General features: G+C 50.0%; 2 protein-coding genes across 4 annotated transcripts in view; both read right to left on the reverse strand.

Moving 5' to 3' along the window:
* The window catches only part of LOC111157854 (chymotrypsin like elastase family member 1), an 18,228-nt gene extending 7,069 nt beyond the window's left edge, over positions 1–11,159 (reverse strand). Inside the window, exons 1-6 of the mRNA XM_022519547.1 lie at positions 11,099–11,159; positions 10,144–10,226; positions 8,495–8,595; positions 7,992–8,117; positions 6,814–6,950; positions 5,020–5,165 (exon numbers count right to left, since the gene is read on the reverse strand). Of these exons, the coding sequence (XP_022375255.1) occupies positions 5,020–5,165; positions 6,814–6,950; positions 7,992–8,117; positions 8,495–8,595; positions 10,144–10,226; positions 11,099–11,138 (633 nt within the window). The 5' untranslated portion in view covers positions 11,139–11,159. The remainder of the gene's footprint in view (positions 1–5,019; positions 5,166–6,813; positions 6,951–7,991; positions 8,118–8,494; positions 8,596–10,143; positions 10,227–11,098) is intronic.
* A 3,470-nt stretch (positions 11,160–14,629) lies between these two features.
* Positions 14,630–49,409, reverse strand: LOC111157801 (polypeptide N-acetylgalactosaminyltransferase 6). 3 transcript variants are annotated; one of them, XM_022519459.1, is made up of 13 exons: positions 49,338–49,409; positions 42,375–42,497; positions 40,567–40,628; positions 37,298–37,891; positions 35,376–35,548; positions 26,549–26,698; positions 25,294–25,528; positions 21,728–21,845; positions 19,964–20,164; positions 19,280–19,411; positions 18,585–18,686; positions 17,937–18,089; positions 14,630–16,971 (listed from the first exon to the last, which is right to left on the reverse strand). In XM_022519459.1, exons 4-13 carry the CDS (start codon positions 37,786–37,788, stop codon positions 16,858–16,860), a joined length of 1,869 nt encoding a protein of 622 aa, XP_022375167.1. In that variant the 5' UTR covers positions 37,789–37,891; positions 40,567–40,628; positions 42,375–42,497; positions 49,338–49,409; the 3' UTR covers positions 14,630–16,857. The 3 variants fall into 3 exon arrangements, with proteins under 3 accessions (XP_022375167.1, XP_022375165.1, XP_022375166.1); XM_022519457.1 differs by lacking the exon at positions 49,338–49,409 and adding an exon at positions 45,128–45,629 and having other exon boundaries at positions 15,405–16,971; XM_022519458.1 differs by lacking the exon at positions 49,338–49,409 and adding an exon at positions 43,709–43,739 and having other exon boundaries at positions 15,405–16,971.
* Positions 49,410–55,849: the final 6,440 nt, after the last annotated feature.

Raw genomic sequence — 55,849 nt, forward strand, 5'->3', positions numbered from 1 at the left:
TCACAAAAAGGATCAACAAAATTTCACAAAAGAAGCTGTGAGAACGGCAGAGCAGGAGCTGAGAGAGGTGCTAATGCCTTATGTTTCCATCGGACCTTGAAGTTAAGCTGAGAATCTGATCAAAAGTGAGGGATTTTTTTTTTAAAGGAGAAGCAAGCTTTTTTTTTTTTTTGGTAAGATTTACTTACTCATTTCAGAGAGAGAATCTCAAGTGGACACAGGTGGGGCTTGATCCCGTGACTTCAAGATCACAACCATGATACTATGATCTGAGTCTAAACCAAGTCGCCCAACTGACTGTCCCACCCAGGCGCCCCTCTTCCACCCAAATTCTAGGAGGGGTTTGAGAATATCTCTGGACTAGAGGAATGGAAGGTAATTAAGTTGTCTGTAATACTATTGTCTTAGGCTAATTGAACTAAAAAGAAACACCGGCCCTCGAGAGCTGGAAGGTGTGGCTGAGGATTTGAGGGTAGAAGGAAGAGCTGGGAAAGAGCTCAGTGGGAATGAATGGATTGACTTGAGGTGAGAAGGGCACGGTGAACCCCACCTGAGGTGAAGGGCTGGGACCCAGCAGTCTGAAAACCCAGAAGACACGGTCTTGGAAAAACTGCAGTGGGAAAGGTCTTGGATACCCAACTGCCTCAGAGAATTGTCAATTTGGAACCACTGTCAGAAGAAAAGTACTCTGCTTTGTTGGAGTTGGAGACGCTGAGGGAGCGGAGGGAAAGTGAATTAATTCAGAAAGGTTAAACCTTAGGGTAAAGGGGGAAGCTAGCCAGTGGGGACCTAGCAGAGACTGCCTTGTGTATCAGGGCTCCCACCATGCAGGAGACTGGGCAAACTGGGAGGAGTTGGTCGCCTTGCTTTCGTGGTTCTAAGTGCTCACCAGAAATCTTTGCTCATTTGATTCTACCATTTCAGTCAGCCTGCCAGCCTCCTGCTGGCTTCTCTTCTTCCACCCAGCACAGACCTTGCATTCGGTCTGCACTCTTGTCCTTCAGCTCCGGTTAAGGCAGGAAAACCCAGCTCTGGGATTAACCCACTCCCTGCAACTGAGTCTCGAGTCAAAGGGAGTGAATCCTATACTCAGTCATTGCGTGGTCTCCAACCTCACCCTATCAGGAACATCTCGGAGGCCGATCATTGTCCCACTTGCTTTAATTAATCCAGACCATACAACGCTTGTTCCTTCATTCTCAGCGTTCAAACTGACTCCTAGTTTATAAGTAAATGGAAAAAGCAGCGCAGAACACCCGCCGTCCTCCAGCCACCCAGCCTACATGCTCTTTCAGATCGTGCACATTTTGGTACTTTGCTGACTCCCTTCCCGCTCCGGCTGCATCTGACCCTTGGTTCCATCTCTCCTCCTCTGGGATCTTGTGCCATCCACTCCTTCCTCTCTCTGACCCTACAAGATCCTTTCCTCTCTCCCTATTAACCCACTCAGTGGTACTACACTCAACCCCTTTGTGACCGGTCATCCTCCTGAAAGCTACCAGATATTTTTTGGTCCCTTTGTTTCATCCAAGATTCTTGGAAAGGGATTTTCCATTCCTTAGTTTCTCATTGCCTCTTCCATTTCTTACCTTCAGTAAAGCTTCTCCCCCTCCTCTCTCCTGACACTGTTCTTGCCACAGTTACTGGTGACCCACCAACTGCCCAAGTGGGCACTTCCAGTAATCTCCTGTGGCTCCTGGATGCACTGTATACTGTGTAGGACACATCAGTATTTCCTGAGATTCTGGAAAACCCTTATGATCTCTAATCCCTTTCTAGTTTTATGGGTTCTCTGTCCTCCACCTATCCCTGAAATGCTCAAGTATTCATGTTATCACAGTTCTTTCCTCAACTCACTGTTCTTTTCTCATTCTACAAATTCTTGGGGCACCTGGGTGGCTCATTCATTAGGCATCTGCCTTTGGCTTGGGTCATGATCCTGGGGTCCTGGGATTGAGTCCCCCATGGGACTCCCTGCTCGGCGGGAAGCCTGCTTCTCCCTCTCCCACTCCCCTTGCTTGTGTTCCCTCTCTTGCTGTATCTCTGTCAAATTAATAAATAAAACCTTTAAAAAAAAAAATTCTCCCCTGCGGGATGGGGGTGGGTTGGGATCCAGGGGTGGATCTCACCTGCTGTATCTCTAGTCTGGCTCTCCCCGAAAGTTCTACTTCCTTAATATCTAATTACTCACTGGGTAACTATTCCTGAATGTCCCACTGGGATTTTAGAATCACCTTGTTAGAACCAAATTCATCACCTTCTGTCCTACATTCTATAAACCTTCTCTCAATGGAGGTAGCAAAACCCTTCCCAGGTCACTTACACCAGATGCGTAAAAGTCATTCCAGATCCTCCTTCTTTCTCCTTTCTCTCTGCTGCCCTAGTTCAAGCCCTCAAATCTATTGCCTAGATAATTACAACAGTCTCCTAACCTGTCCCTTGGTCAACCTCACCTTCTTTCAAGACATGCTTACTTTGTCATCAGACGATGTCTCTAAAAGGCAAATCTGATCACGCTATTCTCCTGTTCATAACTCTTGTGTGGTTTCTCAGGCTAAGAGATAAATTTCATGACCCTAAGCATATGATGGAGGTTCAGGGCAGGCTGCCCCCAAATATACCACTTTGGGATATGGGTTATTTTGAATTATTTAAGAACAGACAGTGTAAGAAGGACATTCTAACCCTACTTTGTTCCTCTGAAAGCAGAAAATAAACATGCCACGTGAAAGGTACCCTTCTTGTAAGGAGACATCTTTGCCACCGGAGATAGGTTTAGGGCTGTATAACAAACCCTATTGCCTCACCCAGTTGCTCCTTCACTCATTTACCCCAAGCCCAAAATTCTTTGTCACGTCAATTCTTCACAAATTTATTTCTTTGTCTAAAAGGTCTTTGCCTTTGAGTCTCATATTTTTATGAGCTTCTGCACATATGAAAGTAAATCTGTTTTTCTCCTGTTAATCTGTCTTACATCAATTTAATTATTAGATGAGCCAAAGAACCTAGAAGGGAGGAAGGGAAAAATCTTCTTCCCCTGCACATGGCCCTTGCAGCCCTAAGTCAAGAGGCTCCTACTGGCCTCTAGCATCATCTCCTGACATTCCCTGATAGGTTAATAGTTTATGTTCTAGCCCAGACATCAGCAAACTTTTTCTATAAAGGGCCAAATAATAAGTATTTTAGATTTTGCAGACTATAGAGTCTCTGTTGCAACTATCCAACTCTTTGAAAGGAGCCATGGACAATATACAAGTAAGCAAGTATGGCTGTATTCTTTCCAACTTAATGCTTTTTTATGAACATTGGAATTTTATATTTTTCATATGTCAGGACATCTTTTTTTTTTTTAAGATTTTATTTACTTATTTGACAGAGATATAGACAGAGCACAAGCAGGCAGAGCAGCAGGCAGAGGGAAAAGGAGACTCAGGCTCTCCGATAAGCAGGGAGCCCAATGTGGGGCTAGATCCCAGGACTCTGGGATCGTGACCTGAGCCGAAGGCAGATGCTTAACAGGCTGAGCCACCCGTTTTTTTTTTTTTTTTAAAGATTTTTATTTATTTATTTGACAGAAAGAGATCACAAGTAGGCAGAGAAGCAGGCAGAGAGAGAGAGAGAGAGAGAGAGAGGAAAGCAGGCTCCCTGCTGAGCAGAGAGTCCGATGCAGGACTCGATCCCAGGACCCTGAGATCATGACCTGAGCCGAAGGCAGCGGCTTAACCCACTGAGCCACCCAGGCCCCCTGAGCCACCCGTTTTGATTAAAGTTTTAAATCTTTTTAAAATTTATTCTCAACCGTTTAAAAATGTAAAAACCAGGGTGCCTGGGTGGCTCAGTCTGTCAAGCAGCCAACTCTTGGTTTGGGCTCAGGTCGTGATCTCAGGGTGGTGAGATCGAGCTCCACTTCTTGCTCCTCACTGAGCTTAGAATCTGCTTGAGATTCTCTTTCCTTCTGCTGCTCCTCCCGTTTGAGCTCTCTCTTTCTCTCTCTCAAAATAAATAATTCTTAAAAAACAACTTAAAAATGTAAAAACCATTCTTAGCTCATAGACTATAGAGAAACGGGCAGCAGGCAGGATTTGGAAGTTTGTGGGCTCTGACCTCTGCTCTAGCTGTAGGGAATGCCCTGTAATTCTGTAAGAGTTCTAGGTGGTTTCTTGGCCCAGGCCCTCATTCCTGTTGTTCTTTCTGAATAGCTTTTCCCCTTTTGCCTGGATTTCTCCTACATAAGCATCAGAACTCCCTTACAGATTCCAAGTCTTTTTTTACCCCAAAAGGTACAAGTAAGTGCCTATCTTTGAGGCTCTTATATTGTCCTCTGCACTTTTTTTTAAAATCACACTTACCCACATTGTTTGACAATGTCCTATCACATGTCTGCTCCTGCCCTTCCTCCACTAAACCCTCAGTTTGAGTCATCTTTGTATCCCTCACACTTAGCATGGTGGCTGGCATTTAATAGGAAATCAGGAACATTTGTTGAACCGCATTAAGAAATCTGTAAGATGGTATATTGCTGACTGACCCTGTCTAAATAGAAGATTCTATGTATTATATATATAAATGATTATGACACTATTTTCTGCACTTTCTCCTGCCATAGTCACCTGTCTGTCCTCCTGGAAATACTACTGAGGTGGTGATGGAGAGCTGGGGTTGACGGGAAGAGAGCTTCCTCACATACAGTTGCAACGACCGCTCTGGCGCTGTGAAAAGTCTAGGTGGTTGACAGCTTCTGAGGACCACACATATACACCAACACACAGATGCTGGGCCACCCACCAGGAAGGTCAGGGCATTGGGCATGATGACTTCTAGGGTTCCTTTCAACTCTGAGATTCTGTGAGACTAGAGTTCCTAGCACAGACTTCTCCCTCAGATGCCAGAATGGCAAGTCGGGTCGCACGTGGGGGTGGGAGTAGGTGTGGAAAAGAGCATGAGGAAATGGTGGGGAATGGGAGGCAGAGAGGGGAGGGACCTCGTGTGGTTTTTCTGACATTTCCAGTACGTATTCACCTGGCATCCAGAGCGAACTCCGTCTCCTCCAGCACACACCATTGTTTTCTTCACGGTGGAGCCCCAGTAGGAGGAGCTGGAGCAGGTGGCGTAGTCCACAGTGGGCAGGTAAGCCTGCTGCAGGCTCTGGGCCAGCTGCCCGTTGGCTGAACAGGACACACAGAGTTGGAGGTCAGCCCCACACGCTCTCCAGGGGGAGAACCCTTCCGCACCCCGCCCAACCATCCCAAGCTCTAATGGAAGCTGAACTCAGGGCAAGCTCCTTCTCTCTATGCCTCCCATGCCATGGTTCCTCCCCTATCCCTTCTTTCGTGGAAGCTACAGGCCCCTTCTGCAGGGGTCATCCTTGTCATTGTTCCCCAACTCCAGACCACTAACCTCCAATCTCCTACTCCTGCTTAAAAAAGGAAAAAAAAAAAGGGTGCCTGAGTGGCTCAGTTGTTAAGCATCTGCCTTTGGCTCAGGTTCTGATCCCAGGGTCCTGGGTTCAAACCCCACATTAGGCTCCCTTCTCCCTCTCCCTCTCCCACTCCTCCTGCTTGTGTTCCCTCTCTTGTTGTGTCTCTCTCTGTCAAATAAATAAAATCCTAAAAAAAAAATCAAAGCGACCAAAATGGTCTTATTTGTGGATGACTCTCCTGTTTTCACCTTGCACTGCCAACTGTACTAAGCAGAACTGGGACTATACACCCTTATTTTCATTTCATAAGAGCTTGGTGTAGTTTTCCTTTATCTGGCTCTTTTGACTTTCCAAAGCCTTGGCACATACATTATTTCTTTGTATCCTTATAGCAAACCCTTCCCGTTACAGATCAGGAGGCTGAACCACAACAACATTAAGTCAAGTAAGAGTAGCTGCATTAGAAGCCTGTCTCTCTCTCTCTCTCTCTCTCTCTCTCTCTTTCTTAGCTCCAGGTTCTCCCAGTAGACTGGCCGCTCACAACAAGGCCTCACCTCTCTTCCAGAGCTCAAACACTGCGCACGACTGACAGACTTTGGTCAGGCCTAATGTCTCTGCCCTTCTTGACCATCTCTGCTCATAGCCCTCCTGCCTTTCCATGTTGTCTGGGCGGCATTCCCTACCAGAAATCTTCCCATGGTGATCGGAAGAGAGCTTAGGCCTCTTCTGCCTTGACTTCTCTGGACCTCCAGCTACCTCTGGTTTACTGACTCCAACCCACAGCCCAGAGACTATCTATGGTGGTAGCAGATGGTGTAATGACCACCAAAATGGGAGCCAGGATACCTGAGTCCTGGCCCCAGCTAACTACTTACTAACTAGTCATGTGACCTTACACAAGGTTTTTACTTTTGTTGGGCCTTAGTTTCCTCATGTATAAAATGAGAGGTGGGGGTGGTTCAGTCGGTTAAGCTCTTGATTTCCACTCAGGTTGTAATCTCAGGTCCTGAGATTGAGCCCCATGGCGGGGGCTCTCTGCTCAGTGGGGAGTCTGCTTGAGACTTTTTTGCTCTCCCTCTGCCCCCCCAACATGCTCCCTCATGTGCGTTCTCTCAAATAAATAAATCTTTTAAAATAAAATTAAATTAAATGAGAGGAGGATACAAAATATTCTCTGAGGCAAGGTTTTTTTGTTGTTGCTGTTTTTTAGTTATGAGTCTATGTGACTTGACCATTCTGTGGCCCATTCTTAGCTTGATTTCATGGACCAGTTATTTTATCTCTGGTTCCTTGATTCTGGCTACGAACACCTAGGACCACAGAAAAATGTGCCCAGAAGCTCTGCTACCTACTCAAGATCCATGAAGTAGATGGTGCCCGTGCAGGTGACTTACTCTTGGTCCTGCCCCAGCCTGTGATGTAGCAGGGGCTCTTGTTGGCCAGGACGGTTCCCTCTGGTGGCAGAACACCCAGCTGGACGTAGCTGTTGAGGGTAACTTTCTGGGCCAGGCGCAGCAGGGCAATGTCATAACTGTGGGAGCAAAGGAGCCAGCTCAGCCTTCCTTCAGGTCAGCATAGGGGCTGGCCCTCACTAAGCTTTTGTGTCCCCACAGAGTCAGAAACAGCTATAGGGGCACCTGGGCGGCTCAGTTGCTTAAACATCTATCTTCAGCTCAGGTCATGATCCTGGGGTCCTGGCATCAAGTCCCGCATCAGGCTCCCTGCTCAGCGAGGAATCTACTTCTCCCTCTGCCCCTCCCCAACATTTGTGCTTGCTTTCTCAAATAAATAAATAAATAAAATCTTAAAAAAAAAAAAAGAAATGAACAACTTTGGGCCACCTGGGTGGCTCAGTTCTTTAAATGTCCAACTCTTGATTTTGGCTTAGGTCATGATCTCACGGTTGTGAGATGGAGCCCCACGTGGGGCTCTGTGCTCAGCGGGGAGTCTGCTTGAGCCTTTCTCTTCCTCTCTTTTCCCTACATGTGATCTCAATCTCTCTAAATAAATAAATCAAATGAATAACTTTTTAAAGGAAAAAAAAGGAAAAGAAGAACGATTTTGAAGGAGGAAGGGACTGACTCGCTGGGGCTCAAACTTGACACAGTTGGACAGGAGGATATTCCTTGTTTAACAGCAGCACCTGCTGGTGAGGTCTTGGTGTTGTAGTCTAGCTGGGACCTCTGCAACCCAGGGGAGTGAAGCTTACATCTTTCTGTTTTGAAGGCGGAATCAGAAAGGAGCAAAGTGGTATGATCTTGGTAGCAGAGAAGAATTCTCAAAGAAGAAAGATGAGGGGCGTCTGGGTGGCTTAGTCGTTAAGCGGATACCTTCAGCTCAGGTCTTGATCCCAGGATTCTGGGATCAAGTCCCACATTGGGCTCCCTGCTCAGTGGGGAGCCTGCTTCTCCCTCTCTCTCCACTGATCCTTCTGCTTCTGCTCTCTCGCTCGAGCTCTCTCTCTCAAATAAATAAATAAAATCTTAAAATAAAAGTTCCCAAGCCTTCTAAAATCCAAATTATCAGAATCCTTCTGAATGAACCTGAGGGACGCCCAGATCCTTGGCCCTACCCGGCAGCCACGTTATTGCTGTTCCAGGATGGATGTACCACGATCTTCTGCACACTCACAGGCTGCTCCGTGCCGTCATTCTGGTTCAGGTTGTGCTCTCCAGCCACCACACGGAAGGTCATTGCTCTGGAGTGACAGAAGAGAAGGAAACCCTGAGGGATTCAGGGGGCTCTTTCCCCTCAGAGAGAAGCTGGGAAACCATCTCTCGTCCTATCTTTAGTACAGGAAGCCATCTTTGGCCCAGGCAGAGGGCAGACAAAAGACCCTAGAAGATGAGGAAGTAATAAGCTCTCTCCTTCTCTAATTTACTAACTTGGGGGCAGTGACAAAAACTACCATCAACTTCATTGCCCAGTTTATGAAGCTAAACTTCACAGACTGAATATCTCATAACCTGGGAGAGGGGTGGTGGGCACAAAGTGCTAAAAGATACATATTCCTCCAGAAAGGCCAGACTTCTCCCCTTCCAAGGGCTCAGGAGAGCTGGGTTTTGTTTTTCTCACCTGTCCACGCAGTGAGCAGCCGTCATCACCCAGTTCTGTTTGATGAGGGTCCCTCCACAGGTGTGGTACCATCTGCCCCCAGACAGGTACTGGAGGGAAATCTAGAAGGGGAGGGGAGAAAAGAGGGAGAGGTTGGTGTTTCTTAAAAGGCTCTGCCCCAGGCATGCCTGGGTGGTTCAGTGGTTTAGGCCTCTGCCTTCAGCTCAGGTCATGATCTCAGGGTCCTGGGATCAAGCCCCGAATCGGGCTCCCTGCTCAGCGGGGAGCCTGCTTCCCCCTCTCTCTCTGCCTGCCTCTGAGCCTACTTGTGATCTCTCTCTCTCTCTGTCAAATAAATAAATAAAATCTTTAAAAAAAAAAAAAAAGGCTCTGCCCAAACAACCTGTTACACTTCCTTCGATTCCTGCCAACCTTCAAAAGCTTCTCCAACTTTGTGGGCTAGAGTTGGCCAATGGGTTTCATTGGTCCTGTCCATTGCTACTGATCTGTTGCTGGAGGTTCCCTGGAGTGGTGGCAAGAAGGAGTGTGCAGATGGCCCTGGGATCAGCAGCAAAGAGTGCTCCGTTGTTGGGTGATGCTTGCTTTGTCTGTGGGCAGAGGGAGGAAAGGCACACAAACCGTGTATTTGACATCCCTAATCTGGGTTGTTACAAAGGGCCATTAACTCAGGTTGTTACCTCCATTTCCTCTTGGTAGGAAACGTGGCCATGGAATTGCTCCATCATCTAACCCTCTGGCTCAGGTCTCCAGAGCACCCCTCCAAGTTCTCCCAGACATAACTATCCCTGTCCCTCAGGGAATAACTCAGAACGACCGCCGGAAAACTCACATCGTCCTCAGCAGCTCCCATATTCCAAAACAACCCTACTTCTGAAAATTGGGATCCAAACTGTCGTGAACTGAATTTCATTCTTTTTTTTTTTTTTAAGATTTTATTCATTTATTTGATAGGCAGAGGTCACAAGTAGGCAGAGAGGCAGGCAGATAGAGAGGGGGAAGCAGGCTTCCTGCTGAGCAGAGAGCCCGATGCTGGGCTCCATCCCAGGACCCCAGAACCATGACCTGAGCCAAAGGCAGAGGCTTTAACCCACTGAGCCGCCCAGGCGCCCCCTGAATTTCATTCTAAGTGTTGTGATTCCTCTGAATCACAACTGGCTCTTTACCAGTTAATGTGCTAGGTTTACACATTTAGAATTGCTTAAATCAAAACCCTGTTACAAAACCAGAAACTCGAAATAGCCAAATAAGCAGCATGCTCCCCGGGGGGTGGGGGCGTGCTTGAATGCAGAGGTGCACGGTATGGCATGGTGTGCGTGTGCGTGTGTGTGTGAAGAGTCCGGGGTTTGCGTCTCACGCCAAGTCTTACTAGTGTGTGTGGTGTCTCCGGGAACGTAAATGTGGTTTGTGTTCGGGGTGTGCCTGGGGAAGGGAGAGGGGTTGGAGTTCACATCCCCTCCTCCAAGCCTTTCGCCTGCCTTCCCCACCTGTGCCTGGTCCCCTTCACCTTTTAAATCTGCAAGCCAGAGGGTTGGCAAGCTTGTTGATACGGACGAGCTTCTTGTTGATAAGGACATTCACAAACACGCATGTACCTGCCCACTGGCAACTCTTGTTTTGTTAGAGGCCCGGGGCTGTGAAGGAACACCTACCTGGGAGGGCCAGGAATTCCTCCGGGCTTCAGTCCCTCCAACTACCCGGGCATTGGTTTCTGGAAAGTCCTGCGTGCTGTGTCCTTTGTGGGGCAGAAGAAAAGTGAGTGATGACTAAGCATGGGGTCAGCTCAGGGTGGGGGGCAGGGAGGCAGTGTGCTTTGTCTGCAAATTCACAGTTCCTCCCTAGCAAATGAGGGCCCCCGCTGAGAGTTATGGGAGCCCCCCCATTTTTAAGATTTTTTATTTATTTATTTGACAGACAGAAATCACAAGTAGGCAGAGAGGCAGGCAGAGAGAGAGGGGGAAGCAGGCTCCCCGATGAGCAGAGAGCCCGATGCGGGGCTCTATCCCAGGACCCTGGGATCATGACCTGAGCCGAAGGCAGAGGCTTTAACCCACTGAGCCACCCAAGTGCCCCTGGGAGCCCCTTTTGAAACCAGGGGAATCTGAACGACTTCTGCTTCCCCAGGTGTCCTCAGAGCTCTGGCAGCCTGTGAAGGACAAATCTCACATCCCTAGGCTAGGGCTCAGAGGCTCCCTGTGGTCGCAGCCTTGCTTGGGGTCATCCTATGGCCTGAGGTGACCTCCCACCTCTACCCACACACACAGTGCTTTGGCAGCATTCTCCAAGGGGCAAGGGCAGCAGTGAACATCCCAGCCAGGCACCTGCCAGGGGTGTCTTCCTGTCAGTGGGGGTGGTGAGAAAGCCCAGGCCCCGGAAAGGGACTTATCGGCTTCATGGTTCAAGGTCCGGGCAACCAGAGGGTTCTGCATGGCGAGTGGCCCTGACTGTCCCTCTCACATGCGCTCCAGGAGGGGAAAGTTTCTGTTAGACTCATAGAGTGTTCCATCCCACCCTGGGATAGAGAACGAGACTGGACTTAAGGATAGCTTTTGACCCTCCTGCTCAAATCCTCCTCCTTCTAGAACTCAGGCCAGATGACCCACTTACCATAAAGGACCAGGGTGGTGAAGACCAGGAAGCGGAGCATGTTGCCGGCTGAATGGACCACTGCCCCCTTGCCAGGAGCCCAGCCCTCTTTAATATTCCTCTTATCAGCAGCTTTGCAGACCTTCTTGCTGCCAGCCAGCTGGGCTGCTGCTGGAAGGCGGGAAAAATCACAGGTGACATGGAAATAGAAATGAAAAGATCGATTTGCAAGTAAACTAATTTGTCTGTTGTTCAAAGACAGAACAAGGTCGGCTGAGGGCTAAGTTAATCATCTGCCTTCAGTTGAAAGGCATCCAATAAACTCTTTTTCAGAAATCGGAGGGGGAGCCAGGACCGGCCTTGCCCACAGGGTGCTCCCCTTCGGGTCTGTCCCTGCCTTCTGCCTTCCTTGTCCTCAGTGGCACTGTGAGTGCAGACATCCGTTTTCTGTAGGAGGAGCTGGAGGCAAGGGGTCGGTCAGTGTGGAGGAGGGAAGCGTGTTTAACAAGCTCCCCTGCCCAAGCAGGGAGGTGGGACACGCCCCCAGGACACCTACTGAGGCTTAAAGGCAGGGAGCTAAAGCTGGGTAGACTCCTCTGAAGAGCATTCTGGTGGAGGAAGGTGTTAAGAAACAGGTTTGGCGGGCGCCTGGGTGGCTCAGTGGGTTAAAGCCACTGCCTTGGGCTCAGGTCATGATCTCAGGGTCCTGGGATTGAGTCCAGCATCGGGCTCTCTGCTCAGCAGGGAGCCTGCTTCCCTCTCTCTCTCTCTCTCTCTGCCTGCCTCTCCATCTACTTGTGATCTCTGTCAAAATAAATAAATAAAATCTTAAAAAAAAAAAAAAGAAAAAAGAAACAGGTTTGGGGAGACTCCATGGAGAGCCACAAAGAGAGCTCCCAGAGAAGGAGAGCATGAGACGGGTTAGAAGGGGGGCTTGCAGAATAGGGAGATAGTTTGAGGGATGTGAGCGCAGAGGGCAGAGGGAACAGGTGAGGGCCAGGTGTGTGATGCAGAAGAGGAAGGGCTCTGTCCATCAAAGTCAGGAGGGGAGGAAGGAAGGAGGTGCAGGGTGCTCTGCCAGGGGGCAGGGACAGAGGACTTTGGGTTGGGAAGACTATGAGTGGAGTTCTGATTTAGGCAGAGAGAAGCCAGGAAGCCTGCAAAGAGGCAGGAAAGTCACCTGGTTCACCTGGGGATCTTTGTGGCCTAGATGCTTTCCAGAATTCAAACTTCTTTCTTTCCTTCCCTCCTTCTCTCCCTCCTTCCTTTCTTTCTCTTTCTCTTTTTTCTTCCTCCCTTCCTCTTTCTTTCTTTCTTTCTATGATTTTATTTATTTATTTGAGAGAGAGAGAGAGAAGATGAGCAGGGGGAGGGGCAGAGGAAGAGAGAGAGAATCCCAAGCAGACTCGTGCTGAGCTTGGAGCCAGACATGGGGCTCGATTTTACCACCCTAAGATCATGACCTGAGCAAAATCAGGAGTCAGACGCTGAACCGACTGAGCCACCCAGATGCCCCTAGAATTCAAGTTTTGTGCCTGCAGGTGCAGAAGAGGCGTGAATTGTTGGAAGGAGTTCTGTTCTCTACGTCACTGAAGTGTTCAGGCAATCACATTATGGTGCTTGGGTCACGTGAAGGGCCCCCTTTCTAGTCCCACCCCCAGCATTCTAACAGAAGTAGGTGGGGAAGAAGACTGAGCTTGGGTGGGGGACCAGGGCCTCTTTGTCCATCCTCCCCACACCTCCCTGCCTGCTCTGGACTTAAGGAGACAGCTCTTGCCCCAGGACAAGGAGCCCACCTAAAGCATACTCCATACTCACTCTAAAGTGAGCTCTAGGGGTAGGGCCGATGTCCCATCCACTGCACACCCTTGGCCTAGCTCAGAGGAGCACAATTTGTATTTGCATAAAAACCAAACTCTTTAGGATGGCACTTAAGGCCCTCACAGCCTCGCCTGAACTGCCTGCCCAGCCTCATCTCCCCTGCTGGTCTTTTTTTTTTTTTTTTAATTTACTTATTTAACAGACAGAGATCACAAATAGGCCGAGAGGCAGGCAGAGAGGGAGAGAGAGAGAGGAGAAGCAGGCTCCCCGCTGAGCAGAGAGCCAGATGCGGGGCTCTATCTCAGGACCCTGGGATCATGACCTAAGCCGAAGGCAGAGACTTTAACCCACTGAGCCACCCAGGTGCCCCTGGTCTGACTCTTCTGTTCTCACTCTCAGGGTTAGATGTAGACAGTGGTTTGGGTCTGCGTTTCAAGGCACTGCGTTTCTTCTAACTCTGCAATTCTAATTCTAGGAATGCATCCTTTTGAAATAAACACAAGCACAAAAATAAATGTCCGAGGATGTGGGTTATGCCTTTTTGTCACCAAGTTTTTGCAAAATTGGGAAAAAACCCAAGTATTCATCAGCAGGGGAAGGTTAAAGAACTTGGGATTAACCATATTATGGACTGCTCTCTAGCTTTTAAAGAACAAGTTAGACTTAAAGGAACTGACATGAAAAGATGTCCTTGAGATAGTCAATGAAGACATCAAATTGCAGATGATATGGTCCTGGGTATGTGTCTATTTGTACATTCATAGAAAAAGGGGATGGCAGGGTTTCTACACAGAAGTTATTACTTCTAGAGAATGAATCGATAGGTATGGAGGCATCGTGAGGACAGATTTCACTTTTTAAATACATATTGTTTGGTATTATTTGGCTTCTCTATGGCGTTACTTTTGTAATTAAAAATAAGAATATCTTCTAGGATATTGGCTATTTTTTGGCAATGGTGCCAATATTCTGCAGGTGGGAAACAGATCCCTAGGCGAGAGCAGCCATTCAATGCCAAGGTGAGGCTTCTAGAGATAGTGGCACAGGGGCAGCATCAAGGTTTTATGCAAGATGTAAGGTTGTTAACACTAAGAATGGTCAGAGGGGTGAATTTTAAGCAATAGTGTAAATACTGGGTTGGGGTGAGCCCAGCCTTAGCTAAGGGGAGGCCATGAACCTTTCTACCACCCCATCAGTGCCTTCTCCCTCTTCTTGACCACCTACCTTCCCTAGGCTTCCCTTCACCCCCAAATCTGGGCCTACTCTCTAGGTGTGGTGTGTGGTTTTTTCCTCTCTTCTGCTGCCCCTCTCACTCCCTGTGAGTCACTCTTAGCTAACTACCCCCAGGAGATGTTATGCTGTTTTTGTGTAGGGGTGAGGAACCTTGGCACCGCAACAGTGCCCCTTCTTTGGGTGTATAAGCTAAGACTGGGCTGAAGAGCTGTTGAGTGATGCCATGGGGAGGAGGGATATTGGGATAAACGGCAAACGATCAACACCTGATAAACATTTGGATGTTTAGTGCAAACAAGAGTAGGGCTAGGACCAGAATTAGGAACTATGGCTCCCTGTGGTGTACCCACATTGGGATGGCCTTCAAAGCCTTCTCAATTGGGCCCCAACCCACTGTTCTACAGGGTCGACTTACACAGCTGGTACAGCGCCAAGGGCCCACAGTTTTCGTTTCTTTAAAAACCAGAAGAAATCAAATGATACCATCAGCCTGGATTATTTTCATCTTTATACCAATGCAGTTGTAAAATGTAATTTAAGAAATTTTTCGTGAAGACAGAAAGACCTAGGTCCCATAAAAGTCATGGTGTGGCCCCAACCCTCCAGCTTCTGTATCCACTGCTCCTTCACCCTCATGTCCCGTTGGTTTTTCAGAGCCACTTGAAGCGTTGTCTCTCTGTGACTTTTCTCACTCTAGATGGGTGCTTGTATGAGATGCCCCCTCAGGACTCATCCCTGAGGCCGAAGATCAAATGTCACCATCTTTGTGAGGCCTTCCCCCAGTTCCCTAGACAGAAGGAGTGTTCTTTCCATGTCACCTAGCACAGCTCTGAACATCTCCAGGCTTGTCCTGACTTGCTTCCACCTGCTTCTCCAGCGAGAGTGAGTTCCACGGGGCAAGAGTCTCATCTTACATCTCCTTATGTCTATGTGGGCTTGACACACAGTATGGTGGTTAGATCGGGGGCCAGAGGATGTCTGGGGACAAGAGATAGTGATGTGACAGAACTTTCTAGACGTGTGTGGCTCTCCACAGCCTGAATCAACAGATTTGCCAATGGATTGGCCAAGGGACAATGTGGGGGGAGGAGGAACCAAAGGCAAGTCTCCTTTACCAATGCCATAAGACCTTTATTTTCACTGGGATCTCAGGTCCAATTCTCTTTCCAGGAAAGAATTTCTCCTTTCCTTTCCCCACCCGTGGCCGTATCCTGGCCACTCTCTCCTCTCCCTGTCTGGGCTACCCCAGAATGTTTCCCCTACAGGGTCCTGAAGGCTCTGAAGGAATTTACGGACTTGTGCGGGGAGAGGAGGCTGTGGTCCCACGGCGCCATCATGTGGTGATGTTCGAGATGACAGCCTGCTGCCAAAAGTCCTTCTGGAAGGAATGGGACACCTCCTTTGGGCAGCTGGGCTCTCTAGTTCAGGCAAAGCGGCCAGGCGTGGTGGGGTCCATCTAGCTTGGAGAAGAGCTGATGCGCATGTCGGGTCTGCGCCATGTGGGGACTCCATGTGGGCACAGCAGATGAGGCCATTTCCACGGTCATGCTCGATTCTCTACACGGTCTCCGCCGCCTCAGACTGCCCAGGGCTCTTGCTAGTCTCATCCGTGTTCTGGTCTCAGGTTGCCAATACCTTGCTGTGTGGTGTTGGACAAATTAGTCATCTGGCCTCGGGTTTACGATACGAAAACGAGAGGGTTGGACTAAAGCAACAGTTTCAAATGGTGCTCACAGACCTTTAGGGGTTCAGGGGCTGTTGGACTCTGTCTTCATTTGACCTCAACTTTGCCCACTGCCAGTGGGCTTTTCACCTACGTTATATACGGGGCATTGGAAAAAGGCTTCTGGGACTGAGGCCTGAGACTCACTGTCGGCATGAGATTGCTTTCAGACTACATCCCAGGATCCCCAACTGTGGTCTCCCTCATGGCTACCTGATGCCGCTGTTCTAGGCTCTGCAGAGGCCGGCCAGCCAGTAGTGATCAGCACGGAGGGAGGAGAGAATGGGAAGGCTGATGGCTAGGTGTTTAGTGTTCTTGTGGTGTGGTGGCAGGAGGGCTGGTTCAGCATTCGAAATCAAGTCTCAGTCTAGGCTCCCGCCATCCACTAGCTGTGGGACTACAGACAAGCCCCTTTTTCTCTCTCTGCCTCTGCTTTCTTATCTGTAAAATGGGCCTGGTGGTTCCCGGCCTGTCTTTCTCACAGGGTTACTGTGCAGATGAAAGAAGATAAAGGATTTCTGTCAGGGTGCTTTCTGTAAACTAATTGGCTCTAGAAATTTCAGGCAATATCAGCAGGGAGACTCTTGTAGATCTGTAGTCTCTCTGTTCGAAGGTACTGCCTCACTAGTTCTGTGGGTGCCCAAACGACCAGGGACTCAGGACGTGGCTGCAGAGGTATTTTTCTGGAATTCAGCATTGCTGCCTTGGGGCCTACCCAAGTTGCCTTGTGCTTGAAACTCTGTTTCAAGAACAGAAGGTAAGCTCTAGAGCTAGTATCATATGTTCCAGTGGTTTCTTTCATCAACGTGGAGGACAGAAAACGGGCCCTGCGTCGTTGCAAGGAGTAGAAAGATCCTGCCTTGATATCCATTGGGTTTAGAAATCCATCTTTAAGGCCTACAGAGAAGCTGATCAACAGGTTCTCAAATATCAGGTTCCCCAAAATCCTATTTCCTGAGAGGCTGGGATTCCCATGGGAACCCCAATGGGGGTGATTGAGGACTTAGTTGAAGAGCCAGTGCTGGTGGGGGTCACTGGGGTTGCAAGGGGCCATGGCTGGCTTTTTGTCCTCAGATGTCAGGCAGGTACCAGATCCCAAGTTCCTGATTAGCCGGTCCTAAAAGAGGATACAGTAAAAGATCAACCTGGGCTTCAGATCTCTAACAGTGCTACTAGGGGGCAATGAGATGGGGAACAATAAGGAAAAAGCAAAGGAAATGCAACAAGACACAAAGAGGACATTTCTAAATTTCTTTCTCTGTATGCCAGCTCCCCTGAGAGGATACATTCCTGAGTTTCCAGAGTCAACCTCCCACTTCCGGCTTTAGCCCGAGCAGCTGGAATAGAGGAAGGCGGGACCATGGGGTTAATGCTCTCAGGGACCCCTCTTCTGAATGGCCAGGCTCAAAGGCCTGAGCCCCTGCTGCCTACTCCCACCTTCTGCCTTTGGTCATATTTACAGCCTTTCTTATGGTCCGTATCTGCTTTGGAGACTGGGGTATGGTGGGGTGTGGAGGCCCATGGGTACTGCTAGTCCGGGTCCAGTATTCTAGAAGTTACATTCTGTATCCTGAGGCAGTATGGTGTACTAGAGAGACCCCAGGCTTTTAAGTCAGAATGATTTAGGTCTGAATCCCAGGCCTGCCATTTACTAGGGACCGGCCTTGCAAGCCTCATCGGGCTCATCTCCACCCGGGGTGGCGCTCCCTCCTCGGGAAGAGCCTCTGGAAGAGTAACCGTTGTAGGTGAGTGTGAGATTTGTGCCCGGCGCACACACGCCAGCAGGAACCGTGGGTGAATCTTCACCTGCATCTCCTTGGCTTCAGCCTAAAAATCCTTGAGCCACGACAGCAATGGCCGGGGACCCTAACTCCCAACCTCAGCTTCCTATCAGCAGAGCCGGACCTTGCCAGACGTTCCTTACGCCCCAAGAGCCCTGCCCGGGACAAAGCCCACTGTCTCCATCCTCTCCACAATGTCTTGATCTTCTTGATCGGCTGAAGATGCAGAAAAGAAGGAAGGGGTGGGGGGCAACTGTGGCCGCAGGCTCTCGATTCTGAGCTTTCTGGGCAGCTGACTCACCTGGGTCAGTTCCCATTCCTCATCCTTGGGGACTTGGCTGTTTTTGCCAGTGAAGTGACAGCTCCTCAGGCCCAGGGTGCTGGCACCGGCGTGTAGACACAGCTGCTTTGCAATGTTGTGGCGAAGGTCCTTCTGGGTTGTGTACTCAAAGTACTAGAAGTCAAGACAAGAGGAGGTGGAGAGTTTGCCTGCTGCCTGCCAGAGCAGAGCGCCCTGAGATTCCAACCAGGAAACTTGCTTCTGGGGGAAGCATGTGAGGGGGCGCCACGCCTCAGTAATTCAATGCACCGCCTTCAGGATTTTTACCAGATCCAGGTTTTTCTGGAATAATGTTACTTAATATATGTATTTTTAAAAAGATTTTACTTACTAGAGAGAGAGAGAGAAAGCACAAGCAGGGGGAGCAGCAGAAGCAGACTCCCCACTGAACCGGGACCCCCGCCCCCGCCACCATACGGGGTTCAATCCCAGGACCCCGGGATCATGACCTGAGCCGAAGGCAGACGCTTAACCGACAGAGCCACCCAGGCACCCCGGGAAAGGACTATCTTGAGTGGATAAAAGAGGCCTGTGGAAAGAGGAGTTGTTCCAGAAGCAGGCTTCGGTGGGGCCTGCCCGGTACGGTGGGGGTACGGTGGGGCTGCGTACCTGGTTGCCACCCAGGCCGTGGCAGGTGTACATGATGAGGGGCTTCCCCCCGTGATTGTTCTCACCCACATCCAGACACTGATTGGTGCCGAGGTTCTGGATCTGCAGAGCGGTGAGCAGAGAGGGGAACTGGAATGGCACCGTTAGGAGTGGTGTGGTTTGTGGTGTGGGGCTCAACTAGAATAAATCTGTGTGGCTGGAATTCTCCTCTGCTCCTTAACCCGCACCCCTGGAGATAACAGCAAAGTGAGGTGCTGAGCCCAGAGGCTGGGCACGGGCAGGCTGCCAGGTCTCTGGGAGAAGTTCTCGGCACACAGGAATTTCCTTCTGAGCAATGATTCTCCAAGTGTGATCCCCAGACTGTCAGCCTCCCCTGAGGACTTGTTAGAAACGCAAATTTTCAGGCCCCATTCCAGTCCTACTGAGTCAGGAGCCCATGTTTTAACATGCCTTCCAGGTGATTCTGATGCAGGTGAATAAGAACCACTGCTTAGGGGTTGTTTCCCCCTTAGGAGGTTTTAGTTATCTCTAGAAGCCCCAAAGGAGCCTGCCAGTCTTCCTTCGGGTAAAGGAGTGTAGAGAGTAAAAACTGATTCCTGTTTGCCATCCCTGGGTGGGGTAAGTGGTCCTGAACTGCTCTTGGGGGTGGGGGTTTCTTACGATGATGGGTGGGCAAGTTGGCTTGGGAGACTTACAGCTCCGTAGAAGGTGGGCTTCAGGTCGGGAACAAACATCTCTGGGTAGATGTTGTTCAGGAACCAGGAAAAGTTGTGACAATGTAGTTGTTCCCTCAGCTTCAGTCGTTCCGAAATGTCCCCGAAGGATTTCTGTCAACCAAGCCAGCCCCCAAAGAGTCAGTCCCACCGGCCTTGACCTGCTTGTACAGTTGAAGTAGCCCAGAGTTTCTGGGGTCCCCTTCTTCCAGAATGGGTCTCCTGCTCAGGACCTGTTGGGGCTACTGGCTTAGCCCCACATCTAAGCGCCCCTGCCACCCCCGCTTTGGCTTTAGGACCCCAGCCCATAGCCTCCTCCCTCCCGCATCTCCTGTGACTCCCCTGTCAGTTTTCTCCCAGACCTCATTTCTGAGCCTCTCAGAGCAGACCCCTTCCTCCTGTGAGAGGTTCTTCAAATCAGTTCTCCCTCCCCTCCTAAAAGATGCCAGGGCTCTCCAGGCGGGGACGACAAAACTCCTCTCCTCATCTCCCGTCTTCAAACTCTGGCCTCCCGGGGCTCTAGCTCACAGGGTCTGAGGGGTAAAGGGAGGCACTGGTGTTGGGAGGGTAGAGATGGGCGGGCCTCTACCATTAAGCCCTTGACTAGGGTCTGGGTTGCTGCACTTTTCTTCACCCAAAACCCTCCCGAGTACCATTTCCTCTCACCTCTTGGGCCATCTTCGCTGCCTGCATATTTCTCCTATAGAAAATCTCCTTGTAGCTATCCATCCAGACCTCAGCCAGGCGCACCTGGTTGCGAGCAATGACGCTGATGCCCTTGGGGAAGGTGTGAGGGCTCTTGGTACGGAACACGTGGCCCACCACAGAGCAAGGGATGATCTCCAGCTGGCCCCCGCACTGCCACACCTGCCACAAGAGGACACAAGATAGGGCTTTCAGGGGGGTCGTGGGTCACTGGTCACTGCCCACCCCTCCCAAGCAGCTGTTCTAATCCCAGGGCGCTAGGGTCAGGGAAATGCTGCTCTCTCTCCTAGAAAAAAGGACATGGGGGTGCCTGGGTGGCTCAGTGGGTTAAAGCCTCTGCCTTCGGCTCAGGTCATGATCCTAGAGTCCTGGGATCGAGCCCTGCATGGGGCTCTCTGCTCAGCAGGGAGCCTGCTTCCCTTCCTCTCTCTCTGCCTGCCTCTCTGCCTACCTATGATCTCTGTCAGATAAATAAATAAAATCTTAAAAAAAAAAAAAGGACATGGACCAGGAGTCTTCCTAGGCCATGACTATGCTCTATGATGTCAGTTCAACTCTGATTTACGCAAATGGAGGTCTGCAGGGTCCTAAGGGTTGTCAGGGCCCACTTTAGAGAAAAGACGGTTGGCTAACTTTATGTCTGTATACCTACTCAGAGCTTTGGTCCCTTGGCTTGTTGACCTGGAAATGGGATTTTTGTCAGCTTACCCAGGTGTAACGGGAAACTCAAGCTCCCTCGAATCAAGATACACTCGTGATCCAATTAGAACACAACTGCATCACTTGTAGCAAGGCTAGTCCATTTCCAGGTGGGCTGAGCCCGTCACCTGAACCTTTAGCACTCCACCTTCCCAGGAGACTGAATGGAGGGCGGAGGCCCATGAATGAGCCTAGAATCAGAACCCTGGGAGGTACAGGAACTGACCTGGGGACCCTTCTCTAGGCTAGTGGGATGATTGAAGACGTCCCTCCCACCTGGGTTCTCTCTTTCTTAGGTTTTATGTTAGTAGGCATGTTGTTATTCATTTTAGTAGGGCAGCAACAGAAATACACGGTCGTAGTCATAGTAACACAGGCATTGGTGGACATGCTTGATACGTGCCAGGCACTGTGAGAAGTGACTTCACACACGAGCTCATCTACTTGCTAATTACCTCTCCCCTTAGCGTGGGGGATGTGTGCGGACTTCACGGAGAGGAAATTCTTTCTTCCTAACCTAATCCTGATTTGCCTTATTCCCGGAATCCCTCAGAGTTTGGGCTGCCATCTTCAGTGATGCTGAATTCGCTGAGCAGAGGGTAGGAAAACTTCAAAGGCCACCAGGGCCTGTGTCCTCTAACCTGGAAGGGGAAATCCGACTTTTCCTGAGGAAGGACAGTGACTGCTGACTGACCTGTTCTGCCTTCACCCTAACACTTTTCCCACAGACCTCATGAAAGACGTCACCAGGCCCCACACGTCCGATTCCTTTACCACTATCATCCCTTCCCTCTGAGGAGCTCAGTAATTTGTTCTGAGTTGTCCAATCTGATTCCCAAAGCCCTCTCTGCACAGATGGGGGGGTGGGGAGAGCAGAGGAAAGGTGCCACCAGGATGGGAAACAAACAACCTTTTAAGCCCATTTCCAGCTGTGATAACCCCAAGGCTGCCACAGCCTGAGAGACAGGGGCTTAGGCTGTCCCCTGGGCCACGGTGGCTCCCCCATGAAGCCCTCTTCACTCTCACCCGGAAGGACATTTCCACGTTCTCCCCTCCCCAGATCTCCATCTGATTATCATAGGTACCGATGTGCTCAAAGTAGGACTTGGAGATGGAGAAGAGGCCGCCGGCAAACGTCGGGGATCTGCGGAGACAGAGGGAGAAGCACGTGCATCTTTGTGGAGGAAAACAAGCAGAAGCCTGGTGTGGAAAGCTGTGGCCTTGGTGCTAGGCTACCACCCACCACCTACCACCTCCATTACCCCCTCCTCCCTGTCCATCCCCCCCCACCCTGCCGCCTCCTTCCTTCTTTCCTGGGAGGTGCAGCCCCACTTCCGTTAATTTATTCATTCAGCAAACGTGCACGGGGCCTTATTGTGTTCTTCCCACCTTCTGGGACCAGGCCAAGGAGAGAGGTATTATCATCCCTCTCGGAAAGCCACTCATTCATTCGTTCCTGGCATGTTACGTCAAACACAGCCCGCCGGGCCCATGCTGCACGTGAGGCAGGCAGCCGAGAAAATTCTCGTTGGCTGAGAGCTCAGTCTAGCAGCCAATGGGAGAGGCACACCATCCTCTTCTTTTTGGCAGCAAAGTTCCTAGAGCATTGGAGATACTCAGTTATCGGAAGCTGTGTGAAGCGGTCTTCGAAAAGAGGGTGCAAACCGTGAACGAATGAATGGTATGACCCAGATGGACCCCATTCTGTTTTGGAACCCCTGGTCCTTTTCTAGGGACTAGAAAGCCATGGTGTTAGAAGGGCAAAGTCTTGCCGCACCAGAAATTTTAGCTTTGGGGGAAAGCTACCAGCTGCTCTGAGCCAAGGAAACTGATAAGAGATGCTCCTGGAAACAGAGGAGGAAGTGAGGGGAAATTCAGCTCAATTTGGACTAATGGGTAAATCTGGAGGTTCCAAGGAGCTTCTGGCTTTCCGACGAAGGCAGGGAGGTACAGATACACTGTAAGCGAAATGGGCAAAAAAAAAAGTCTCATTCCTAGACCTCACATACCATGTTGCTCATAAGAGAGGCCGGGCTAAGAGTTGAGTGCAGGCTCAGAGCCTGAGGAAGACGGGCAAGGAGTCTCTACAGAACCATTAGCTGTTGGCGGCTGCACCCTGGCCAGCCTGGCTTGGATGGGGTTTTGCTGCCCTCAGTGGGTAGCTCCAGGTGCTACACTCAAGCAGAAAGAGACTGAAACCTTCTGGGTAATTCCAGAACCTATCAAAGTGCTTTACACACAGGAGGCGCTCCATCAGTGCTCACCAGACTGGACTGATGGGTCCAGGAGCCTGACCTTGGTGACCCCCTGTGGCTCCCAAAGTAGGAGCTAGCTCCCAGAGCCACTTTCTGGAAGGAATTTCACTCAGAAGACTCTCATGCTCAGGCAGGCTTTCTGTCCCTGGTTCTGGCCTCTCCCAGGCATTCTAAGCCCTCCCCCCCAGTAAGTCCTGGGAAGGCTCAGAGAGCCCTGGGACTCCAGATGATTACTTTGGAGCTAATCTGCTTCTTCTTGAGGGTCTCCCTGACCTGGGCCATCTCTTGGCCTTGAGAGGTCTCTCTGAGCTAGAAGGCGCTGACAAATTACCTCTGAGGATAGACCTTACTTGCGGACTTCACTGTAGACCCACACCCAATGCCCTCTGGCAACTCCCGGTACTTCCTAGGCCCTTTTCCTCTCCTCTTAGGCACCTGCCAGCTTCGAGAGCGAGAGCGGAGGATGGGAGGCTACTGCCCGCAGGCCTCCTGGTGGGCTACCACGCAAAACGCCTGGGGTAAGCCATGCACACGGCCAGGGCATCTACACCAGGGAACAAATCCATTCCTCGAACACTGGAGCTTTGTCTTCTAGTGGCATGGTCCTCAGACACCGGAGCAGGGGACAGCAGTGATGGGCAAGGGCCAGGTGCCCTGTCCCTGACTCTGCCACTGTGTGCCTGGCCCCCAATTTGGAGGAGGGGGGCTTTGTTGCCGTGCACACCAAACAAAAGACATCCATGAAACAAGTGCTGGGTCGGTAGGGACTTCCAATTCCTTTTCTCTCTCCTGCCTTCTCTTTTCTTTCCCTCTTCGGTTGCTTCTTTTCCTCCTTCTAATGCAGACAGAGCAAGTTGGCTAGTCGGGACCATGGGATGCCTCCCTGTGGCACCCACAGGGTCTACTGAGGCTCTGGGTGGCATTTCTTAGGATTTGGGCCTGCGGAGGGGAAGGAACTGCAACCCTTTCCTCCTTTCAATCCTTCTCTCTTACCTCTCTGTTTACCGATCCCCAACCTTTGCTCCCTCCATCCCTGATGTATATTCAGTTAAGTTTCCTGGTCAGTATGGGAAAAAATGGCACAGACAATCCCAAACCAGAGCGCTCTCTAAAAGTCACTCCCCAGCTCCGGTTGGCTGAGGCATCTGTTAAAATAAACTTGTGGGGGTGCCTCGCTGGCTCAGTCAGCAGAGCACACGACTCTCGGTCTCAGGGTCATGAATTCAAGCCCCGTGTTGGGTGCGGAGCCTACTTAATAAATACACAAAATAAAATAAACTTGTGGTCCCTAACAATGCCAGAGGGCAATCTGGAGAGGGAAGGACACGGTGGGTGAATGCGGGGCAGACCCAGCTGGGCATGAAACAGTGGGTCAACTGGGGCACCAGGGTGGCTCAGTCATTAAACATCTGACTTCAGCTCAGGTCATGATCCCAGAGTCCCGGGATCGAGCCCCGAAACAGGCCCCCTGCACGACGGGAAGCCTGCTTCTCCCTCTCCCACTCCCCCTGCTTGTGTTCCTTCTCTCACTGTGTCTCTGTCAAATAAATAAATAAAATCTTTAAAAAACAAAACAAAACAGTGGGTAAACTTTCAAGTATCCACGCCATAGCTCAGGGGTGGGCACACTAGTATGGCCTACAGGCCAGAGCGGTCCTGACCTCGTAAGGCGCTGGGCAAAGAATGATTTTTACATTTTTCAATGGTGGTTAAATGAAAACAAACCAGCAAGGAAGAATGTGCAACAGACTGTATGTGGCTGGAGGACCCCAACGACTTGCTGTCTGGCCCTCTACAGGAAAAGTTCAGGGCTTTGGTAACACATTGCAAACAGCTAAACACATGTCTAGTTTCCTTCAATATGTTTCCAGGTCTTTCAAAGACAGTGACCTGGGAGTACAAGGCCCGCTATTACAAGGGCGATTTGACAGTAGCCTCTACCCTCCATCTCTCTGCACCTCTGCATGTACCTGTCATGAACTTCTACATGTGGGGAGCAATAAGAAGACAAGCTATGTAAAGCCCTCAGTCAGTGCCTGGCACACAGTAAGTGGTGAAGAAGAGCGGTGGGTCATAGTGGGAGGCAGCGCAGGGCCGCAGTTAGGGGCGTGGGCTTTGGATCCTTATTCCACCAGGTGCATTGTCTGAGGCTGACTGCTTCTCCCTAGGAGGCTGGGTTCTCCCCTGTAAAGCAGGCTAATCCTAGTACCCACCTCAGAGGGGATGAGGAGTAAGGAAGCTATACCACATGCTTCGTGGCGTGCCTAATACACGTGGACCTAAGACAGCCCAGGTCCCTGGAAGCCAGCTGGGGGCTCAGCAGGCTACGGTCCTTACTTGATGGGGTAGGTCTCATCTTTGCGCCTCTGCTTCTCATGGGCGGGGAGAGCCTCCCAGCCAAAGGTCAGACTCCAGTCAAAGTTGCCGCGGCTGTGGACTCTGCCCCTCGGGACGGGCTTGGAGAACTCAAAAGTGTTCAGGTCGATAGTGACGATGTCTGGGCTCACCACCGCCGTCTCCTCCTCAGCAATGCGAGCCAGGAGGGGCTCCAGCCAGCCGTGGAAGCACTCACCTGCAGGTCGGGACCAGAAGACAGCAGTCAGGGTCATGCCCCAGCTGAGCCCAGGCCCCACACCCACAGGGAGACTCAGGAGGGCAAGAGAACCTTCCCGATACTCCCTAGTGTTAGAGAAATGGAGGCAAGTGCCACAACTGTTGAAATCATAGAAAGATCTCCAGAGGCCCTCCTACCTAACCCCCTCACGCAACCAAAAGGTGGAGGTAACTGTGAAGGGAAGAATGGAGGTCTGAGGGGAGTAACATGGTCAACTCAAAGGATCCAAAGCACAGGGAAGGACCCGGATGGGTGACCTTTCAGGGTTTCCAGCCTGTAGGCTGATCAGCCCTCCAAGTGTGGATTCAGAAGGAGTTGTCCCCTCTTCCAGAGGGACCGCACCTCAAGCTTCAGCTCTGGTTCTGGAATAATAATCCACTTCACTCATCTAGTCCTTTGAGATTTTCAGTGAACTGTAGAGATTACTTTATCTGGCCATTGGTGAGTAAGCTTGGTATCTTCATTCCCACTTTACAATTGGGGAAACTGAGGTTCAGTTACTGGCAGAGCCAGAAGGCCAACCCAGGTCTCCTGACTCCGAGTCTAGAGTTTTCCCTAATACATATCACCGCTTTCAGGGAACAATTTCTTTCCGGACAACGGCGGGGAGGTGTCTGGGTTTGGGGCAAAGAGGAGGCCTTTTGCACTCTGTGTGGCCCTATGGGAGAGCTCCATACAAACTAGTTCCCATGAGTGACAGGAGGCTCTCTGCCGGCTGAGCTCAGAATGAGGTACTGAGCAAGCAAGAAAGAGAGAGGGGAGTCTGGGGGCTCCAGAGCACATCCTTGGACTGGGATGAGCAGAGGGCATGCGAAGCTAGCTAAAGTGAGTCCCAAGCCTCTTTTACTCCCAGAAACAGCAGGGACCTTGGTGATGCCCTGGCCCCTCCAGATCTTTGCTCCGCCTGGGCGCGGGAGGGGAGCGGGACAGGAGCACCCTCGGGCCTCCCGGGTTCGAGGCTGGTCCCCTTGTACTCACAGTGGGCGTCCAGGAAGGTGAGCACCTCCGCCTGGGCCACGCTGGCCCCCAGCAGCCGGGCAGTGATCAAGCCCTTCCGCTCCTCCTGCCGCACGACCCTCACGACCTGCATCTTCTTCACGTATTGCTCCAGTTGCTCCTTCAAGTAGTCTGGAAGGGACAGCCTCCTTGGTGCCGGCTCACCGCTGGGTGGTGAACCCCGCGCCCCCCCAATGGTGAGCACCAAGCTGGGTGCGCTGTGGCTCCCACCGGCCCGGACACCTACTGAAGGAGGCGATTCCCTGGGTGTGGCCAGCGCCTGTGCCCCCCAAGCCCACCGGGCCGATCCTGCGCCAGTTTACCTAAGGAACTGCCCCCACAACCCCCGCCCCGGTCTCCGAGTCAGGACCTCGGAGTCGTGGTTCTTTGGTCTCTAGTCAAGGATAAACTTCTGCCAAAGGCACTCAGCTGCCCCTGGGTCTCTGCATCTTCTCAGCCACCACCTTTTGTAACTGGGATTCCAGTCTCCTCTCCTCCCCACACCTGGGGGCCTGCGGCAGTCCTTTCTCAGGACCCCGACTCCCTGTCTCCGGGGCCCTCCCAAGTGAGCGCACAGGTAAAGCACACAAAGGCTGATTTCTGGCTTGCTGGGTCAGCCATGAGCAGTCGTGCTCTAATTCTCTTTATTAACCCCTCTGCATGGAGAAATCTTTAAGAAGATGAAAAGATACTGAACAGCTTTTTAATTAAATTTTAAAAACCCAGGTACCAAGTGTCGGCCCTGTGGCGGTCGCAGGGTGAGTTGGCCGCTCAGAGAAGTGGCAACTGCAGGGAGATGATCAGTGACCCCCCCTGGGGTTGTGCAGGGCTGGGGAGCCTGTAATGGGTGCAACCATCCTGAATTTGGGGGTGTGTGGGGGGGAGGATAGCTCTGCTGAGATCTCCAGCTCCTTCTGCGACGAGGGCTTACTTCATAACACTGCTTTTCATTCTGAAATCCTCAAGGCTTTCAAAATAGCTCTCTTCTGAAACAATCCATCTTGAAACCCACTCTGAATCTTATTTAAATTGGTTTATTCACCGCTCTACGGTTCATCTGTGCCACAGTTCTGCTCCCGACGGTGCAGAATGGAGTGGCCTAGTGTTCCAGAAGAGGCAGAGGGCAGGCATGACAGAAGTGTGGCCTTTCTGTGTGGGGCTGTGGGATCAGCCTGGTGCTTAGGTCTTGCTTCAAATGCAGTGTTATACAAACTGTGGGGCCTGAACTCAATTAATTTTGGGGGAGTATGATTGATTTATCCTCCCGCCCACACACAATGCCCAAATACTTGAGCACCTACCATGTGTCCACCATTGAACTGGGTGCTTACATGTCGACTTTCTTACTTAATCTTTTCTATGAAGATTAAAATGCTCTGAAATCTGGGTATTGTCCCTGATATTTAGGGGTCAAAATCAGACTCATTTGGCTTCAGCAGTCCAGTGCTCTCCAAACACGTGCTCACACACGGCCCAGGTGCCAGACATTATCCAGGGTAGGGATGGGCCTGGTCTGGGTCTTGCCCTCAGGAAGCTCCTGGGCTCATAATCCAACTAGCGCCCCATGTGCTGGCTCTAACAGGAAGGAGGAGGGGGGAATGTCAATCAGGAGCCTCACCTTCTCAGCATGGCTGATGCTTCCCCTGAGCACTCACCTAACTGTGCTCAGAGGAAGTTCACGGTGATGGAAATAACCCAAGGACAAAGCATTATAGGAAGTGGGTTTTGTGGTGAGAGACTGAGAAGCACTGAGCTGTGAACCCCAGGGGGTGCTAAGCTCTACAAAGCCCTCCTCCCACGCCTTCCTTCCAGTCTCAGGTGGTTAGGCTGGACCCGGGGCTTCGGAGCATGAGCCCTCTGCTCTTCTAGGGGAGTGAGACAACTCCCCTAAAGAATGCTTCTCCTTCCTGTCACACCCCTGGACCCACCGGATATCTGTCCAAGATACGAGCAGAGCTGAGTGTGGAGACACAGGTGAGCCCATCCATACTCTCTTAGGTTCCCCAGAAGCTTGCCTCCTAATTCACATTCAACAACCCACCACCCCAGCCCAACTCCATTCCTCAAGACTGGAGTCTATGAGACTCCTGTGACCTTGAACACACATGCACTACTCAGTCCCCCAGTCTGAACTAGCATCTATATGCAGGTGGCTCCTAGGTCTTTTCTCCTGGCCTTGCCATCTTCACTTGGGTGTCTAACAGCACCACAAACCTAACACGCTCAAAATGGATCCAGATTGCCTCCCAACCTGCCTGCTTCTAGTCTCCCCGTATCAGGATGTGGTACCAGCATCCCTCCAGGGGCTTTAACCCAGGAGTCATGCTGGATTCTTCCCTTTTCTCACCCACCACCATCAGTCCAGTACTTATGTGCTCTCTAATAAATAAATAAATAAATAATAAACAAAATCTCTCTCTTTTTTTAAAGAATAAAATACTTAGGAAAAAAATACTTAGGAATAAATGTAACCAAAGAAGTGAAAGACCTATATTCTGAAAACCATAAGACATTGTCGAAATAAATCACAGATAAATGGAAATCACAGTAATAAATCACAAATAAATAAATAAGTAAATCGCAAATAAATGGAAAGATATACCATGCTTTGGAGGGGAAGAACTAATATTGCTAAAATGTCCTTATTACCCAAAGCAATCAGTGCAAATATCAATAGCATTTGTCACAGAACTAGAACAAATAGTTCTAAAATTCGCGTGGAACCACAAAAGATCCCAAATAGCCAAACCAATCTTGAGAAAGAAAAACAAAGAGAGAGAGAGAGAGAGAGGTATCAAAGTTCCAGATTTCAAACTGCAAGTCATAGTGTTCAAAGGCCAAAAACAGACACATAGATCAACGGAACAGAATACAGAGCCCAGAAATAAACCCGTGCTTATAGGGCCGATCTATGACAAAGGAGGCAAAAATATACAATGCAGAAAAAAAAAAATAGTCTCTTCAATAAATGGTGTAGGGAAAATTGGACAGCAACATACAAAAGGATGAAGCTGGACCCCTTTCTTACACTGTACACAAAAATAAACTCAAAATGGTTTGTTAAAGGCCCAAATATAAGACCTGCAACCATAAAATTCCTTAAAAGAAAAAAAAAAAGCTGTAATCTTTTGGACATCAACTTCAGCAATATTTTTTTTCTGGAAATGTCTCCCCAAGCAAGGGAAACAAAAGCAAAAATAAACAATTGGAACTACAACAAACCACAAGGCTTTTACACAGAGAAGGAAACGATCAACAAAATGAAAAGGCAACCCACTGGAAGGGAGATGATATTTGCAAATCATATATCCAATAAAGGGCTAATATCCAAAATATGTAAAGAACTCATATAACTCAACACCAAAAACCAAATAATCTGATTAAAAAATGGGTCAAGGACCTGAATAGACAATTTTCTAAAGAAGACATACAGATGGGGGTGCCTGGGTGGCTCAGTTGTTAAGTGTCTGCCTTGGGCTCAGGTCACGATCCCAGGATTCTGGGATCGAGCCCCACATCAGGCTCCCTGCTCGGCAGGAGGCCTGCTTCTCCCTCTCTCTCTGCCACTCCCCCTGCTTATGTTCCCTCTCTCACTGTCTCTGTCAAATAAATAAATAAAATCTTAAAAAAAAAAAAAAAAGACATCCAGATGGCCAACAGACCCATGAAAAAAAGATGCTCAACATCACTCATCATCAGGAAAATGCCAATCAAAACCACGATGAGATATTACCTCACACCTGTCAGAATGGCTAGTATCAAAAAGACAAGAAATAAGTGCTGGTAGAGGATGTGGAGAAAAGGGAACCCTGTGCACTGTTGGTGGGAATGTACATTGGGGCTGCCACTGTGGAAAACAGTATGGAGGTTCCTCAAAAAACTAAAAATAGAAGTACCAAACAATTCATCAATTCCATTTCTGGATATCTACCTGAAGAAAACAAAAATCTTATTTGAAAAGATATATGCACCCCTATGTACATTGCAGCATTATTTATAATATCCAACATATGAAAGCAACCTCAGTGTCCATCAATTGATGAATGCATAAAGAAGATGTGGTGTATATATACAATGGAATATTATTCAGCCACGAAAAATAACGAGATCTTGCCATTCACGACAACACAGCTGGAGCTAGAGGGTATAATGCCAAGTGAGGTAAGTCAGTCAGAGAAAGATAAATACTGTATGATTTCACTCATATGTGGAATCCAAAGATTTTATTTATTTATTTTAAAGAGAGTAAGAGAGAGCAAGCATGAGTGGGGGGAGGAGCAGAGGAAGAGGGACAAGCAGACTCCCACCTGAGCGTAGAGTCTGATGTGGGGCTCGATCCCACAACCCTGAGATCATGACCTGAGCTGAAATCAAAGTCGGAGGACACTGAAGACATTATGCAAAGTAGAATAAACCAGAAACAGAATAATTCCACTTATATGAGATACTTAGTTAAATTCATAGAGACAGGAAAGTAGAATGGGGGTTGACAGGGGCTGGGGAAAGGAGGGAAGAGGGAGTCATTGTTTAAAAGGTACAGAGTTTCAGTTTGGGAAGATGAGGGAGTTCTGGTGATGATGGATGGTTTCACAACAATTTGAAGGTATTAAATGCCACCGAAGGGTGCGCTTAAAAATGGTTAAGATAGTAAATTTTATGTTATGCCTATTTTACCACACACAGATACACACACAGGTAAAATCCAAACACTGACCACTGCTTACAAAGGTCTTGGATTCAGTTTTGCTCATCTCTTCAACTCACTTTGTACCAGTGGTCTTTTTGTCTGTTTGCTCGCTACAGCTTCGCTGCCTTATTTCTGCCCCATTAACACACCTAACCTCAGGGGCTTTCCACTTAGCAGCGACCAGCTAGAGAAGCCTTTCCTGGTTACCATGACTACAGCAGCTCCATAATTACTCACTAGCCCATCATCCTGCATCCGCATTCTTTTTCTTTTTCCTCTAATTTCTTCAGAGCACTTATTATCTGAAATTATATATTTTCTGTCTTTCTCATTAAAAAAGTAAACTGTATGAAGATAGAGACCTTGCCCAGCAGGTTCACTGCTGTAGCCCCAGGGGCCGGCCCAGGGTGTGGTGCCCTGTAGGTAACTAAAAAAGCATACTTATTAAGCAAATCAGTGAACGCCTGCCTTTGTTTACTCTTCTCTTGGGGGCTGCCCCACTCTTCCTTGGCTTCCAAAAAAGCTAGAAAAGATCAACAGAAAAGCCTTTCTTGTAGGCAAGACTTCCTCTCTCATTTTTCCTGTTTTGTTTGTGTTTATTCCGTTTTCATGCCCATCTGTGTTCTTTTCAGCCTTGAATCTAACTGCAACTGGGAAATTTTTTCTTGATTAATCCAGTTGGAAGGATAAAAGGATAAATAAACAAGTATGACACCCTTTGGGAATGTTCTACAATTCACTGGTCCAGATAGAACATATGAACACGGGGCCGAATTTTCAAACTTAAATCAAGATTCCTTGTCAGCCACTTTCCACTTCCAGGTGTAAGGAGGAGACAGGCGGATGAAATGAACATGTGGAAATGGAATTTCTCTACGGGCAGAAACAGAAGGAAACAGCAAAATGGAAGCTTCCCTGGAAAATCTGGGACCCAGAGTTACAATTGAGAGGCCTTCTTATATTATAAAACATGTACGGAGGTAGGAGAGAGAAGTGATAAAGCAACTTTACCTGTTGAAATCCACACTGGAGGTTGTAATTCAGCTAAAATTAGAGGCTTTGAACAGTTCCCAACCTGTATTACTAAGAGTTTAGGAGGCCACGAGAGGACCTGTCACTCCAATTCTGAGCAGCATGGGGAGATGGAAGGGGGGGCATGGAAATCTTGAGCTAATCCCAAGTGCTCCCCCAAAGGTCTCCTCCCTGGGTTTCACAGTGTGTGTCCTTAGGGCTGCCCTTCCCTCCTTCCCTTCCTACAGCACCGCCCCCCCAATGGCCACCACCACCTCCTCACCCCTCTCTCCCTGAGGAACTTGCTCACTGAGGATCCTGTTCACTTCCTGACTCTCTGGGTCCCAGGTGTATCTGATTTCCTTCCATCCATCTAGCAAACTCCCACAGGAGGGAGGCCTAGGTTCCCTCCCCCTCAGACTCCCCAAGGGGCTGGGAAGGGCTTTCAACACAGGGACGCCCTGTTGGGGGCACGGTGGACCGGTGGGCCTCAAGGGCCAGTTTCGAGAAGCTCGCAGAGTGTGCCGAACTAGAAGCGTACCAGGCTGTTGAATGGGCCATGCAGGAATGAAATCTGTGCCTGGGCTTCGGACTCCAAAGGGGGAAAGAGAAAGATCCCCAGCCTAGCACCAGGCGTCTCAGGCCAGTATCAAACGTCTGTCCTCATGGTCATACCTCTACTGCTGGGCACCAGGGGAGGAGGGCACAAGAGCGTGGACATTGTGTTTCCGCAGAGACACAGCCCCTGTTTTGTGTGCGTAATGGGAGCCGGTTAATCGGATCCAACGGTCAAACATGTGGGCAATTTTATTCCGCTGTGGACCGCGGCAATTTCTGGCCACGGATCTGAGTTTTTCCCCTTTCCCCCGAGGAACTGACCACTGCTGAAACACCTCTAGGGTCCGAAAGGCCTCGAGGTGGGGTTATCATAGGGTCCACAAATCCCCTGGGATTACATGCAAAAAACGTAGGTGTATGCACCTTGGTGTAACAATTGTACACTCTTCTAGGGAGGGAGCAGAGTTGTAACAGATTCTCAAAGAGGCCAGGCTGCAGAAGAATAGGAAGGACTGCTTTAGGTTTTTTAGGCAGGTGACTGGGGGTAACTAGAACTGGCTCTCAGAGAGCCAGAGAGAACGGAAGCACATGTCTGGGGGCTGGCTAGGGGCAGGCCCTTTGGAGGAGCCGTGGAGGCCACTGCTAAGTCCATCCCACTAGGCACAGGCTGCCGTGCCCTTGAGAGGCCACCCATGCAGGCCTGGCCTTATGTCACTTGTCTTACCTAGTCAGAAGACCTCTCCCTTTTGGATACTCAAAATTCTGAAGGGTGACAAGCTGAAACAGTTTAGAGCTCCCACCGCCCAGGTGGGCAGCCAAGGTCTGCGGGGAGAAGGGTCTCCAGAGAACCCAGTTTGAGAGGAAGGACAGCTGATACCCTTGCTCTCATTCCAACCATCCCATTGCTACCGAGATTCCCTGCAGGGCCCGCCCACGCCCCTCCCATGTCTGCCAAACTCTCTGTTCCTCCCTTCTGGAAGACCAATCTCTAGCTCCTTATCCACAGACCCTATGATTGCATCCCTGATGCTGATTTGCCCTTGCTCTGTAAGTGGTCCTGCTGGGTATCTGTTCTCCCCAGGGAAATGTGACCACCCTGAAGACACGGTTCTCACACTCAGCTCCTCCTTCCACCGCCTTGCCTTGCCCCATTCCATTGTTCTGGCATCAGTCTTACTCTAGGGCAGGAGAGAGACTGGGGAAGGTCAGAAGGTAGCAGGAAGCTGGAGGGGCCTCAGGGCTTACACTGGGAAGTGTGGGATCAGTTCCTGCCCTTGAGAAGAGAGCACAGGCGCCGGAGGCCATACCAGGGGAGACACAGATGCCATGTGCTACAAGGAGAAGGCCGTGCCAAGCCTAAGGGGAACGCATTGGTCCCACGGCCCCTGTCCCCGTTCTGGCCCTTCTGAGACAAGATCATTCTCCAGCTTAAACACCTTCAAAGACTCACTTAATAAATACTTATACTTAATAAATACTCTGAGCACGGTGTGAATTTCAATTCAACATCTTTTTAGTGTCATTTCCTACAACAAACCTCAGCTTCAGCTGAATCCAACCTCTCAATAGTTCACAAACACACCTATGTCTTTAGAACTCTGCTTGTGCCATTCTCTCCTCTGGGAATGCCCTGGTGAGCCTCTCCTCTCCCCAGACACGTGTGTTTCCATCTGGCCACCACCGTGGGCCACCCTGGGCATACCACACAGAAATAACACCTGGCCAGGGACACTGCCAGCGCATCGCTCCCATACAAAGAATAAATTGGAGTGCTTACTCAATGCTAAGTACTCCGTGGCGCGTGAATTATCCCCTTTATCCCCATCTCTGAGCCCTCGCCCATCATGTGAGGGAGTCAGTTGTCTTCATTTTCAGAAGAAGCAGCTGAGGTTCAGAGAGGGTAAGGATCTTGCCCAAGGTCACAGAGCTCGGAAGAGTCAGGGTTAGGATTTGAGTTCCTGGGTGTCGTAAGCAGCCCTCTGACCTATGCAGGTTGTTGGCCTTTACAGGGCAGCTCTGTCCCATTTGTCATTTGTCATGGTATCCCCTCCACCTAGGTCGATGCCAGGTGGGGTATTCAGTAGAAATTTGTGGAATTTCTTTAAAGGGTGGAAGCTTGGGTAGCAACCTCATTTACCTCTCACCAACTACAGCAAAGAGAGCTTCTGAGGCAGATTCTTACGAGAGTAGAAGAGCGCTCTAGCAGGTAGGAAACGGAGAGGAAGGCGCATTGCTACCCACTGCCCTGCCTTCTCCCACCATTTCTGACAGGGGGTTGCGCTGGGCAGCTCTAAGAGTCTCAGAAACCAGAACTGCAAAGTCTGGGAGCTCACCGGCTGACATGGGAATAAGATTCGGCTCTGGGAATGTGGTCTGTGTCCCCTGCCCCTACCTTCCTCTCCCTCCCCTTCCTTCTCCCTGCTCCTGGCCTTTATGATCAGTGGTACCAGGCCACAGGTAGTGGGGGTGCGTGCTCTCCCCAGAGGACATGCCCTCCTTCCGGAGTACCAGGGGAGACAATGGCTCCCCCACCTGGGCCCCCTCCAGCCTCACCATCAGTGCTGGCGTCATCCACCAGTATGATCTCCTTCAGCAGGATGGCAGGGGCAGTGTGTAGCACACTGTACACAGTTCGCAGCAGTGTGGACCAGGCCTCGTTGTGAAACACGATGATGACGCTGGTGGTGGGCAGTGGAGGGCAGCGGTGGAACTTCTGGTCGACACATCTAGGAGGATGGAAGCATTGATACAGCTCTCCAGGTCCTCAGGAGCTCCAGGGGGTGGGAGAGCCCTGTCCACAGGTTGCCATCACCGTCCTCTGCTCTCCCGTGTGGCTGGGAGGAGCTGCTCCCTGTTCCTGGCTCACTCTGATTCTCCACCAACCTGAGCCTCTGCACAGGTCCTAGCAAACCCATTCCAAACCCCATCTGCCCCACCCCTGGCTCGGTGCCCCAGCTTGAGGCAGAGGGCTCCCTTGCCCTCCCCTTGACTTCTCTCATCTGCTCCAGGAGTTCCCAGGGCTGACTCTCTCTTCCTCAGTAATGTGTGCGCTGCAAAAAGTATAATCCAATCTGGAGGTCCCCAAGGGGAAGTAATAAAGGGCAAATTTGACATCTGAGAAAAGTGACTACAATTTCCGTACTCCAGGAGAGAAAAAGGCTCTTTTCTTTACAATTTACAGTGCTTCTCTAACCCATTTCCTCATTAATTCCCTGTAATCTGATACTACTATCACACACGATTTTCTGTGACCTATTCTGTGTCTTCATCGTCTCCAGCTACCCTGGGGACGTGGCCACACCGCCACACTCTTGACACTCTGCCTCGGCTGGGGGTGGGATGCTGGGAATCCTAGACCTCAGGGAATCATTTGGGCTGACAGCCTATTTTTTTTCTCTCTCTTCTTTTTAAGATTTTATTTTACTTATTAGAGAGAGAGAGAGAGAAGAAGCAGGGGGAGCAGCAGAGGGAGAGGGAGAAGCAGGCTTCCCGCTGAGCAGGGAGTCGGATGCGGATGCGGGTCTCCATCCCAGGACCTGGAATCCTGACCTCAGCTGAAGACAGGTGTTTAACTGACTGAGCCACCCAGGTGCCCCCTGATGGCCTTTCTTATCCCCCCTGTGCTGTCAGATTTCTTACGAATTCTCCAGAAGTGATTCCCCAACTTCCTCCCCTGGCTGCCCGCCTGCCTGACACCCCTCCCTGCTGAGGAGCTCTTGAGAACTCTGAGTGGCCCCACCATCTAGGACTTTGATACTTGGTCCAAGTCTGAGGGCTCCTAGGTTCCCAGCCCTAAGTACTCATGAACTCTAGAAGGGGGCTGCCATGCGAGAAAAGGCCAGAAAGGATCTAACTCTTGAGCTGGGACAGACAAAATCTATGACTTGAGGACAACGTGAGCAGGCCATGGCAGCCTCAGGACGAGCTCGGAGCTCAGAGATCTCTGTGTTGGTTCACTGCCTGGGGTGGTAAGTAAAAATGGCTCCACATGGAGGCTGGAATGAATTCCTGGTCCTGTGGCCCTTCAGAGAGGGAAGCCAGGAGGTGGAGGGATGGTCCTGACCATCCAGGCTCCTGTCCGGAAACAGCCCTTTCTCAACAGCTCAATGGCAGAGTCCCACAGGCTCTTCTTGGGCAGGCCTCCGCAGAGGGCGGGCCATCGAGTCTGCAATCTGGAACCATCCCTCCCATTTACCCTGGTGCCAGGTCCCGGGACCTGAGCTCCTCCTTCTGTATCCCATCACCTTGGTCATTTTACTGTCACAGTCTCCCTGGGCCTCTGGCCTGACCACAATACCAAGCCTGAGATTAAGGGCACTGCTCAGGAAAAGAAGGGAGGGCTTAGAGGAAATCCTTGCCCATGTCATACAATCACCAGCAGCTCTCTACCTGGCACTTGGCCCGTGGCCATGACCGCACCAGCCACACCTAAGGCAGAACCCTGGCCTCCCCCCAGGACTCTGGGGGCTACTTACTCAGGGGGTCGGGTGTCTGGCCCCAGGGCCCTCTGCAGGGAAATCCGGTCACTAGCAAAGGCATTGAAACAGTGCTTCTTATAGCCTTCTTCCTTTTCCTGGGTCTCCAGGCGGGTCCACTTGTCCTTCTGAAATGCTTTCCCATCTGCCCCGGGGCTATTGGGATCCTGGGGTGGCCGTTCCCAGAAGGGCTTCAGCTCAGCCGGAGTGTAGAACCCAGGCAGGCAGGACTGGTTTGTGGAGATGGGCGTCTCCTGGGGCTCGGGAGCCCTGATCTGGAGCTTGGGCATCGAATCTCGAAGGTTGTTCACGGCCCCCAGCATGAGGTCCAGCACGTGATCCTTCTGGCTCACCAAGGACTTCAGCCATGGTTTCTCGGTGGCCTGCTCCGTGCTGCTCACATCCCTGTGCAGGATGAAGACGAAGAGCACGAAGGCACTGCCCACCATGGCCAGGCGCAGGGGCATGTGGCGTCTGCGGAAAAGCCGCATCCTCAGGACCCAAAGGGGGCCCCGGCCGGGTCAGCTCCGAGTGCTGCGCCCGACCCTGGAAATAGCTCAATAGGTTGTAGCAGCCACTCCTTGGGTCCTCAGCCTGAGAAGGGAAGAGAGGAGAGAGAGAAATGAGCCAAGGCAGCAGTGTGGAGGGAGTCTGGGGGCTTGGGGTTTGAGTCCAGGCTCTGTCCCTGAATGGTGACCACACCTCGGCCCCATCACATCACTTTTCTGTGCCTCAGTTTCCTCTAGCAACAAGATGAGGAACCAGACTCAGCATTGCTCTCCTACTCTGAGACTGTGACACCCACGGATCTGGGATTACCAAATGCCGAAACTCTGCGTGAAGAGGTTTAATCGACGTAACGTCTTTGGGAAACAATGTGACGTTATCAAGCGAAATTTTAAAGTGTGCCCACCCAGGGGTGCCTGGGTGGTGCAGTCGGTTAAGCCTCTGCCTCTTGGTTTCGGGTCAGATCATGATCTCAGGGTCCCTGGATGAAGCCCCGGGTTGGGCTCCATGCTCAGTGGGGAGCCTGCTTGGGATTCTCTCTCCCTCTGCCCCTTTCCCTGCTCTCTCTCTCTCTCAAATAACAAAAAAAAAATCTTTTTTTTTAAAAAGATTTTATTTATTTATTTGACAGACAGAGATCACAAGCAGGCAGAGAGGCAGGCGGAGAGAGAGAGGAGGAAGCAGGCTCCCCGCTGAGCAGAGAGCCCGATGTGGGGCTCGATCCCAGGACCTTGGGATCACGACCTGAGCCGAAGGCAGAGGCTTTAACCCACTGAGCCACCCAGGCGCCCCTCAAATAAACAAATCTTTTTAAAAAATTATGAAGAAGAAAAAAAATACACACCCAATGACCCTGCAATTTTACACCCAGTTTTATATCCCAGAGAAACTCCTGCATCTATGAGCCAGGAGGCACGTACGGGAAAGCTCTGAGCAGTGCCGACTGCAACGGTCCAAGTTAGAACCAATCCATGTCCACCGACAGAATGAACAAGTGAGAAATACCCACGGCACGGAGAACTCTACAGCAGTGACAAAGCACAAGCTACCTTGACAAGCAGCTGCATGGGACAGTCGCCAGGACCAGACAGGAGGCCGCGGCAAGATACAAACAGGATGCACCCACTTGCAGAAAATTCAGAAACCTGGGAAACTAATGATACTATTTATGAACACAAAAATGAATGGGTGGTCAAGCTATAAAGAAAAATGAAGGGGGAAAAAAAACCCTGAAGGAATAATAAAACCAAAATTTCTGGGGAGGGAAGAAAATGTATGGGAATGGCGGCTACTGGTGGAAATGTTACTCTCTATACCCTTAAATGTATTTTGCAGATATGTTTCTCTATCTACTTATATTTAATTAAAGAAAAAAAAAAAACCCGTGAGGTTCTATGACAACATCTTCCAGGCAGAAATGGGATTACGTGTTCACCAGCTTCTACCCTTAGGCCCATAGTCGCGTAGCTCAAAGGATGAGTGCAAAACTTTCTGTGGAGAACTCTGGGAGCATAAGGCGCTTTTTTTTTTTTTTTTTGTTAAAGCTTTTATTTATTTATGTGAGAGAGAGTGTGTGTGCACTTACACATGGGAGTCAAGGGGGAGAGGCAACAGCAGAGGGAGAAGCAGGCTCCCCGCTGAGCAGGGAGTGCATTTCGGGACTTGATCCCAGGACCCTGGGATCACGACCTGAGCTGAAGGCAGACACTAAACCAACTGAGCCACCCAGGCGCCCCTGGAAGCATAAAGCTTACTGGTTAAACACTAGATGTTGGTGGCAAGAGACCTGGGTACAAATCCCAGTTTTGCTCGTTCTAGTAACAATAGCAACTACTCTTAGGGTTGTTGTAAGGATTAAAGCTCAATGAAATAATTCATGGAAAAACTTAAGCAGTCTGTGTACATCGTAAGTTCTCAAAAAGTGTTAGTTTCCATTGTTAGTATCTGTGTGTCCCTGGGACAGAGTAGGTCATCTTTCTAAGGCTCCATTTCCTCCTCTAGAAAGTGGGGGTAACGAATACTTAATGCACAGGGTTACAATGAGGTGAAATCAGAGATGATGTCTGCAAAATACTCAGCAGCGTGCTGGGCACATAATAAGCCCTTGATAAATGCTATCAATTATTCCTATTATTATAATTAATAAATCCCTGCTCAGCTTCCCAGCAATTACCCTTGAGTACCTGGTCCTTGGCCAAAGCCACATTCATTACTGGTGGCATGTCTTGTTTAAAAGTAATGCCGGTTAAGCTACTTAATGCTGTCATTTAAACACACAAGCTCCTTCCTGCCTGTGGAGAGAAGCCTGGTGTCTGGAGTCACTTGGATCTGGGGGAGATGGGCCCACTGTGATCTCAAGAGGGAGCAGGGCTAGACACAGGGTTTTCTTTATAACAGTGGATTCAGTAGCATCATCAAAAGTCAAATAGAACAAAATCTCTCTGAGCAACTATTTTGTATCAGGAGTTGGGAGAGGAAATGTGTTCGTTCTGTCAGCACTGGGAACACCTGCTACGTGCCAGGTACTCTGCCAGACAGGTGTGTTAAGTGGGAGCTTATATACAGAATTAAGAATATTCAGGTTACGACCTGCCGAGCAAGGAGGCACAAGCCATCCCCACAGGATTGGCAGGTCGCTCCCCCAGCATCTGAGGTCCCACTTTGGGGAAGTGAAACCCATGGGGTCATTCTGACTTGAAGGCCCAGTTTCAACACACCCACACAAAGGAAGAAGCAGAGGTACGAGATTGATTTGTACTTACCGATCCCAGAAGGGAGGGGGCGCAATGAGCCGGGGGAAAGGCCGTCCTCAGTTTGGGGCCACCTGCAAGCGGGAGACACAGAGAGCACCTATACTCAAAGGTGATTGGGACAGAGGTCAGTAACTTTGCTTGGGCTTAACTCCTAAGTGATTATTTTAAAAAGGTGCCCCACTAAAAGCGAAGTGGAAACTTTTGGCAGGTGTTCTAAACTCAAGTCCTTATTGAAACGTCCAGACTCTAGATGTGAGTAGGGTAATCATACTCGATAAAATGCCAAGGCAGCAACTCCAAAGAACAAAGTTGTCTTTCTCAAAACTTGTTTTCCTCATCACAACGGGGGAGACAGAGATGAGCAAGTCCAGCCCTCAAGGACCATAGACTCAATTGGAAAAGTCAAATTTTTTTTCAATTGAAGTATAATTGACCTGAGAAGTCAGATTTTATTTATTTATTTATTTATTTAAGATTTTCTTTATCCATTTGACAGAGAGAGACAGTGAGAGAGGGAAAACAAGCAGGGGGAGTGGGAGAGGGAGAAGCAGGCTTCCTGAGGAGCAGGGATCCCCGTGTGGGGCTGAATCCCAGGACCCTGGGATCATGACCTGAGCCAAAGGCAGACGCCTGATGACTGAGCCACCCAGGTGCCCCGGGGAAGTCAGATTTTTAAATGGAAATCACCTAGGGAGACAGGCAGCCTTGATGCCCAGGAAGAGAGGACACAGGAAACTCAGCAAGTGCTGAAGAGTGTTGGCAGTGAAGAAGTCCCTCGGTGGGAGGAGCTTGGCCTGAGCACTCACCCACAGGAAGGAGCTGGCCAGGCAAGGTGAGTGCATTTCAGGCAGAGGGAATGGCACAGACTAAGGTCTAGAGGCAGGAGATAGCACGGCCAAGCAGAGAACTGCCAGTGGTTTGGTATGGTGGGAGCATGAAGACAGGAATCGCTGAGGACGGGCCTGGAGAGGTGGCTGCAACTGGGTCATCATGACAAGAGTTTGCCTTGACCTGAGGTATGGGAGCAACAAAAGCTTAGCCAGAGCCCAGCATTACAGGAAGACAGTAGGCCAGCTGGTGGAGGGTGTCTAGGAGATGGATCGGACTGGCAACTGGATGGCTAATGGAGAGGGGTTGGGGGGAGTGCCTGACCCAAGATAGTAGCGGTGTGGATCAGGAGGGAGGATATGGTGCTAGGAAAAGTCCCTTGGGTGATGGGGTGGGAGAACAGCTGGGACACAGAGGGATAGGGAGCAATAGGAGAGAATTCCTTTTCCCAAGAGATTTTAAAATCTAGTTGGAGAATAAGAACTGCTAGTGCTGAGTCCAGGTAGCACCTGTCCAAGGAGAAGGTGGGAGCAGGAAAAAGAGCTCTCACTGAACACCCTTTTGTACTTTGAACCCTGATGACATTACTTCTTCAAGAATTAATAAAATTAAAACTTAATAATAGCACAGATGGGAAGTGCTAAGTTGAAAGAGGTAGATCTCTTTGGGTTGGAAGAAGCCTTCAAGGAGGGAATGAGGATACAGTGGAGAGACAGATTTTTGCCCTAGAGGTTGAGCTATGCTGGGCCAGCACAAGAGGTTGAGCTAGACACCTCCTCAATTCTGGAACTGCCCCAGCTAAGCACAAATAACAGAGCCTGAAAAGTGGGGGATGTTTGCCATGACAATGTTGAACCATCCTGCAGGCTGTACCTTCCTTGATACATTCTGTCTACCCTCCCACTCCAGCAAGAAAGAGGGAGCACAGTCAGAAACAAAGACCTGGTAAGAGCTTAGTTACCAGCTGCTGCCAAGTGTTTGTGACTCACCTCCTCCAAGAAGTCCTCCCTGATTGATTCACTTAGAATCACCCAGATCACTCCAATTCCCTTGTCCGGGCATTGCCTCGTGGTCCTTTGCAGTGGGATTCACCTCTGCTCCTCTTATTTCCCCTGGACAAAGAGACCTGGGGTTAAATTGAATCCTTCCCAGACTTCTGCTCTCTCAATTCAGCCTGCCTGTCTAAGCCTTGCTGTCTGGAGACTGCAGTTCCTCAAGGTACTAACCACATCCTAAAATGAAATGAGACACCTGTGATTAGCCGTGGCGGTAAGGAACAAGGTCTCTGTTTGCTCAGCATGTGGGCAATAGGAAAGAGCCCAGCAGAAGGGACACATAATCGGATGGAAGCCAGAAGACTTTGGGTTTCAGGATTTCTGGTGTCTGCATGGGAGATTCCCAGAAGTGTGGTTAGCAAGAGTGGGGAGTCAGCCCTCCACCAGCCTGGTCAAGGAGTAGTCCCTGTTGTATGTAGTACTTGGACAGCTTCACAGGATTCTCCCCCCAGTGTCTTGTACAGCTCCCTCACATTTGAGCTCCCACACCTGGCCTCCAGGACCACTGGCAAACATGTCCATAGCCCTCACCCACTCATTCCCCTCCTGCTACTGCTGAGGGGAATTTCCAATGCTTTTTCCTCCAGCCATGCTTGGGATTGCCACACATGAACCATCTTGTTTCAGTACCGAGATGATGCCAGAAATCCTCTTCCTCCAGGAATCTTTCTTAGATTGAACAAATGGGACCTGTCCCTCTGGCCTCACTAGCCAGAACACAAGCTTACTTTCTGTCACTGAGGTTTCACCCAGCCCCAGGGTCTATCAAACCACTGATTACAACTCACTGTAGGATTGTGGACTAAATTTAAAGTGTTGCAAATCAGCATGAAAATATTCTTTAAATGATGAGAATAGAGGGGTACGTGGGTGGCTCCGTTGGTTAAGTGTCTGCCTACAGCTTAGGTCATGGGATCCTGGGATTTAGCCCAGCATTGGGGCTCCCCGCTCAGCAGGGAGCCTGCTTCTCTCTCTCCCTCTGCCCCTCCCCTGGCTCTTGCCCATGACCACGCTCTCCCTCTCTCAAATAAATAAATAATATCTTAAAAAAAAAAAAAGATCAGAATAGAATAGAACAAAAAAGAAAATACCAAAGTGGATCGCATGCAATATGGGTGTTGTTTTTTAAAAATTTCATATCAGTTATTACATATACATATGTAGAGTGTACCAACAGTCTTAGCAGTTTTAAGCATTAATAACTTCAGAAGTGTAAACACTATAGACTCAAGAACGTCGTTTGAAAGTTTTATTAAAATTTCTTTTACCTGATTTTTATGAATTTTGATGAACAAATTTTTATTTTATGCTTGTCTCTGCCCATTAGAGATGATAAACGTGTCCTGATACAAAATGAAAAAGAAAATTTTGTTGTTTAAAATTCATAAAACTGGGGCGCCTGGGTGGCCCAGTCATTATGCATCTGCCTTCAGCTTAGGTCATGATCACAGGGTCCTGGGATAGAGTTCCCTCTATGGCTCCCTGCTTGGTGGGAAGCCTGCATCTCCCTCTCCCACTCCCCCTGCTTATGTTCCCTCTCTCGCTGTGTCTCTGTCAAATAAATGAATAAAAATCTTTAAAAATAAAGTAAGATAAAATTCCTAAAACTCAATAAAAGTGAAAGAAATTTAAATTCCTACATTTTCAAATGATGCTTTTCTGTCTGATTGTAGAATTCATACCTCTGATGTGAGTCAAGTGTAAAAGCGCCCTAAGACTTTTGGGATACACTTGTAGGTGAGCGGGCACCACGTCTTGCTGTAAAAGGTCTTTCTTATTTCGGCCCAGTCACAGAAGTTTGAAAGTCAGTGACCCAGTGCCGTCCCTCCTTTTTACATCATAGCCTCCTCCAAGAAGCCCCTTCAGATCTCCCAGAATTCCTCTCTCCACCCTCCTGTCCCTCCTGCCCCAGTGCTTCCACACTGGGCTCCTCACTGCCCCCCTCGGGTTTAAAGGAGTCTGTTGTCTCTCACCCCTTTGTGAGCGCCTGGCCAGAGAGGCAGGGTGTTTTACCCGTTTTGTCACTTGCAAAGTCTAGCCCGGGTTTTTCAGGGAGTAAATATTCCATAAATGCTTGTTCAAGGAGATGAAGCCCAAGCGGTTCAAGTGACCTATTCCAGCTACAGGGGTAAACTCCGGCTTCACTAGACGATATTTTGAGTGCACTTAGAGCAGCAAGCATTTGAGTTCCGTGACACTCTGTTGTCACACCCTCGGCGGGCCCCTTTGACTGGGTCTGTCCATGAGTCCAGCGCCCTCCTCTTACAGGACAGGCCAGAGGGGTTAGGTGACTTCCCTAGTATCACACAGCTTGTGGCTCCCAGAAGCAGATGCCAGTCTCCCAATTCCCAGGCCACTGCTCTGTTCTCATATTCTTACCTCCCTCTTGGAGGTCACCTGGGTGGGTGGGGACTGGGTTAGGTTCCTGTGAGCCTGGGGTCAGGCTGTTTTCCCCAGTCTCCCCACCACCCACCATGTCACTCTTACACGGGCCCCGCCCCTCCCTGGCGCCTGCCCTTCCCCAGAGCCTACATAGGACAACAAATGTTTTAACAATGACAAAATTGTAAGTCCCAGGCAAAGTTTCAGCTTCTGTGACAACCCGAGTCAGCCACCTCAGAACACGCCCTTGCCAGCCAGGTGGCCTTTTTGTAACAAAGTTTCTGTTTATCTGCTAAGCCGCTCACCTCCGGGAGACGTGGCAGCCAGGAAGTAAGCAGCCGACACCACCACGACACCACCACGGGGATGTTTGCTCAAGTTACTCAGACTACTGCTCAATTACAGGTTCTTCGAAAAAGTGATGACTGTCAGACCGATCTCACCGAGGGCGCAAGTGTGCGGAGCTAGACATCAGGCTGGGGAGGGGGCAGGTCAATTTCAAGCAACCTGTCTGGGGAAGGAGGGGAGGCACGGAGAGGCCCTTTGGGGCCAGAGGATTCTTTGTCACCAGCACTTCTCCATCAAACACAACACTCATTTCACTTCCTCTGTTCTTAAGCTTAGCGAGTTCTCTCCTGCAAACCCCTCCTCCCACCCTCTCACCCTTTTGATTACAGAATGCTGGGAGGTTTTCACTTTCCCCTTAATTACACCTTCAAGACATTTCAACTTTTCCTCAAGATTCAGGCAGCAGGACTGTGGCCTATTTCCCCAGAAAGATGTACTGAAAGTTATTTCTGTAGCTAGTCTCTCCAGTTCTCCACTCCCTGCCCCCCCCCCCGCACCTTGGTATCTAGGTTCATTTTATGTTTGCATAACATTTTAAGCCAAAGTTACCCAAACACGGATATTCCATTGAAAAACGCAGCCCAAATTTGCTCACAAGGTACACCTAGAACAGTGCTTGGCATGTAGTCGGTGCTCGATAAAGGTTTGCTCATTTATTCCAAGTCCGCAAAGACCACTGAAAATCAAAATAATACGGGACCAAACAAAGTTCAGCAGCTCACAGGTTTTTCACTGGAGGACCGCCAGACCCGTTGGGTCGGGTGTGGCAGGGATGTGCAACTGTTCTCCAAAGGAAGGCTCAGAGACTGCTGGCTCCTCCGTGCCCAAGTGGGGGAGGGGGAGAACGGAAGGGGGGAGGGGTGGCCCCAACGGTATTCCTGAAGGCAGGGCCCCAGATTTGAGGAGGGGGTGGTGAGGGGGTAGGGCAGAACTTCTCTCCTCATCCCACAGTTTGCTCCCCGCGGTAGGACAGCTACCCAGGACCACCCACACTCAACTTGCCAAGCCCCCGAGTTTAGGGTCTCCACCCCGCCCCCTAAGTTGGTGGGTATTCCCAATTCCCCGCTCCCGCGCCCGCGCCCCCGCCCCCAGCCCGGAAATCCTTGAAAAAGCCCCTGCCCCTGCCCCACTCCCAGGCACCTCGGGTAGTTTTCAGTGCCTTCTCAAGGTCAGGTCCACTCCACGCCCACTCCCAGGTCCTGCTGATTCATTCCCTGCCTCCTGGATCCTCCTCTTCCTCTCTCTCAAAACCGTCATCCCAGACCGCAAACTTATCTCCCCACATCTGGAGGCTCAGCAGAAGCTGCCTGTCAGCCTCCTCTGCCTCCTGCCCCTCTCCCTTCCACAATCTGAGCGGGTCTGTATTTGATCTGTAACAGAACACTGGCCTAAGCAAGGGACTTCTGGTTGTCACTCACCCTCCCTGCCTTACCTTTTCCTCCTTACCACCTTTCCCTTATATTCTTGCTAAACAAGCAGTGTTCTTTTCTCTTTCAAATTCTTCCTCAGACTCCTCCCCTCCTCCAAGAAGCCTTCTTAGACTAAGGTGCATGGTCCTGTCCTCAGGATGCCCCCGTATATTTGTTACTAAGTTTCATCGCCCACACTTCCCCCCTGTGTGGGACTTCCCCACTAGATTTTGTGAGAGAGGGAGAACCAACAGGTCTAGACTCAGATTACCTAGATCCTGTTCGCCTTCTCCTTCCCTGTCTTTAAATTTCCTCATCCTCCATCTTTGGCCTCCAGAATGATTTTCCCAACCAACCCACCTAGCCTTCTCAGCCCCACAGCATCCTACAGCCCTGAGGAATTTGGGCCTGCTATTCCACAGCCTTGGTCCATCTGTCCTTTGTTCTCTGTTAGAGGTAGAGCTGAGGATGAGGATTGGGTTTCTTCCTTCCTTCAAACCTACCTAGGGCTCAGGACCAGGTTGCACGGAATACAGGAGAATAACCTGGCCCCATGGGGCTCTCAGGTGCCACAAAAGAGTCTTCTAACCGTCCTCTTTCTCCCCAGACTGAACCCAACCTTGTTCACTGTGTGAGCCTTTTTACACAGCACAATTACAGCATTGAGCTCAACACAGAGACAGGCACTGCCCTGCACTTGACCTCTCATTTATTCAAACCCTCACTCTCATTCTCATTGAATGAGAGCGGACATTTTGGGCTTTCCCAGAGTGGGACGGAATGCCGTGTGAAGGACCAAGTTCACCCGCATGTTTCTGGCACGGCCCCTTGCTGGCTCCCTCCGGTACACAGACACGGCCTCTGACCCTCAGCTTCACTTCCAGAGCTGGGGAGGTCTGTGTGAGCCGGAGGAGGCTTGGAGTAATACCACCACCATGCTTGATATCACTACTCACCCTGGCAAGTCAAGTGACCATTATCTTTTCCATTCTACAGGTAAGGAAACCGAAGCACAGGGAGGTTAAGCAACTTAATCAAGGTCACATAGCAAGGAAGCAGCAAAGGTCGGATTTGCACTCAGTCCCAGGTCTGTCCAAAGCCCCCTGTCTTAACCATGACACCACGCTGCCTCTTACTTGGCTGTTGCTTGGAGCTTTGCCAAAGCATTTTCATGGACACCTTCTCATCTGCTCCCCACCCAGGGAATGTTTATGTGATTTGGCCAAGGTTAGACAGCTAAATTAGAGACAGAGCTAAGTCAGCTGCCTGGATTTATGATACCCAACTGCCTCCCAAGTTCCTAGGGTTAGCTACCCCTCCTATTCCTGACTTCCGTTCTAGGCAATGGCTACCAGGACTAAGCCTATGGTCCTATGTCCTGAACGGGACACCTGAACTTGGGCTAAGATGTTTCTGATCTCAGAGGGAATCCAACATGCATCAGCACCTCCCCTTTCCAGGCGTGAGTTATTCCATGCTGCTCTGGGTGGGTATGAGCTGTCCTGCCGACTGCGGGCAGTGATTACCAAGGACGAGGCCATTTGGGGCAGCCAGGGGTTCCTTCATGGTTCTACTGGCTCCAGACTCCCTCTTTTCTTTGACAGTTCCGCCCTTTCCGTCCCGATGCCCCTGGAAGTAGTTTTCTGCGTGCAGTGATACTGGCTTCTGCAGGATAATAGGAACCAAAGTATATTTCAAACCCCTCACCTTACCTTGTCTGTGAATTTGTCTGTCTCATCCTTTTTACCCTTCCTCTGATGGGTAGGGATGGGGCTCATGTGTTGGAGAGGTGAAAAGAGCCTCCTTGGTAAAACGAGCAGAAGCCTACACATCTCTTTAGTGGTCTAGAGTTGCTAACCTCATCCAGTGCCTGTAAACTGCATTTGTGGGGTCCGGAGGAATAGTGTTAAAACCCTTACTGGGGCTGTTGCAATGGGCGTCAGCCAATAGGGGGGTCCGTTTTAAGTTCTGCTGACAAACTGAGCCCCCTTTCAGCAATACACACAGAAGAGCCCTGTCCTACCCTCTGCAGAAGTCAGAGTCTGGGATGACTTGCTCTGGGGGCAAGTAACAAACGGTTTCTCCTTTCAGTTAGCCTGGGGCTTGTCAGAACAAGTGACGGGGAAATCGGGAAGTTGGTGACAGTCACAGTCATGAACACCCATGAGACTGCCTTCCCACAATGCCACACAGCTCCCACTCCCAAAAGGCCCACGATACCAGAGAGAGGTCATCTGAGACCCCACCTCTACTCAGGAGCAACGTGGCACTGGCAGGAGGATATCTCTATGAAAGATTTCCCGTATGCAGCACATGGGGTGGCCCAATCTGGGAAGACGGAGAACAGAAGGGATGTGGGAGCACGGATGGGTAAAGGGAAAAGGCTGTAGAACCCTGGAGGAATGGCTACGGCTTGTCCCTCTCCTACCCACCCCTCCAAGTCCCAGAGGTCTGAGTCCTTCATTTATCTTCAAAGATGGAGGGGGCGGGGGTCCTACCGAGGGAGGAGCTAGAGGCCACCACGACAGATTAGGAGCAGTCTGGCCCAACCCCTTCTTTTCACTACGGGGGGTGGTGAGGAGGAAGTGGAAGAGGAGAAGGTCGGCGGAGGAGTGAGGTGGACAGCAAGGACCTGGCAGACGCGAGCTCGAGTGGGGGGAAGTCCCGAGAAGCGAGAGAGCTCTGCGTTCCAGGCCCGGGGCGGGGGGAGGTCGGTCGAGGGGGCCTGCGAGGGTCGCCGGCTGCTTCGGCCACTTACCTGTCGCGCCAAGACAGAGCCGCAGCCGCTCCGCCGCGCTGCTCGCGGGTTTCCCGACGGGACGTCCTGGAGGGCGAGGGCGGGGCCGGGGCGGGCCCTGCACAGCCACTGGGGCGCGCCCTTCGCGCCCCTCCCCGGCGAGGTGCGGGCGGCCACCCGGCGCGCCCCCGAGCGCTGCCTCCGGCGGCGGAACGCCGGGCTACGCCTAGGGCAGCCGGGAGGCTGGCGGCCGCGCGGAGGGCGCCCCTGGCCCCAGGTATCCCCCACCCCACCGCGGCTAGGAGCGGGGCTTCTCCAGCTTCTCCAGATCTCAGCCCACCCGGGGTGCAGTCTGGGCAGCCAAGCTCTCCGCGCCGAAGGAGATTGGAGCGACGTCGTCACCCCAAAGACGAGAGCTTTTAAGCCCAGCCGCGGGCGGCGCGGAGCAGCGTGTGCAGGGAACCGCGGCGGGCGGCGCGTGGGCTCAGAGCGCTCCGAGCCGCAGGGCAGCGGCGCTGGAGGGGAGGAAGGCGGCCGGCGGGTGAGAAGCCCCGGGGCTGCGTCCCAAGTTTGCTTCTCACTGGCCGGGTGGTCTTGGGCAAATGACTCCTCCCCACCCATCCGACGACGAGAGCAGGTGGCACCTGCGTGCCGCGGACCCAAAGAAGGGCTTCGTCTGCCAGGTTTCGAGTATACCCCCGGGCCCAGCAAACACTACGGTTGTTAGCCAGGATATGCATGGGGGACGGCTGAGCGCACAGCTAGAGTATGGCTTTAGGTGTGGTTCCCGGACCAGCAGCAGCATCATTACCATCTGATTGATACTTTGCTAGAACCGTAGATGGTTGGGCCCCAACCCAGATCTGAATAATACGAAACTCTGGGGATGGGGCCCAGCAATGTGCATTGTTAAAAGAGCTCCGAGTGATCCTGGTACCTGCTCAACTTTGAGAACCACTGAACGGGTAGTGGCAGGGCTAGAATTAGAATCAGTAAATTCAGTGCCGAAGCCCGGGCTCTGAAGCCTCCCGCCATAGCCCCGGGCTGCCCACCGCTTCTCTCCGGCTCTACAGTTCTTGGATGTCATCTTTTAGGTCCTTATCTCAGTCCTAGAGAAGTAACGGGGGTGACTACAAGTAGATGACAATTTGGAAATTTTCTATGGTAGAAGTTTAGACCACTGATTCGGTTTTCCTTTTTGCGTTATTAAATACGCGTGTATTTCTAAGTCTCTAAGACGTGGGAGCGCGTGTGTGGGTGGGTAAATCTGAGCCAGGAGACTGCCCTCACATGAACTGGGAAGGGCAGAGAAGCCAACTGGGGGCTCCACAGTTGGCCTCAGGGAAGTAATCTTATTTTCTAATCTGGGACCCCGAGGTAGGATTGAGCTGTTTATTCAGAAAGCCAGAGGTTTTCTGGTGACGGAGTCTGGAGAGAGGAGGCAGGCCGGTGGAGCCTGGAGAAGACCTTGCCTGGCTACCCTAGATCAAGGGGCCTGGAAGGACAGACTCTCCTCAAAGGAGGAGAAAAGACAGGTGTCCATAACGCCAATCCCTCCACGCCACCCCCAGCTCCCTTGCTTTCACACTAGACTCTCTCTGGGGTGTAAACTCCTGAAGAGAGAGACCTTCTCCAGAATTTACCCAGATCCTCCCTTTTAGCCCCGTTACAGACCCTCACAGCTCCAGCTGCTTCCATTCTTGTCGCTGGCCTTTTCAACAGCTGTCTTACTCAGACTGAGGGCATTTCCTATGGAAGATTGTGGGCTGCTGCACCTGTTTTCGCTTCCTGGGGGCTAGACACTCCTGTATGGTTTGAGCCTTCCGTCTTTGCTCTGCCCTTCCTCCAACTTGCCTCTAGGACCCTTGGGGTTGTGTGATCCCCACCGGGCCCTTGAGCCTTAGTCAGGACCCATCTTGACCTGAGGGTGACAGGGGAGACTGGACTCACAGCCTCCGTTCTTCCCCAGGTCATGGCAGAGTCATGACCACCAACCCTAGCCTGGGGTTCCCGAGAGGGTGGTGTCCGGGTTCTCAAGGAAGCTGCATCTGTCTGGGTTGTGTGCTCCACGTTCCAGAAGCAAATTACTCATCTTATTTCACTTCAGCTGACTCAAATTTTAAACATGACTTTGAGTCCTTAGAATAATTAGCTGCCTAATTTGGAGGTGCATATAGAATGCAGGATATGTGACCCGCCCCTGATGTGTCATACACCGAGCTGTCTGCTAGCTGGAAGGACAGTTTGGGCTCCCTGCCCTCCACTCCAGGAAGGTCTGGAGGTGAGCCACAGCACAATGGTGACATCAGCCTGTCACTGGTGGGAAGCCACTTAAAAATAATAGTTTTCTTGAATTGAAGAAGTTATATAGGCATGTGGTTAAAATTTTTTTCAAGCACTGTAAAAAGGAAGAGACATTTTCTCCCTTCCTAGACATTTAGTCCTCTCCAGAAATCATCTGTGCATATGCATGACCGAAACCTTTCCCATCATTAAGTTCTTCTGCAGAACATGCCTGAATTCCTTTCTCCTTGAGAAGTCCTTTGCATTTCAATGTTTTCTCAAAGTCTTATTTTTATTTCTTGGTTGTTTTAGATTTTGTGTCTCAGTGTTCTGAGTCTCGCCTTTTACATCAGTGTGCTTTAGGGGGTTTCCCCATAAGGCAGGAAACGTGGTGGGGAACAGATCAGTCGAAGCACGTGAGACAAGGGCCGCTCTGTAAGGCTATTGACATCAGCTTTGGTCCTTATCAAGTCTCTTCCTGCCACATGTAGTCCCAGAGGAGGGGACGCCCAACTCTAGATGGGGCAGAAGTAGGGAGACTTGCCCATTAGGCGGAGATGCTGCCTCCACTCAGTAGACAAAGTTTACAGAGGAAGCTGCCGTGAGTTTTCCAGGCAGGTGGTTGTGGGGATACAGCTGGCCTGCCCGATAGCCCGCCCACTCTAGTTATCATGCCGCCCCACCTCCACCACCCGCAGGTGGCCGGCCAACAGAAGGAACTGAATGCTTTCCTTGAGCTTCTCTCAGTCCCCTTTCTTATCTGGAAAGTGACGTTAATGATGCCTAGTGTTGTTGTAAAGCATGAGCAGATAACTGATGTGAAAGTGCGATAATTTGGTTCTCCTTTGACATCTGTTTCTTTTCTTTACCCACATTTCCCCTTCCTCCTTCTCATCGAATTTCTCTCAGGCCCCAAAGAGAAACCCTTAAGGCAAAAAATGTTTTAGGAACCCAAGCGGAGCTGACCCAAGTTCTGCCATAATCTACCTCATGCATTACAATTCACTCACTTCGGTGTGCCTCAATTTCCTTACCTGTAAAATGGGTATAAATATTATTTTTATTATTGAGCTGTTAGATTAAATAAGTAAAATGTTTAACCCAATGCCTGGCACACAATAAGTACTCAGTCAATATTAGAACGTTAGCCATTATCATTAGATGTTTTCCTTCTTCTTGTTCTACCATTAGCGACAGGGAAGCTTACCCACATGCCAGCATCTGTATGGGGTAGGACACAGAGATACAATGGTAAATAAACCCATCTCTCTGTTCAGGACACCCACAGTATGGGAAGGGAGGCTGATAAATGTACACATGTACACAAACCATTTTACAAAACAGTTTTATAAAAAATGAACTTTGTTAGTGAGATAGGAAAAAAATGTAAAAAGATCCAGGACTAGGGTAAAGTGAGTGAGGTATTAGCCTTAGGTGCAGAATTGAAGGGGACACTGAAAATCTCAGTAATCAAGTAATATTTAGTGTAATATTTTAATATACCCAAAGTAATGCAAAAAATGTGTCTTGGACAAAATATCAACAATTGGTTTTTTTTGAAACATTAGAAATTTTTAAATAATTATTTATTCTTATTAAGCACCAGATTTTTTAAAAAATATTTTATTTATTTATTTGACAGAGAGAGACACAGCAAGAGAGGGAACTCATGTAGGGGGAGTGGGAGAGAGAGAAGCAGGGTTCCTGCCCAGCAGGGAGCCCAGTGCAGGGCTCGATTCCAGGACCCCGGGATCATGACCTGAGCCGAAGGCAGACGCCCAGTGATTGAGCCACCCAGGAGCCCCAAAGCACCAGCTTAATATTGCAGAAAATTTCAGTTTATCCTTTAACAACCCCTTCTTCCCACTCCCAACCAAATTCTTGATAAAAAGCTCTTAAAGAAAAGATACCCTATCTTCTCTCTTCTGTATAAAACTTTATCAAATAAAGCCAAAGACCTGTGTGTATCTTGCTATAAAATGCTGCCCATGGCTGTGGAGATGGTGTCTGCCCAGGCTTCTTTTCACTATGCAGATCCTAAGAGACTCTTTGCTCACAAGGCAGAAGGAAAAGGCGCACGTGCCCCATACATATTTTAAAATATATTTTTCAGTGTTATTTTTCCTAGAACATTAAAATCATTGAAAAATTGTGAAGTAGTGTATTAAAACTCACATAATTTTCAGTTTAAATATTTAATTTATACCAAAAGAGAATTTACTATGATCTCACTTCAGTGGAAGTTAATTAAAATTTATTTGAGATGATCCCCTGGTCAAAAGAAATTGTCAACCATTGTCTCTCAGGGTGCCTGGGTGTCTCAGTGGGTTAAAGCCTCTGCCTTTGGGTAGGTCATGATCTTGGGGGTCCTGGGAGGGCCCCCCCGCCCCCCGTGTTCGGGCTCTCTGCTCGGCAGGAAGCCTGCTTCCTCCCTCTCTCTCTGCCTACTTGTGATCTCTCTCTGTCAAATAAATAAATAAAATCTTAAAAAAAAAATGACAGTCTCTTAGGGGGAAGTGGAATAAGCAAGGCATTAGATTTTGAAAACATCACTGATAAGTTTGCTTGCACCAAAGCCAGTTTCCTTTTCCCTCAGGCTCCCATTCGCTCAGCATGGCCTGAGATTGGGGGCTGGGCAAAGAACCTGATGACAATGGAGCAGGGCATATGAGAGAGAAGGATTAGAAGAGTTGGACGTGTGGGTAATATAGTATGTATTGTTTTCTCTAATTATTCAAATGTCGTATGTCCAACATACAAAATTTAGAAAACACAGAAAAATTACAAAGGCAAAAAATAAGCTATTCATAATTAGGATACCTAAATGTAATATGTTCTGGTTTTTTCTATGTATATATAATTCACATGCACATATGTATTTTTCAATTCTGAGATGCACATTTTTTTCACTTTTTAACATTTCTGAGATCAGGATCTACTTTTTTTTAAGATAGAGAGAGAGAAAGAGAGAGAGAGAGCTGGGTGGCGAGGGGCGGAGGGAGAGGGAGATAATCTCAAGCAGACTCCCAGCCAACCGCAAGCCCGATGTAGGGCTTGATCTCCCGATCCTGAGATTATGACCTGAGCCGAAATCAAGAATCAGATGCTTAACCAACTGAGCTACCCAGATGCCCATAAACCAGGATGTATCTTAAATTGATGATGTCATAATTTGAATGAGGTGATGACTGAGTGGTGGGTCCAGGAGACCCACTTGTATTGGCAAGAGGCTGTGATGACTACTTTCTGTGTCAACCTGACTGGGCTGTGGTGCCCAATTGTTCAGTCAAACACTAGTCTAGATGTTGCCGTGAAGGTATTTGTGGATGTCATTAACATCTATTAAGTAAAGCAGATTCTCCTCTCTGGTATGAGTGGGTTTCATCCAATCAGTTGAAGGCTGCAAATGCAAAACCTAGGTTTTCCTGGGAAGAATCAGCTCTGCCTCCAGAAACCTTGCTTGAGTTTCCAGTCTGCTGGCCTGCCCTGTGGGTTTCTGACTTGCCTGCCCCCACAGTTACATGAGCTAATTCCTTAAAATAAATTTCTCTCTCTCTTTTTGTATATCTTGTTCTGTTTCTCTAGAGAACCTGACTAATATATCAGCCATGCATCAGGTGAGACTGTGGACATTGGGCAAGTATGAAGAATCTGCTAGAAAATACAGCTTGGGGTGCCTGGGTGGCTCAGTGGGTTAAAGCCTCTGCCTTCGGCTCAGGTCATGATCTCGGGGTCCTGGGATCAAGCCCCGCATCGGGCTCTCTGCTCAGCAGGGAGCCTGCTTCCTCCTCTCTCTCTGCCTGCCTCTCTGCCTACTTGTGATCTGTCAAATAAATAAATAAAATCTTAAAAAAAAAAAAAAGGAAGAAAATACAGCTTGTTCCAGGTTTAGGCCCAACCTGTCCAGGCTTCTGCTCCATTTATTGCAGAAAATGCTGGCATCTTTAGCCTCTGTGAAACCTAGCACACCACAGACTACATCACAGGTAACAGTCTCCCCTCTCTGTCCCCTCTGTTCTTTGCTGTAGAGGGTACTAGGAACCCCCTCATTTTTACAAATGAGCAGTTCATAAGCTCAGCAGGTGCCTGTGATACCGGGGTCTGAGGTCTTTGCCGTTACATTTATTTATTTATTTATTTATTTATTTATTTATTTGACAGACAGAGATCACAAGTAGGCAGAGAGGCAGGCAGAGAGAGGAGGAAGCAGGCTCCCACTGAGCAGAGAGCCCGATGTGGGGCTCGATCCC

Source organism: Enhydra lutris, unplaced genomic scaffold (genome assembly GCF_002288905.1).
Source record: "Enhydra lutris kenyoni isolate GAN:26980312 unplaced genomic scaffold, ASM228890v2 scaffoldscaffold56, whole genome shotgun sequence".
Taxonomy (NCBI): Eukaryota; Metazoa; Chordata; class Mammalia; order Carnivora; family Mustelidae; genus Enhydra; species Enhydra lutris.

Excerpts from the sequence above, each read along its gene's own strand:
- LOC111157801 (XM_022519459.1), bottom strand. The coding sequence starts at position 37,788 with ATGCGGCTTTTCCGCAGACGCCACATGCCCCTGCGCCTGGCCATGGTG. Across the intron at positions 35,549-37,297 it reads CCAGACACCCGACCCCCTGA|ATGTGTCGACCAGAAGTTCC; the intron begins GTAAGTAGCCCC and ends CCATCCTCCTAG. Across the intron at positions 21,846-25,293 it reads GATGAGACCTACCCCATCAA|ATCCCCGACGTTTGCCGGCG; the intron begins GTAAGGACCGTA and ends CTGTCTCCGCAG.